Below are 72089 nucleotides of genomic sequence, written 5' to 3'. Positions count from 1 at the left end.
AAAAGACATGGGTGCCCCATACTTCTTCAATTTATCAGCAATGGACAAAGCCTGGAACGGTGTTGCAACTTCCTCCTCAGCATCTACATAAGTAAAGAATGACAAATGGCTTACCAACAATGCTTTCTCTCCACCAACAATTATAAGCTTGCCACTCTTCACAAATTTCATCTTTTGGTGTAGAGTAGACGTCACAACACCAGCTTCATGGATCCAAGGCCTTCCCAATAAATAGCTATAGGTCGGGTGAATATCCATTACCTGAAAAGTAATTTGAAAATCACTCGGACCTATCTTAATCGGAAGGTCCACTTCTCCAATGACGATTTTCTAAGAACCATCAAATGCTTTAACGACTACGCCGATATACCTTATTGGGGCGCCTTGATAAGAAAGTCTTGCTAGAGTTGATTTCGAAAACACATTCAATGATGACCCAGTATCAACCAACATGTTAGACAGAGCGTCCTCCTTGCAATTCATTAAAATATGAAGCGCCAAATTATGATTCCCACCTTCCTCAAGAAGTTCTTCATCACGAAAACTCAGATTATTACAGGAGGTAATATTGGCAACAATATGGTCAAACTGGTCCATAATCACATCGTGTTCCACATAAGCTTGTTCCAATACCCTTTGTAAGGCTTCCATGTGTGCCTCCAAATTCATCAACAATGACAGCACAGAACGTTTTGATGGCGTTTGAAGCAACTGCTCCAGAACATTAAATTCACTTATTTTGATCAGATGTAATACCTCATCATCATCATTAGTCTTCAACTTGTTGGATTCACCAAACTGACACGTTGGAGCACTAACTGGATTAACTACGGGAATCTCTGACTTCTTCCCCACGGAAACATCTTCCACAACTTTAGGAAAAACTGGACTGAACACACGGCCACTACGGGTCACCTTCACTACATCCATAATACTCACCACTAAATCTGCAACTGGGAGAGGAACCTCTTGACCCTTTTCAATCATGGTGGCATTATACTTGTATGGAACAGCTTTATTGGATGAGTAGGGGACGAGGCCCGCTAACCGTATAACCAACGACGATACTGATTTGTTTTCTTTCTTGCTGCTGCTACCAAATTGAATTACTACTCGCTCAAGGGTTTTGGATACCTACACAATAACGTTCACATCATCTCCCATATACCTCGACTGTTGAACCTGAGTAACATTCTCATCCATCAATCTTTGAATATCTCTTTTGATAATTACATAGCCACGAGCGTTCACATTACAAATGATACAACCATCATGGTCATGTTCACAATGGCTCACTAGGAACAAGTCTTTGTGGATATCCACCAAGGACCTACGGATACGACGTACATCAAATACTCTGAAATTCCCTGGACAACCATCCACCATATTCACAGAAGTGTTTCCATGAACGGGCAACGGGTTGGCTTTAACATTTGGCGCTCTGTCCTCAAAGGATATCATACCACTCTTGACTAGCTTTTGAACTTCATACTTCAGGGGATAACAGTTCTCAATATCATGACCAGGGGCTCCCTGGTGAAAAGCACAATGTAAGTCCGGTTTGAACCACCATGGCAGTGGCTCAGAATTTGAGGAGGGTTCCTTGGTTGGATAAGATTCCTAACGACCAAGGATGGGTACAACTCTGCACACGACATAGGAATAGGGTCAAAAGAGACCTTCTTCCTCTCAAAGGTTTGATGATGATTGTTGTTGTTGTAGTTGGTACGTTGTTGTTGATGTTGTTGTTGCTGAATAGGAACTGATTGATTAGTTGAATAATTGGTAAAGACTGGAATTAATGATGATACTTGATGTTTATGTTGACGTGACTGAGAATTCTTCCTCACATGAGGCCTCCTCTTCCTCCCTGCTGATACTACATTAGTTTCTCCTTCCTTATTTTTGGAGAAGCTCCCACCGTATTTCTTACTTATTGACGCTTCATCTTTGGATAAATGTCCCTCACGGACTCCTTCCTCCAATCTCATCCTCATGTTTACAATCTCGGTAAAATCATTAGGGGCACTTGTGATCATTCGTTCATAGTAAAATGAACTCAGCGTCTTCAAGAAAATTTAAGTCATCTCCTTTTCTTCCCAAGGTGGACTAATCTGAGTAGCTAACTCCCTTCATCTTTAAGCATATTCTTTGAATGTCTCTTTGTCCTTATGAGACATTGACCTCAACTTATCTCTATATGGCGCCATATCAACATTGTACTTGAATTGTTCGACAAAGGCCTCGCTCAAGTCATTAAAAGTACGGACACTAGCATTTTCCATGCCCATATACCATCTGGGGGCAGCTCCAAACAGATTATCCTGGAAATAGTGAATAAGCAACTAGTCATTGTCGGTTTGAGTGGACATCTTTCTAGCATAGATGACGAGATGACTCAACAGACAAGTATTCCCTTGTATTTTTCAAAGTCTGGGACCTTAAATTTCACTGGAATTTTGACATTAGGCACTAGACGCAGCTCGACAACACTCTTTACAAACAAATCCTTTCCTCTTAGAGTCTTCAATTCCTTGCGCAGCTCAAGAAACTAATCCTTCATTTCATCCATCTACTCATAAACATCTAGACCTTCAGACGACTCAGAGTGGTAAATGGTGTCCTCGAGACGAGGCCGAGCGTGAACAATAGAAGGAGGCACTGACAGGACCGGGCTAGATGCCGGCACAGAAACAAAAGTTGGCGCATACCCTTCAGGCACAAAATTTGGTGGCATTCCCCATGGGAATCCAGCTGGCATGGCAGGAACAGACTGGCTAGCAACCATAGGCACATATGGTGCCTAAATTTCTGAAATGACAGTCCTTTGAGGAGGAGGAGTTGCAAGAGGTGGAAACGGTTGGTTCTGAGCAGCTATCACATACTCCATCAAGGCTGTGAGTCTGGCAATTTCATCCTTAAGCTCTTTTTTCTCTTGTTCAAGGTGATCCATTCTCTTCAGTCGATTAGCTCGGGTGTTATAAGGATGAGTCAGCTTGGCTGATACATAGAAGAAGAACTGATAAGATACCTAGCGGAAGAAACCTGCTATGCAAATGATGCATGAAATGCAATTTTTTTTTTAATTTCAAAGAACATATGAAGTCTTGTTTGCAAATACTTTTAATTAATAATGACGATAATCAATAATAATTCAATTGACCATAAAATCTCTTTTTATTCATAAAATTGGAAGGATTACACTGAGTATAATTTCAGAAACCAAAATACAAATACAAGAGAAAAGGAAACTATCATCCTAAGGATCCCTAGCAGCTGCATCAGATGATCTGGATATGGGAACATACTTCCTTCGGATGCATCAAATCTCGGACTCAAAGGATGTCTTCATCTGAGCCTTCTCAAGGACAAGCTGATCCACAATCTTCTTCAAAGAACCGGAAGGCTGAGGCATACTAGAGGAAAATAAATTCTCCGGTTCTCTCTGTCTCTTCACTGCATGATCCTCAAGAATCTCAATAAGCACATCCTTGTCTTTCGACTCAAGTTGCAACTCCTCATGCTTTCGGTTCAAAGCATGGAACCGACCTTCCCACAAATCTCTCTCTTGCTTCATCTTGGAAAGTGAGTCTTCCAACTCCTCTACATCTTGGTTAGGGAGAGTTGACGGATCAGCCACAACCACAGACATAGGTCTCTCACAAGCATACGGCATATTGAGCTCCAAAGCTCTCTTCTTCACCTAAATAGTGTAAGCTTCCAAAGTTATAAAGTTGCATGGACCAAGCTTGGATCTTCCTTTCCTATGCACATTGTGACAAGCACGTACCATTCTACTCTTCAAAAGTTGGGGATCTTTACCCTCTTGATAAAATAGACCCTCTAATTGAACGTTATTAGGCTTATCTCTCAAGGGGAACCGAAGTTGATGACGGGCCAATGCTGGTTTGTAGTTGATTCCTCCTTGCATACCAATGAGAGGCACGTTAGAGAACTCACCACAACTATCAACAATATCCAAGCTACCCAATGCAAAATCATACCAAACAATATCATCATTAGTGAGAGACATAAGTCTCTGAGACCACCGTAGACATTGTCGGTTTTCCACAAAAGCAGGCGTCTGAGACAAGTGCGAAATAAACCACTTGTACAGAAGAGGAACATAACACACAATAGTCCCACCACCTTTAGAATTCCTCAAATGCAAATAGAAATACATATCACCCAACAAAGTCGGAATAGGATTCCCAATCAAGAAAACTCTAATGGTGTTAACATCAACAAAACTGTCAATGTTAGGGAACAAAGCCAAACCATAGATGAGCAATACCAAGATAGCTTCGAAAGCATCCGTGCTACCGGCTTGAGCAAAAACAGTAGCTCTACCAATGAGAAAATCAGAAGTCAACCCAAGAATCGCTCCTTTCTTCACCAAATGAGCATCAATCTAAGATTTCTTCAGATGAAAAGCTTCATCTATGACATGAGATCTTGGGATCTCCTCCAATCCACTAAAAGGTACCTTGTCAGATACAGGTATACCCAAGAGATGGGCATCCTTCTCCAACATGGGCACAAGAGTATAGTCGGGAAAAGTGAAGCACCAATAGAGAGGGTCATAGAACTGAACCAAAACACTCAGAAGTCCTTCTACCACATCAGCAGATAACATAGACAAGAGCTTCCCATGACGTTGCTTGAAGTCCAAGGGATCTAATACGAAGGATGACAACTTCCTTAGCTCTTTCAAATCAGAACATTTAAAATTATACTTCTTAGTGTTCCTTTGTCCACAATCCATGGTCTGAAAATATTTGCAAATAATACCTTAGTTTCCTTGAAATTTATTTTCTATGATGAATGTCATGATGCGCATGTATGCATGAATTCAACAATCACACATAAGGGATCACACACAAGGCAAACACAAACAAAGGCCAAGGGATGGATCAAGTCATCATAAAGATCAATCATCCATTTAGGTGGATTATGGTTTTCACTTATCAACACCCAAGTTCCATTAATATTGATGACACTAATCGGATCAACCAAGAATCAAAGGGTTTGTTGTGAGTCACGAGCATGGAGTCGGGTTAAGAACCATCCCAAAGAAGTGTACTAAGGGTAAAAACTTGCAGATCATGTTCTAAAAAGTTCCCAGAGTCGTGATCCCATCTATCGGATACTATAGGTTAAGATGACTGACTCATCAACCCATATTATTCTCAAGAGAAACTCGTCTAAGTGTAGTATCGCATAACATCTGTTGCCAAGTCTACACTTAAACAGTTTTCGCACTACGTCCTAAATAGGCCAAGTTGGGTTAAATGTTCTACGGTCCTCAATTTCTTGGACCCCTAATTTAGAGAAAGTAATGTCTATCCACGACTTACTCGTGTGACATCAGTAACTCCAAAGAGGTCTCCACTGAGCGAGGGATATCATGTCATCTCTTTCAGGACTACTCCTTCAAATCCAACATGACTATACCACCCTCATATCTTAGATTGCACTCAAGTTCGGGCTAGAACTTATCTCACTACACAAAGATCACCAAGCACAACAGACAGAGTATCACACAATAATATATACAAATAAATAATCAAATATACAAATATACACACAAAAAAGTAGGCTAACCCCACTGAGGACTACTCCCCAGCAGAGTCGCCACTTAATTTCTGTAGCGGTAAATTCATGACTATCAAGCTATGGATAAACTTAACGTCAATAAAACCATAGTCACCACCGCGCTTTTATTGTTTCCAAAGTAAAATGGTAAAAGTACGAACAAAACCCAAAGATAAGAAGTTTTCAAATCAAAACTAATAAAATGTCAGAGATTACAGATAAGGGGGTTGGTTACACAAAGGGAATATGTTAGCACTCAAAATGTCCTAGGTACTCCTAGGGAGCCCTTTTTGTATGCAGGTGATTTGGTCAAAATGATGTTTGAAAAAATATAGAGTGAGGAGATGAGAAAAGAAATCATTTATTATACTTTTGTGTTTTACAAGACCTTCGGTCTTATGCCTATGTACCAACATAAAAATGAGGGATAAAACCCCATAGTTCATGGTAAAAAAATCAAAGAAGTTGGTGAATTGATTTTAACAAAAGTTTAACAAGGAAAAGGCACAAAAGGCCAATGTTTTGAATGAGGTTGTTATTTCTTTTTGTCTTTTTGAAATTGAAGTTAATATGGTTAAATTCATTCACAAGTTTGATTAAGAAAAAGTTTGAAAATTCATTGGCATAAGGCCAAAGTTTCTAATCATTAAAACATGTCTAAGTTAGAAATCACAAACAAAGAAAGTTTTTTGAGAAGAGAGAGAGAGAGAGAGATTTTGAAATTTAAGAAGTGGGAGGAGATGAAGGAACTATCCTAGGCAAAACTTAAAAGTTAAGGATTGAAAAGATCAAACCAATGGGATGCAATCCAACAAACAAGAATTTCATATAGAAACCCATTCTCCTTTGGACTTTTAGCAAGCAACAAGTATAAGCAATATCCAAGCAAACCATATGAAGACCAAGGCATCAAATAAAGATAGCCATAATATCCAAGCAAACAATCCAATTAGCTAGCAGTCTTCAATTTCTTCTAATGCATTAGATGAAAATATATCCCTTGGTCAACTCAAAACAATCACCCGACATCAATAATAATAACAGTATAACAAGTAAGCACAAAAGTCAAAGTGACAGATGAGTCAAAGTCATTCAAGGCTCTTGCATCAGATGAAAGGTACAACAAGGATAACTCAGTCCCAGATAGTGGCATTGGCCAAGTCCTCAAAGCATAGGAAAGTTGCATATCCTAAGTTTAAAAATTCAGACCAAGTCCAACAGTCCACTAAGATGTTTTTTAGGGTTTTTGTTGTTATTATGTGTTTTAAGGCCCTAAGACCACACAAAAAATCAAAACAAGCAAATAATATATACAATCACAAGATATGGCTCAAGTGAGCAAAGTGAAAAATACTGAAACATAAACAAGTTGCATGAAATGTAAATGACAGATGAATGATAAAGGTACTGAAATTTAAAGTGCATTAAGTAAATGACTTGAGAGTAAAGCAAAATCAATTAAGGGTTAGTCAAATGTTAGTGAAGAATTTTAATTGTTTAAGTCCTTCTTTCGAGAACACTCAACCATTCATTCACAAGTATGAATCCCCGTACCAAGACATCATCCATGAGAAGGGCTCCAACTTGGATAATTCAACAAGTATGCCACTAGCTCTCATGAAAGGAAAAAAGGTCAAGTCTTCACACAATGCCATGAAGAATGGGAGACTTACAATCTCACTTACAAGAATTTTATGCCTTTTGGGACAGATTTAACTCTATGTTAAGCAATCGTAATTGGGCTTATGTAGAAGTCACAACTATCTGAGGTCGGGCAATAAAAATATAGGTTTTAATGCATGTTAGAGATTTGGTACAAGGAACCAAACTCCTAAAACATACCACACACTAAAATAAATGGGGAGGGCCTATCTCAGTCTGACTCATGTTGATTCATCTGACACAAGGTCATTGATGAATCAACTAGCATTAGACATGAAGAGATTTCATTGGTCAATGATAGATTAAGGAATAATAGGGATGAAGATGAAGAGGGAAGGGGAAATAGAAACCCAAATTGATAATAAGAGGAATTTCATCTGATCAATACTATCCATTCATTTTGGGAGATGAAATATACATTTCATCAATCCCCTAAATCCAATAGTATTGGTCAAACAAAAGTCAAATCAACCATGATCAAGGCCAAACAGAAAGTCAAACATCACAAGACCATAAAAATGGCTCAACATAACTTTCAAACAATTATTCAATTAAAAATCAAATTAAAATGAATTAAAATGTATTTTAAAATGGACAATATTGTAAGAGATAGGGTCTAGAGAACCCTAGTTTTGACCAGTTGACTTTCTCTGGTCAACTTCTTTGAACCAACTTGCAAACTTGAAGTTATATTGATCTTTGGGACTCATGGAGGATCGTATATGCTTGAGATGATATAGAATGAAGTATACCTTAATATCTTTGACCAATTGGTGAAGAAACTTGTTGAGGAAGTCACACAATATACCCAGATGAATTATGGCTTCCAAGGCAAACACGCTTCAATCTCTTGATGAATTCTTGATCAAATTGTTAAATAAAGAACATGGGGATCCATATATGATGCTTAGAACCAAAGTGGACCATTGTTGGATTGATCTCTTTGCATTGAGGGTCTCAAACCCTAGGTATGATCTTGATGAGGCACTGGTGGAATCACACACTACCTACTAAAGAAACAAAGAAATATATAGATATATTTTTGGTATTTTGGTTAGTAAGCAAAAGAAGATAGAATATAATACAATCAAATGTGCTTGGTGATCCCTCCCAATACAAACCCAAATGAATGAGGGGTAAGGAGGATATCAATGTGTGATCCCAAAGTCAATGCAAATGATGAGATAGCATGAGGGATCTTAGGGTCAAAATTAGGGTCTTACAGTTATAGTGGTATTTGTTCCTTTGTATGGGAATAGTGTATGGGGCCACTAAGAATGTAGTAGATACTAATGGCAAGTCGCAGTGTACTTTAGTTTTCTCTGTGGCATCACTCCTTTGTGCAGTCTTCTTGCAATCTTTCATAACTTTGCTCCTATGCATTATATCTTGACCTCGCATCTCTGAAATGCCTGAAAAACAAAGAAAAGTCAAAAAAATGGAAGTAAATCGTACAAAAAATGGAATAAAAATACTAGTAAAATAAAATTATATCACATGTGATAAGAAATAAAACACTACTTATCAAATTACCCCTTGCTTGAATCATTACTTATCCTCAAGCAATTTAACTCACAGAAAAAAATTAGGGGATCAACTCACCGTTAGGTTGAATAATGATGCGGCCACATGTGCATGGCTTTATTGTGTTAAGTATAAAAGATTATCGGTCCCTCAGTGACCAATAGACAATTATCGTTCTCTACTATCATTGTGTTTATCTAAGGCGATAGTACAAGTTTTGATTGACAAAAGGAGGAAAATAATTTGGTTTTGATTTAATTACGAAAACGAGAGACTCTAATGTAGTTTTTGTTGATTGTTTGCGCTCACAAATTCATTACTTTATATTTATAATGAAACAATATTTTGTTGTAGAAAAAGAATTAATTTAAAATACTATCGCTTTCTCGCCGTCTGTGGGAATCGAACCCACGACCACGTGGTTAAAAGCCACGCGCTCTACCAGCTGAGCTAAGACGGCTATTTGTTAAACTTTGGAAAGTAATAATATTTTACAAGAGACAATATATTTTATTCAGACAAATATAGTTTCTCCATGCTATGCAAGGCTAGGTAAATGTCAACATCTATATCCTTTAAGTCGCCTAAAATCATTACTATGGATATTATATTATAGGAATAATAAGGATTGCTTTATTCAGTGGCAAATAAATATATTAATAAAAAGTTCAATATAGTGCATCAAAATGAGTAAGAAGTTCAATATAGTGCATCGAAATACATAATGCTCACTAAGCAAAAAGACTAACAAAAAAAACACCACAGAAAAGGCTAGATTTCACATATCTAAAGATAAATAAAAGACTATAATAGTTTAGGGGGCACGCATACGAATTTGATAGTATTCATATTCACGAGTATATTAATTCATTAATAATTATTAAAATTATTTACATATTCTTATTTATTTATTTTATTATTTTGTTGAATATAAAATTATTTTTTTATTTATTATTATTGTTGAATCTAGTATAATTATGAGGTAAAAAAATGTGATTTATTTTGTTGTTATTATTATTATTATTATGTTATGTTATTTCTTTGAGTATTGTTTTAGATAGAGATTGCAGGTTCACGTTAAGGTTTTGGGAAAGTTTGCAAGAAATCTTGGGAACTAAGTTGAGGTTGAGTTCTATCTACCATCTGCACACGGACTGTTAGACGAAAAGGACTATCCAACCTTTGATGATTTGTTGAGAACTCATGTTTTGGAAATAATAAGGGAATTGGGATAATTACTTGCCTTTGATCGAGTTCACATATAACAACAATTACCATTCTAGTATTAGAATGACACATTTTGAAGTTTTGTACGGAAGGAAGTGTATAACTCCTTTGTGTTGGTATGAATCAAGTGAAAGTGTTGTGCTTGGATCAGAGATTGTTCAACAGATTACTGAGAAGATCAAGGTGATTCGGGAAAAGATGAAGGCTTTGCATAGTAGATAGAAGAATTATCATGATAACCGAAGGAAGACACTTGAGTTCCAAGAGGGAGATCATGTGTTCTTGAGAATCACTATGGTGACTAGTGTTGATCGTGCATTAAAGTCTCGAAATCTCACGCTTGGTTTTATTGGTCCATATCATATCATGTAGAGAGTAAGATAGACGGCCTACAAGGTTGCCTTGCCATCATCTCTTTCGAATCTTCATGATGTCTTTCATGTGTCTTAACTTCGGAAGTATACTCCTGATCTGTCGCATGTGATCCAATAGGATGATGTGTAAGTGAGAGAGAACTTGACTGTTAGGGCATCACTCTTGCGGATTGAGAATTAAGAAGTTAAACACTTGAGAGGTAAAGAGTTTAATTTGGTAAAGGTAGTGTGGGAAGGACCTGCTAGGGGAGCGTGACGTGAGAGCTGGAGAGTCTAATATGAGAGTCGTATCCTGGATTGTTTCCTTCAGGTAATTTTTGAGAGCGAAAATTCTTTAAGTGGGAGAGAATTGTAACACCCCTATTTTTTAAATTAATTCATTTTATTGAGTTGTATAGGCTTAAAAGATTTATTGAAATGCTCTATGTTTTTTTGTGAGTTTATTTGAAGTTAGGTAGATTTTATATAACTATCACTATTTTGATTAATTAAAATAATAATAATATGGATGAAATAAGAGATATTGAGATGTGGGGTGGAAAATAGAATAATGATATAATTGGTGTGGTAATGAGTGAGAGACCAAAAGTTGAGGGGGATAGGAATAATTAAAACAAAAGAATTAGTTTTTTTTATTTAAAAAAAGGATAGAAAAATAGGTTATGCATTATGTAGAATTTTCGAGCAAAAGAGGTTTATAGAGACAAGTGCAAGACTTAGGATTCCAAAGGAAAAGCTCCAATTTTTCTCCAGATAAGAAGATAAGAGATTATTCATCTATGGGTGTGTTTTTCATAAAGGATATAGAGGGATCTTAACCCTCTTCTTTGTTATTTTTCTCCATCCTCCATTGTTGAGGTTTTGAATTATTGAGGTGGTTGTGCAAACCTCTCTGAATTATGATGTTATGAAGTTGTTTTTGTATTGTGATAAGTGTTGAATTTCGTATGCAATTATATGTGAAATTCGGATTGATGTTGTTCTTGTTTATGTGGTTTTGGTGATGACGAATATAATGCTAATTTTATGATAAATTAATGTTAATGTGTTTTTAGTATGTTCAATATATGTTGTATGATAAATTTTTGACCCTATTGGGGTTTTTGGAATCAAAATCGGAGCTTTGAGAGTGCTTCAATGGTGAAAAATGCAGTTTTTGCATTCTTCACATCGTTGACAGGCGTCAACAGCGTTGAAGGTCAGACCGTCATCGTGTAGGGAAGGAAGACCCTTTGGCTAGAGCAGACGGGCGTCATCCAGGTTGACGGTCCGACCATCAGATTGTCGTGACAAACATTCTCGTCCAACCGTCAGCGATGACGAACGTTGTGATGGGGTGGGTGACGTGTGGGGGGACGAACCTCATCCTGGTGATGAGTTGACCGCCAATCCCTGGAGTTTCCCGGTTCTGAGCGGTTGACTTGATTTTTTAAGTAGTTTTCGATGGAGGTGAATGTTTGATGGTGTTTGGATGAGTTTGGTGAGTTTAGCCGATATGTTGGTATGTGTGAATAAAATGAGTGATGTATCGAGCTATTATAATGGGTTCAGAGCTGAGTCGAAAGGCAATCGAGTTGGGATTTAGAGTGCGACTAATGACTCTAAAATTCATGAATAAAGGTGAAAAAGTCATGTATGAATCTTGGTAAGTCACGAGTTGACTTTGTTGAGTGTTGATGTGAAATATTATCTGTCGGTGATTATTATGGGAGTAATGATATTATTATGTGTGATATGTTAAGTTATCGTTATCTGGTATGCTAAATTATGGTGAGTTATTTGATTTTAAGAAGAATCATTGGTGATGATTATTGTATTACATTATTGTAGCATTTTATGCATCATGTATATCTAAGATTCGTAATTGGTGATGATTATTGTATTACATTGTTGTAGCATTTTATGCATCATGCATATCGAAGATTGGTAATCGGTGATGATCTCTTGAGCTCGACACATACTGAAGGCTTTTTAAAATCAAAGTTGTTGCCTTCTATGTGTCGACTCACAAGGCTCTAAGGTCGACATATAACATGTGTAGGTCGACACATGATCTCTTGAGGTCGACGCTAGCTAAAACTTTGGCAAGCCAAATGACTCTGCCTTCTTGAGGACAACTTCTAGGCTATCATAGGTCGACACATATAAGCTAAAATAATTCTATGAGTCAACGCGCACATTCCTTAGGTCGACACACTATTTTAAAAAATTTCAATCTTGTTATTTTACTAAAAATTTGTTTTTCTGTTTTTCTTCCTTCTTACGCATACACACACACGCACACTTTATTTTTCTATTTTTCTTCCTTCACACACACACACACACACACACACACATACACACACAAATGCACGCGCACACACACACAAGCACACACACGAACGCACGCGCACACACACACAAGCACACACACACACACATACATACACACACACACACACACAGTCATAATCATACATACAACGACTACACATAATCATTTTTGTTAGATGCCATCTAGAAACAAGATTGATAAGGTTCAATTTAGGATTGGTGTAATCAAATTGGGTTGAGATTTCTTTGGGGGTTTCATTGATAAAACCAGTTGGGGTTTTCCCTCCAAGATCAATGGTGATTTGGGGGTTTGGGGACAATATTTCGCAACGAGGATTCAGCCGAGTGAAATCTTTGAAGAAAGGGATTTATGGCAAAGGAGTAGCGAAACTGAATGATCGAATTGGAAATCTTGGGTCACTTGATCTTGCTTTAGATTAAGGGAAGAGGCGGAGATAAATTCAACATCAAACTTAGGGTTTGGGGGTTTGGATTGTTATTTATATCTTGTATACAACATTTTCAAAGGTTAATTGAATATCTCAATTCCATTTGGAATTGGGGGCAGACGTACCTATAGTGAGGACAAGGGAATTGCCTAAACAAATCCTTGTATTCTCTCTCTCTCTCTCTCTCTCTCTCTCGCTCTCTCTCTCTCTCTCTCTCTCTCTCTCTCTCTCTCTCTCTCTCTCTCTCTCTCTCTCTCTCTCTCTCTCTCTCTCTCTCTCTCTCTCTCCCCCCACATATATATATATATATATATATATATATATATATATATATATATAATATATATATATATATATAATATATATATATTAATCTCTTTATAATTTGTGTGCAAATTTACTACATTGATAATTATGTTTACGTTGAAACATTTCAAATTGTTTTATAGTAAGATAATTGCAATTGGTTTTTCATAATCTTCAACACAAAGAAAGATCAACTTGGTTTTTCTTGCACACCAAGTGTTTGACAAATTGCTGTAGTAAATTTTGTTTCTAAATTTCTTAGAAATTGATTATCAAAGTGTGACATTGTTCAAACATAATTTTAAAAAACATATTGATTTATTTCCTAATCATTGTAATACGTTTTATTACGGTTTAATACGCACATCTGATTCTTCCGATAGCCGTTCGGGATAGAAGAGTGTCGATCCGGAATTGCTTTCGCTTGCCATAGTAAATAATTTTTAAAACAGTTTTTTAAATCGAAGACAATTTTATTTGCGATCTATTCACCCCCCCCCCCCCTAAATTGTTTCCCTCGTCTAACACAGGTGAAGGAAAAAATTATTAGTACATGGATCAATCAGGTTAGACATCTTGAGAATACAATAACAAACCGAGTTGAGTCTGCCCATGCTACATTGAAGAATTGGTTTGGAAATAGTAAGGGCGGTTGTGTAAAGATTGAGACTATGTGAACCAAACACTACTACAAAATATACCTTTGGTAACACTAACTTACAATGGTCGGACAGTTAATTGTGGTGTAAGACCCCAATTTTGACCCTAAGATCCCTCATGCCATCTCATCATATGCATTAGCATTGGGATCACACCTTGGCATCCTCATTATCCCTAATTCATTGGGTTTGCATTGGGAGAGATCACCAAGTACATTTTATTGTATTATACTTTGTTTCTCATTATTTACTAACCAAAATACCAAAAATATGTCCATGTATAGTTTGTTGCTTTTGTAGGTAGTATGTAAGTTCACCCATGCTCCATCAAGCTCATATCTAGAGTTTAAGACCCTAAATGGAAGAAGAACAATCAAGAGATGGTTTGAATATACTTTAGACATCATATATGGACCCTCATGGTCTTCACATGTCATCTGGATCAAGAAATCATCAAGAGTTTGAAGCTTGTTTACCTTGGAAACCCTAATTCATCTTAGTATCTTGTGTGACTTTTTCAACAAGTTTCTTCAACATTTGATCAAATATTTCAAGGGATACTTAATATTAAATCATCTTACACATATATGATCCTCCATGAGTCCCAAAAATAAAGAGAATGTCAAGCTAGCAAGATGGTTCATGGTGGTTGACCAGAGAAAGTCAACTGGTCAAAACGGGGGTTCCCTAGACCCTATCTCCTAAACTTTTTGTCATATAAAAATGATTCCAAGAGAAACGTTACTTATAATGACATTACAAACAACTTTCAAGGTGAAGTCTAGATCTAGTTTTTCTTGGGAAGTTATTTTTTATGATGAAAGATTATAGGTTATTTTGTCTAAACCCTAGTTAGGAGGTCAACTTCCCAAGACCATAACTTGCTCATTTTTTATGATATGAAATCCATTCAAGTTCCATGATAAAATCCAAGATGTCAAATTAAACTTGGATGTTTTGAGTAAGTTCAAATTCAACTTGAAAATGCATGTTCCAAGAGGAAACATTATAGGTCATTTTGGGCCATTACCATTAAACAAGTGATTTTCCTCCACTTCTAAAATTCATAACTCCTTCATGCCAAATCTAAATGAGGTCAAATTGGTGACCAAATTGAATAGGTTTGAAAGAGCTACAACTTTTATGAATGAAGTTTTTCCATTTGAATCCCATAGCAAAAGTTATTTAAGGTGGGAGAAGTGAACATATGACTTGGTACTTAGAAAATTTTCAAATATGTTTGATTTTCCAAACTTCCACCTCAAAATTCATCATGATCCAAGCTTCAAATAGAAAAGTCTTCAACATGAAAGTTGTTCCCCTTGATCTCACCTTTCCCAAAAGTCCAATATCATCTTATTTGGATCAATATTCAAGGACTTACATATGGGTGCAATGCATGGTACCATTTGGAAGATTCTCATGACCAATTTTGATTCCACATTGCATTGCTTTCAGCATGACTTGTGTGCGATTTTGGACCTTTTCCAATGATTCTTTGGGCTTTGTACACGCCCATGCAAGCTCATGATGCAAAGTTGTTATTTCCATTTTTCAAAAGGAAGTGTGTGGAAAGCATATGAATTGGCTATAAATACAAGTGCAATGAGCTCAAAACTTCATCAACCCCTTGCCCAAGCTTCGCCAGAACAATCCAAACCCTCTATTCCATAGAATTCTTGAATATTTCAATTGAAATCGAGTTTGAATTTCACCTTCTGTTTTGAAATTCAAACTCCAAGAATTCATTGTCATTTTCATCTCAATTGATCACTCAAGCAAGAGGAAGAGGAATCAAGCAAATCCAAATCAAGATCAAGTGAGTTTGAAGCAACTCGAAGGTGGAATTTCAGAAACTTCATGTCTTCGATTCTCTCTTAATTCTTCACCATTCTTTGTGATTTTTGGTTGGCTGAAATCCTACCAATGTATGCAACAAGATTGAGTTGCTTTGAGGTCAAATCGAAGCAACTCAAATCATGAACCTCAAATTTTAAATCCATGTATCTTTTAATATACTTGGAATTGGAAGAAATGGAGGTCAGATCCGTGCTCCTGGACATTTTTTCTTCAAGTTAGTGTATTCATTTTCCATTTTTCATGAAGTTGAGGTTGAACCAGACCGGTGGTGATCACCGGAGAAGATGATCGGAGCTAGGGCTCCAGTGGTGCGTTGGCGAAGCCCAGGCCATCTGATCTGATTCAAATGATTTAATCTTAAGCGTTCATTGTGATTATCATGCGTATAATGCATTGACCAAGAAACATGGTGGAACGCTCACGTGTGGCCACCAGACCTGCCACCTTAATTAATGAGGGAGATATGATGGTCATTATTTTTTTGAATTTCCATTTAATTTATGATTTTATGTTTAATCCATTTATTTTGTTTAATTCATATTAATTTCATTTTTAATCCAAAAAATATGGGACTTTCACCAAAAATCTTTAAATATTTTTCTCTTTCATTTTCTGAATTAAAATTATTTTTTGGATTAATTTTGATATTTTTCATGAATTAAATGTTTTTGTACATATTTTTAATTGTTTAAAAATAATTCTGAATTTTCAAAAATCATGAATTTTTTTATCTAAGGTCCTTTGACCTTGTTTGACTTAGGATAAATTTCTTTGCCATTTAATTTGGTGCTTTGAAGAGATTTTAGGTTTTGACCAAATTAATTTGAATTTTAATGCATTTTTAATTTGATTTTGTCATACGGTGAACTGGACTTTATTGGATTTGTAATCGCGATGTCGCGGTTAGCAAGAGTCGCCACCGACTTTTCTTTTATCCCATAAGGAAAGGTGGAAAAGAACAGGAAAGACCTTAATTTTAAATTCTTAGGTTCGGGAGGTACTTTATACAAAGGGAAGGTATTAGCACCCTTTGTATCCATGGTTATCCATGGGCTCTTAATTGCTCAATCATTTATGTTTTCTAGTTTGAAAAAGGTGGTTGAGAAAGGTGTGAAAAATGTTTTGAAAATGAGAATTTAACTTTGTAATGATTCTTGCATGAATGTATACAAAGTGGTTATCTCGTTTTAATTTAGGAAATAGTTTAGAAAAATATAACTCGGCAATGATCCTAGTGCGGATGTATGCTAAGTGGTGATTTTCCAAAAAAGATGTTTGAAAGGTGTGAGGTGTGAAAAGCATTTTTTTGTTATGAATGAGCAATTAAGGTTATACCTGTCCGAGGTCTTTCCGGGCATTTCCTATCCTTATGAGGGTAAAACTGTCCTTACTATTGAGAAGTAAGTAGTTTTATCCTTAGGGATGTAGGAGGGTCATCGTAGGGTCATCGATTGGTCATTGAAGGCAACAGTTGTGAGGATACCTTAGCATTCGAAGGGGCTATCATCATTTAACCGTAGGCTACACCGAAGGGTCATCGAGGGACAAAATCGTATTTTCGAAGGCAACATCCGAGGGACTATGATGATTTTACCGAAGGGTCTTTGCTAAGGATATCCCCATATTCGCGGGACATGACCGTAATATTGTAATCGTGGGGTAATAGAGAGAGGTCCGATATCATTAATTTAAAGTCCATGTTTTAAGTTCATTAGGTAATTATGGTGAATTTCCACATTAAAACCAATTAAAACCAACACATTAAAATCAATCAATACATTAAAAATCGACACATTAAAATTAATTGGTAATCAATATGAATCTTCACATTAAAGTGAAGTAATTTGGAGTCCATCTCCACAAAAGTCTCTCACACGTAAGGGTACCTAGCCGGCCACTCCATTGGGGATGTGGAAGCTTTTACATCATTCAACGCACGGGTTAGAGCATAAGGATAAAATATGATTGGATTAATACCATAAAATGCCATAAAATAACAGTTAGAGTTCAGGCCAAATGATGCAACAATAATGAAACACACATAAAATGGAACAGCAAAGGGACAAAGCAGCCACTGTCCCGTTCGCTGCTGCCTCGCCTAGCGAAGGCTCAGCGAAGGCTCGCTGCAGGCTCGCCTAGCGATGAGCTAGCGAGCGACCACGGGTTTGGAATTTCAGAACAGCATGACTCCCGCATATTACATATCTTATCACATTCAATTACAGCAATAACATGGTCCAATATTCATGATGTTCAGACACATTTAAGCTTGCATGCAAAGTATGAACTCGTATCCGAAAATTCAATATATCATGCGGTGTTATGCATTTAGAGCTTATGGAATGAAGACATAAAACGGTAATGATACACAAACCTGTTGGCAACCTAGTGATGATGCGGAATTGACGGATCCTTGCTGGTGTCGGGTTGCGTTGGGCAGCGGTAACTCCGGTGCGGATACGTGGCCGTCAAAGTTCCCGTGCTAGGGTTTCCGTCCGTCTTTCTCTGCTTTTCCGTGTTGGTTCTCCGTTTTTCGTCTCTCTCTGGGTTGTCTTTTTCGTGGCAGAAGAGCATGTATTTATAGTAGTGGCAATGGTGACCTAATGGGCTTGAAATGAGGTCCAAAATTTCCAATTTTCGCAAGCTTCGCTAGGCGAAGGAATTACTCGCCTAGCGAGCAAATTAGGTCTGGGCTTTTTTGCTGGATCTGATGCTTCGCTGGGCGAGTGGTATGATGCACTGTTCGCTAGGCGAAGGAGCTGCTCGCCTAGCGAGCCAGCTGTTTTGGGCCGCCTGTGGATTGGGCCTGTTGTGAGTGGGCTTTTGTCCATTTGATATCAGTGCCTTGCAGAACAAGTCAGAGGGTCTTGGAAAATGCTTTGTAACACCAATGGGCAAATTTTGGGGTATGACAGCTGCCCCTGTTCAATATTCTTGAACCGAGAGAGTAGAATGGTAGGTGCCGTTCGTGGTCTGGAGGTGAAAGATTATTGAACACTTAGAATGCCCCAAAAATTTGCACTTGTTCATTTGTCTTGACGGAGATGGGCTTAAAGATGCCATCCAAGAAACTTGCTGAGGAGATTTCCAGATTGTGTCGTACGTTAGACGATATCTAGAGACATGGGTGTCACACCGGGTCATACATCAGACCGTATAGTGAACCCTCCATTATGCTGTTGACTTCGTTGGGGAGTCAGAGTATGCTATACTGCTGGGGATAAGGGATCAGAATGGATCATACGTTAGACCGTGTCTGAATACCAGAGTGAGTTGTTCATTAGGCGGATGACTTTGCTGGGGATGAAAGGTCAGAATGGATCGTACGCTAGATCGTATCTGAGTTGCAGAATGAGCCGTACGTTAGGCTGAAGCTGCTGAAAAGGGAATAGTCGTATACTAGACTACCATTCAGGAATGTACCTGTCCGAAGGTAGCACCTGAGGAAGGGAATAGTCGTATACTAGACTATCATTCAGGAATGTACCTGTCCGAAGGTAGCACCTGAGAAAGGGAGTAGCCGTACATTAGACTACCATTCAGGAATGTACCTGTCCGAAGGTAGCACCTGAGAAAGGGAATAGTCGTATACTAGACTATCATTCAGGAATGTACCTGTCCGAAGGTAGCACCTGAGAAAGGGAATAGTCGTATACTAGACTATCATTCAGGAATGTACCTGTCCGAAGGTAGCACCTGAGAAAGGGAATAGTCGTATACTAGACTATCATTCAGGAATGTACCTGTCCGAAGGTAGCACCTGAGAAAGGGAATAGTCGTATACTAGACTATCATTCAGGAATGTACCTGTCCGAAGGTAGCACCTGAGAAAGGGAGTAGCCGTACACTAGACTACCATTCAGGAATGTACCTGTCCGAAGGTAGCACCTGAGAAAGGGAAGTAGCCGTATACCAGACTACCATTCAGGAATGTACCTGTCCGAAGGTAGCACCTGAGGAGATGAAGGTTTAACTTGGTCGTACATTAAACCATACTTGAGTTGTTGAAGATCAGACTGGATCGTACGTTAGATCGTATCTGAGCCGGAGGTCCAAATGGGTCATATGTTAGACCGTATTGGAGTTGTTGAGAGTCAGAATGGATCGTACGTTAGACCGTATCTGATTTGAAAGAGTCATGTGTTGGACTGAATCAGAACGAACCGTACGTTAGGCTGTATCTGATAACATTTGCAGAGACTATCTGGGGTGGGCTTAGAGATGCCACCATGAATGTTGACACGGAGTATATCTGAGAGTTGTAATTGAATCCTGAATGTAATTGATACGGATGTCCGTCTGAATGGACCTTTGTGTTGATTGTATCAAGAGGATAATTAACCTGAAAAATAACGTTAGCCTCATGCAATGTCATGATGCATGAGATGTTTTATGCCTGCGAACCTGGTATGCATGTATATGCATGTATATGAAATGATGTAAAGTGTATGATGCGGAATGAAGCAAATGTGAGCGTAGTATGCAGGTATGTAATATGAAATGGTGTAATGAATGCATTAGGCGTCTGAAACATTCCTCCAGGGGACACTACTGGGGAGATAGATCTCAGTCTGCTGGTCGGAGACATTGGTATTGATGGCCCTTCCTTAGCTGGGGGATCCTTGATTTCGGTCTGACGATGAAAACACTCAACAGAGCCTGGCTGGGGATGGAAGAGATGATCCGTCTGTCTGGTGGTGCCGACCTCTTCTGGGGATAATCGGCGTTGCCGGGGAATCGGATTAACAACGGACTCCTTGGGGAAGCGTGATTAGACCTTCTCCTCGACCCTGAAGTCGTGTAGTAATTGCTATTGCTATTTTAGGCATGCATTTTTGTAAACATTGGTCATATTCAAGTGTATAAGTCAATTCAAATTAAATCCATGGACGTTTACGCAAATCAAAACAGAAAAGGTAAAACTAAAAGCATCTTTTTGGAAATTGTATTGATTTTGAAAGAGGGCCTATAAACAGGCAATTCGTGTACAAGGAGACAGAAATCCTAGTAAGAGGAAATTGTCAAGAAAAAGAGAAAGCTATGCAAAAAAAGTCCTATCGATTCTAATTCCACCACTGTCATTATGTCTTCAAGCATCTCATCTCCTGCTGTCGGATAGAAGTGATTGCTTGTTCAGTCCCTGGAACTTGGTTGAAGGGGCAGAGAACGGGACATAGTCATACGCTTTAATCCCTAATTTTTTGCCTGGACCGCCTTTTCAGGTTTTCGACTTGCCGGGTGTACATTTGTTATATGTTTATCCCTAATTTTTGCCCGAACCCTTTTGGTTCGCCGGGATGCCCTTACTTTTGCCTAGGTACGTCGACCTAGCGGGTCTCTTTTATGCGTAGTATTTTTTAACTATGTCCGCGTTCACAGGATGCGGGAAATCTTCGCCATCCATTGTAGCAAGGATCATGGCTCCACCAGAGAATACCTTCTTAACCACAAATGGCCCTTCGTATGTGGGAGTCCACTTGCCTCTGGGGTCACCTTGTGGTAGAATGATACGCTTGATCACCAAGTCGCCTACCTGATATACCTGTCTCTTGACTCTTTTGTTAAATGCTTGGGTCATGCGCTTCTGGTATATCTGCCCGTGACAAACAGCCGCAAGTCTCTTCTCGTCAATCAAGTTTATTTGATCGAGTCGAGTCTGAATCCATTCATCTTCGTCTAAGCCCGCCTCTTTCATGATTCTTAGAGAAGGAATCTGGACTTCCACTGGTAAAACAGCTTCCGTTCCGTAGACTAAAGAGAAAGGAGTTGCCCCTGTCGAAGTGCGTACTGAAGTGCGATAACCATGGAGAGCAAATGGTAACATCTCATGCCAGTCTTTGTACGTTACTGTCATCTTTTGTATGATCTTCTTGATGTTCTTATTAGCAGCTTCTACAGCACCATTCATCTTTGGTCGGTACGGAGAAGAGTTGTGATGTTTAATTTTGAACTGCGTGCAGAGTTCAGTAATCATCTTGTTGTTCAAATTAGTACCATTGTCAGTGATAATTCTTTCAGGGATGCCATATCGACAAATAAGACTATTCTTGATGAACCGTGCCACCACATTCTTGGTGACAGAAGCGAATGAGGCCGCCTCTACCCACTTTGTGAAGTAATCAATAGCGACGAGAATGAAGCGATGTCCATTGGAAGCCGTAGGTTTAATCTCTCCGATCATATCGATGCCCCACATTGCAAAGGGCCAAGGAGCTGTCAACACGTTCAATGGAGCAGGAGGCACATGTACTTTGTCCGCATAGATCTGACACTTGTGACAGGTTCTGGAGTGATAGTGGCAATCCGCTTCCATGGTAGACCAATAATACCCTGATCTCAGAATCTTCTTGGCCATTGTATGTCCATTAGAATGAGTCCCAAAAATACCGTCATGCATGTCTTCCATAATCCTTTCTGCTTCCTTTTTATCCACACAGCGAAGCAGAGTCGAATCATGATTACGTTTGTATAATACTCCGTTACTCAGAAAGAATTTAGCGGAGAACTTCCTCAGGAATTTCCTGTCATTGACGGATGCCCCTTCAGGGTATTCCTGAGCTTCCAAATATCTTCTTATGTCGTGGAACCAAGGTTTCTCCGGTACCTTCTCAGTGTTAAGTTCATAACAGTATGCTGGTTCATCTAACCGTCCAATGGTAATCATGGGGGCTTCGCTGCCCCATCTGACTCTGAACATAGATGACATGGTAGCTAATGCGTCTGCCAACTGGTTCTCCTCTCGTGGAATATGTCCAAATGTTATCTCTTCAAAGTATGGGATTAATGTCATCACCTGCTCTCGATAAGGGATGAGATTTGGATGTTTAGTATCCCATTCCCCTTTGATCTGACTGATTACTAAGGCCGAATCTCCGTATACACTCAAAAACTTGATTCGCCAATCTATAGTAGCTTTGAGTCCAAAAATACATGCTTCATACTCAGCCATATTATTGGTACAATGAAAACATAGTCTAGCAGTGAGAGGTGTATGGTAACCTCCGGGAGAAATGAGTACAACCCCAACACCATGGCCCAATGCATTAGAAGATCCATCAAAGACCATAGTCCATCGGGATCCCCACTCGGGTCCTTCATCTGGTTTAGGTTTTTCATTATCAGTAACAAACATGACATCCTCATCGGGGAACTCAAAATTCATAGATTGGTAATCATTCACCGCTTGATGAGCCAAATGATCAGCCAGCACGCTTCCTTTGATTGCTTTCTGGGTAGTGTACTGGATATCGTACTCTGTTAAGATCATCTGCCATCTCGCTATTCTTCCGGAGAGGGCAGGCTTCTCGAACATGTATTTGATGGGATCCATCCTAGAAATCAACAAAGTGGTGTGATTCAACATATACTGTCTTAGTCGGCGAGCAGCCCAGGCCAAAGCACAGCAAGTTCTCTCGAGCAGTGAGTATCTTGTTTCACAGTCGGTAAACTTTTTGCTCAGGTAGTATATGGCATGCTCTTTTCGACCAGACTCGTCATGTTGCCCCAATACGCACCCCATTGAATTTTCTAACACGGTCAAATACATGATTAGAGGTCTTCCTTCAACTGGTGGTATCAGAATCGGAGGTTCCTGGAGATATTTCTTGATTTTGTCAAAAGCTTCTTGACATTCCTCATTCCATATCATCTCTTGATTTTTCCTCAGTAGCCTGAAGATGGGTTTTCAAGTAGCGGTCAAGTGGGAGATAAATCGAGCAATGTAGTTCAAGCGTCCCAAGAAACCTCTGACTTCTTTCTCCGTACGGGGAACTGGCATTTCTTGAATAGCTCTCACTTTAGCCGGGTCAACCTCGATTCCTTTACCGCTGACAATAAAGCCCAAGAGTTTACCGGATCTTACTCCAAAAGTGCATTTGTTCGGATTCAATCTCAACTTGTACTTCTTCAGCCTCTCGAACAGTTTGTATAAATGATCGAGATGCTCTTCTTCAGTATGAGATCTAGCTATCATGTCATCCACATATACTTCTATCTCATGATGAATCATATCATGGAACAAAACCACCATAGCACGCTGGTATGTTGCCCCGGCGTTCTTTAGACCGAATGGCATTACTTTGTAACAGAAGGTGCCCCATTGCGTCACAAACGTAGTTTTCTCCATGTCCTCAGGTGCCATCTTAATCTGATTGTAACCTGAGAAACCATCCATGAATGAGAATAATTTGTGTTGAGCGGTGTTATCTACCAGAACATCAATGTGCGGGAGTGGAAAGTCGTCTTTGGGACTTGCTTTATTCCGGTCTCGGTAATCTACGCACATTCGCACTTTACCATCCTTCTTCGGCACTGGCACCACATTAGCAACCCATTGAGGATAAGAAGTAACAGCTAAGAAACCGGCATTGAATTGTTTCATAACCTCGGCTTTGATTTTCTCGGACATTTCAGGACGCATGCGGCGAACCTTTTGCTTGACAGGACGGCAGTCTTCCTTCGTAGGCAGTCGATGCACCACTATATCAGTATCCAACCCGGGCATGTCTTCATAAGACCAAGCGAAAATTTCTACATAGTCATGTAACATCTGGATCAATCTTACTTTCACACTGTTTTCCAAATCTGCTCCTATTTTGACTTCTTTTCTGTCTACCTCAGTACCCAGGTTTACGATTTCGAGTGACTCCTCATGCGGCTGTATAGTCCTTTCCTCTTGCAGTAACAATCTGGCAAGTTCTCCAGGGACTTCACAATCTTCCTCACTTCCATCTTCGGCTTGGTAGATTGGATTTTCAAAGTCATAATGAACAGTAGCGGAATTATTATCAATAGGATCCAGAGTGAGTACGGATCTGCAATTTGTAACGTGAGTGTGTGTAAGAATGCATAGCTTGTTTGAAAGACGACAGGAAAAATAAAGAGCACAATATTTGAATGCGAAATGTCCATTGATTTATTGAATATGAAAATATGCTTATGAAATGCCAACACCCTTAACAAATTAGCTATTGTGCCCCGGGTATAGACACAATGCTTTAATAAGTTCAATTAAAATTTGCAATGCTAAATAGACAATAACAATTACTCCTGACTAAAGGAGATCGGGATAGTGTCTTCAGCCTTCCAATTATTGAGTCCGTCGCCAATTGTCGGGTAGATCCAACTATCCAGGTTGCAATCACTGTCAGCATCTTCAACAGCATTGATTTGATCTTTGACCATCTTTTCAGAGTTGAATCCCAGACCAGCTTTGTCAGACTTGTACGGTACGTTGATCAGTTGTCCCCAGCCAGTACGACCACCATCTTCAACCACGGCTTGAGCGTCCTTCAGAGAAATCATAGCAGGAGGAGCACGAATAACCTTGGGTACACAGGAAGTCGGCTTAAGGACAGGATTAGTCGGAGGAACTACTTCAAATGACTGAGTTGGAGTCTCGAAGAATTCACCATCCATCTCAACGTATCTGAAGGTATGCACACTACTGACAATGTATTCTTCCTCCCCACACACAGTGACGATCTTGCCCTCTATTGGATACCTCAGCTTTTGATGGAGAGACGAAGCCACGGCACCTGCCTCATGAATCCAAGGGCGCCCCAGTAGGCAGGAGTAGGCAGGTCGAATATTCATTACATAAAAGGTAGTGTTGAAAACTTGAGGTCCTATCTTGATAGGGAGAACAACTTCACCGTGGACAACACTCTTTGCACCATCGTAGGCCCGCACCACAATGTCACTAGGCTTCAGTTCCATGCTCTTGCAGTCAAGTTTCTCAAGCACGGCTTTCGGTAACACATTCAAAGAAGAGCCATTATCAATCAGCACCTGAGACAGGGTGATCCCTTTACACTCAATGGAGATATGCAGGGCCTTATTATGGTTCTTTCCTGCTGGTGTCAGATCAGCGTCGGAAAATCCTAGGCCATTGTCAACAGCCAAGTGAGCCACATAATGCTCGAACTGATCGACAGATGTTTCCTGAGGCACATGAGCAGTCTTCAAGAATTTTATCAACGCCTTGGCATGAGATTCAGAAGATAACAGCAATGATAACATTGAGATCTTAGATGGGGTATGCCCCAACTGCTCTACAACATCAAAGTCACTCTTGCGAATGATTTTCAACACTTCTTCCATTTCTCGTTTGGCAACGTCTTCAGTAGTATCTTCGACCGGTGTCTCTGACTGAGAAGGATTGACTGGTTCCTTTCCTCGAGTCTCAGGAGCTGGGGGTGAGATCTCTGGAGAGAAGATCCTTCCGCTTCGAGTAATTTTACTAGTCCCAACGATGTCATTAGGATTAGCAGAATCACCAACTTGCTTTACGCCATGGATGTACACCTCACCTCCATAATTCCATGGAATGGCCTTGCTTGAGGAGTACGGTATTGGGCCAGGTGCAGTAATGATCAGGGGAGCTGCCTTGGGCTCAGCAATGATCCTCACAGGTACCCTGGGAGCGGTAATCTTAACCGGAACTTTGGACCTTGCAATCACAGATACTTCTTCAATAGGGCTTTCCGCCTTAGAAACCCTTTCAAAGAGGATTGTACAATCGTCCATCAGCCGTTGAATGCCATTTTTCAATTTCAAACAGTCCTCGGGCCAAAGCGTGCAGAGATTGCAATCTTCAGTACAACCTGGAAATAAACCAGCTTGCAATAAATTCCGCTTTATGATCGGGAGAGGAGATGTTAAGTCCGCTACAGTAGTGATGAGAGGATCGTCATTGAGAGCATTAACAGCCTTGTCATGATTAGGCATAGGTGCATTGATGACATTAGGAGTCTCCGGAGGCTCGAACTCAATTTCCCCAGCATCGATCATGTCCTGAATCTTATTCTTCAACAGCCAACAATCATTTGTATCATGCCCGGGGCTATCGGAGTGATACGCACACCTGGCATTGGGATTATAACGAGGCGAAGCAGTGTTGACATTTGCAGGGGGACCTCTGAGAGTGATTAGGTTTACCTTTAGCATACTTTGCAGTGCTTGTGCTAAAGTCATATTGAGCTTGGTAAACTGCCTTCTTGGTCTGTCTTGTCTTGGCTGGAAGTTTTGAGCTGGCGGGGCTGCAATCGTCACTGCTCCAATGGCATGGTCACCGATTTTCTTGTTATGATTCTTCTGACCATACACAGCATCCGATTCATTCTTCCCATGGTAGGACTTTTTACTGCTTGTAGAAGTAGCTGCCTGTAATTTTCCACTTCGAATGCCGCTTTCCACCCGTTCACCTGTCAGTATAAGTTCAGTGAAACCTGATGAAGAACTCCCCAGTAGGTGGCTGTAGAATGGGCCAGTCAGGGTACCCATGAACAGGTCTACTAATTCTCGGTCAGTCATAGGGGGTTTGACTCTGCCAGCCAAATCTCTCCATTTCTGAGCATACTCTTTGAAGCTTTCTTTAGATCCCATAGCCATATTCTGCAACTGTAGCCGAGTAGGCGCTAATTCAGAATTGTACTGGTACTGCTTATAGAAAGCTGTTGCTAAATCAGTCCAGGTGCGGATGTCAGAGCTCTCGAGCTGATAATACCATTCCAACTGAGTGCCAGACAGACTTTCTTGGAAGAAATGGATCCACAGTTTCTTATCAGTGGTATGCGGCTGAATCTTTCTCACATAAGCCCTTAGATGCATCTGAGGACAAGACGCACCATCGTACTTAGTGAAAGTGGGGATTTTGAATTTACGGGGAATGGTCACATCGGAGACCAAACCCAGACTTTCGAAATCCAGACCAGGTGTCTTCTGACCCTCCATGGCTAGCATGCGTTCCTCCAGCAATTTATACTTATCATCTCTCGGAGAGTACTGTTCATTTTCATACTCTTCATCGTCATCCTCAGGGTTAGAGAAATCAGCATTCTCTTCCTCTGAGTCATTCTCCGCCCCCTCTTCTGGACCATTCGGGATTCCAAATTTGATTCCCGTAGCCTGTCCTTTACGCCTTCTTCCCGGGTTAATGAAACTCACAACTTTCTTGTCTTTCTTCTTTTCAACCAAAAGAGCCTTCAGTTCCTCCTGCCCCTTGGATAAGCTTAGCATCATCTCCTTGAACTGAGCATTCTGAGTCTGGAGATCTTGGACAGTTTGTTCGAGATCCATTTTTCTGTTTGCAGGCAGACCGTGAGAATATGGTCTTTTAGAACACCTGTTATGCAATGTTATGTTATGCGATGCAATGTATGAAATGTTTTCAAGGAATTTTGGAATTTAACTCTACATAAATCCCCAACAAGAGGGAAATGTTTTATTGCTACTTTTTTTTTTGATCAATGTTCATTACAAAAGGAATAATAGTAAAAATACAAAGCTCAAGTCTCCCAGGGGCGACTTCTTTTCGGGCGAAGATATGCATTGAGTCTTCGTTCCTCATTAAGCTGACTGGTGAGCTCTAGTACTTTCTTCCTTTCTGCATTGAACTGAGCTTCGAAAGTATCTCTCTCCTCTCTCAACTGGGTCCAAGATCTTTTCAATTCTTCAACATCAGTAGGCATATCTGGATAAGGAATAATCTGGGAAGTACCTCCTTCGACCACTGATTCAACAATCATTGGTCCGACTGCAAGATATGGCATGACAAGTTCGCAAGCTCTGGCGCGCACCCATCTGAGATAAGGCTCCATAGGAATAGAATTTTTCTTTCCTAAATTGCTTCTTTTCACCATGCCCCAAGCTCGTACAAACTTTTGGCGGAGACCTTGAGAGTCATTGTCATAGTCAAACACTGTACCTTGAATAATCATTTCATGTGGACCATCTCTTCGAGCATGCCCAAACTGACGTAGGGCTAAGGCAGGATTATAAGTAATACCTCCCCTTGTCCCCAGGAGTGGTACATTAGGGAATTCTCCACAACGGTCGATGAGGGTGACGTTTTCTCTGAGATTGGAACACCAACGGATGTCTGAATGGGAGAGTGCCATTATCCTTTGAGACCATTTCAGATTTTGATCATTCTTCAAGACTGATTGAGGGAGGTGCGAAATAAACCACCTAGACAACAAAGGTACGCAGCACATGAGAGTCCCTCGCTTCTTCATAGTACGAGTGTGAAGGGAATGCAAGACATCTCCAAGCAAGGTAGGCACAGGATTATGTGTGAGGAATACCTTAATAGCATTCATGTCTATGAATTGGTCTGGATTAGGGAATAACACCAAACCATAGATTATCAATGCTAGAACATCTTCAAAAGCATGGACATTCATAACTTTTAGGAATTCTCGGGCCTTACTTATCAGAAATTTGGCAAGTAAACCTTTCGTTCCACTCCTTGTTACCCAATTGGTCTCAATGTCAGATTTTGTCATGCATAAAGCTGCGGCAACTTCTTCAGACTTCGGCATCTTTTCTAAACCACTGAAAGGTATTTGATCAAGGATAGGTATCCCAAGCAGCTGGGAGAATTCTTCTAATGTGGGTACCAACTGATAATCTGGGAAAGTGAAGCAATGATGCTTAGGATCGAAGAACTGGAATAGGACTCTCATCATATCTTCTTTGAAACCAGTGGTAACTAAGTTGGGAAGATGACCATGTTTCTTGTTGAACTGAGCATGATCGGGGAGTTCTGACACCAAATCCTTGAGTTGAGGAGAGATTGCTACAAGATTGATCCGGATAGTCTTCCTGGAAGCCATAACCTGTTCAACAGAGCAAAGCTAAAATCCTAAGTCCTTGAAATGGTTAGTATGATGATGTTATGATGTTATGATGTTATGATGTTATGATGTTATGATGTTATGCAAGCACAGACATGTCACACAACAATCATTCCTAGGTTTTAAGGCTTGCATGAGTTTCATAGGTAAATACCCTCCCTACTGAAGTTTGGTTGGTTCAACCTGTCCTAGAATAGTAACCGGGTTCTAGAAGGATCTCAAATCATCGACCTTTCCTTAAGTCCACTTCAGTACAACACCAAGTGGTTGTCCGAAGCTTCCCTAAAGTCCAATCTCAAAGAGTGTAGTATCGAGTATCGACCAACCTCAGTCGGAACCGAAGCCAGTTATCTCACTACTTTCTAATGGCTAGGATGAGTCAATTAGGGTTCTAAAGGTCTGGTTAATGCTTTGATGACACCACGCGGAAGCCAAATTTCTCCTCAAGTGAACATGAGGAACATCAGGACAACCAAAGTGTCACATTAACCGTAGCTATCATTTTAACCATTCCAGTATACGCCGGATAGTCGCGATGATCTATTGCTACTTACCTAAGGTACACTAGATCCGGGTGTAGGATCTTTCACTCAAACAATCCCTTAAAACAGAAGAACAAATTCAAACATAAATGATTTTTAAGGTGGACCTCTCTTTATCATTCCCCAGCAGAGTCGCCAGTTCTGTCATACGGTGAACTGGACTTTATTGGATTTGTAATCGCGATGTCGCGGTTAGCAAGAGTCGCCACCGACTTTTCTTTTATCCCATAAGGAAAGGTGGAAAAGAACAGGAAAGACCTTAATTTTAAATTCTTAGGTTCGGGAGGTACTTTATACAAAGGGAAGGTATTAGCACCCTTTGTATCCATGGTTATCCATGGGCTCTTAATTGCTCAATCATTTATGTTTTCTAGTTTGAAAAAGGTGGTTGAGAAAGGTGTGAAAAATGTTTTGAAAATGAGAATTTAACTTTGTAATGATTCTTGCATGAATGTATACAAAGTGGTTATCTCGTTTTAATTTAGGAAATAGTTTAGAAAAATATAACTCGGCAATGATCCTAGTGCGGATGTATGCTAAGTGGTGATTTTCCAAAAAAGATGTTTGAAAGGTGTGAGGTGTGAAAAGCATTTTTTTGTTATGAATGAGCAATTAAGGTTATACCTGTCCGAGGTCTTTCCGGGCATTTCCTATCCTTATGAGGGTAAAACTGTCCTTACTATTGAGAAGTAAGTAGTTTTATCCTTAGGGATGTAGGAGGGTCATCGTAGGGTCATCGATTGGTCATTGAAGGCAACAGTTGTGAGGATACCTTAGCATTCGAAGGGGCTATCATCATTTAACCGTAGGCTACACCGAAGGGTCATCGAGGGACAAAATCGTATTTTCGAAGGCAACATCCGAGGGACTATGATGATTTTACCGAAGGGTCTTTGCTAAGGATATCCCCATATTCGCGGGACATGACCGTAATATTGTAATCGTGGGGTAATAGAGAGAGGTCCGATATCATTAATTTAAAGTCCATGTTTTAAGTTCATTAGGTAATTATGGTGAATTTCCACATTAAAACCAATTAAAACCAACACATTAAAATCAATCAATACATTAAAAATCGACACATTAAAATTAATTGGTAATCAATATGAATCTTCACATTAAAGTGAAGTAATTTGGAGTCCATCTCCACAAAAGTCTCTCACACGTAAGGGTACCTAGCCGGCCACTCCATTGGGGATGTGGAAGCTTTTACATCATTCAACGCACGGGTTAGAGCATAAGGATAAAATATGATTGGATTAATACCATAAAATGCCATAAAATAACAGTTAGAGTTCAGGCCAAATGATGCAACAATAATGAAACACACATAAAATGGAACAGCAAAGGGACAAAGCAGCCACTGTCCCGTTCGCTGCTGCCTCGCCTAGCGAAGGCTCAGCGAAGGCTCGCTGCAGGCTCGCCTAGCGATGAGCTAGCGAGCGACCACGGGTTTGGAATTTCAGAACAGCATGACTCCCGCATATTACATATCTTATCACATTCAATTACAGCAATAACATGGTCCAATATTCATGATGTTCAGACACATTTAAGCTTGCATGCAAAGTATGAACTCGTATCCGAAAATTCAATATATCATGCGGTGTTATGCATTTAGAGCTTATGGAATGAAGACATAAAACGGTAATGATACACAAACCTGTTGGCAACCTAGTGATGATGCGGAATTGACGGATCCTTGCTGGTGTCGGGTTGCGTTGGGCAGCGGTAACTCCGGTGCGGATACGTGGCCGTCAAAGTTCCCGTGCTAGGGTTTCCGTCCGTCTTTCTCTGCTTTTCCGTGTTGGTTCTCCGTTTTTCGTCTCTCTCTGGGTTGTCTTTTTCGTGGCAGAAGAGCATGTATTTATAGTAGTGGCAATGGTGACCTAATGGGCTTGAAATGAGGTCCAAAATTTCCAATTTTCGCAAGCTTCGCTAGGCGAAGGAATTACTCGCCTAGCGAGCAAATTAGGTCTGGGCTTTTTTGCTGGATCTGATGCTTCGCTGGGCGAGTGGTATGATGCACTGTTCGCTAGGCGAAGGAGCTGCTCGCCTAGCGAGCCAGCTGTTTTGGGCCGCCTGTGGATTGGGCCTGTTGTGAGTGGGCTTTTGTCCATTTGATATCAGTGCCTTGCAGAACAAGTCAGAGGGTCTTGGAAAATGCTTTGTAACACCAATGGGCAAATTTTGGGGTATGACAGATTTTAATTGATTAATTGTGTAAAAATTATGTTGAGCCATTTTTATGGTCTTGTGATGTTTGACTATTTGCTTGGGCCTTGGTCAACATTGATTTGACTTTTGTTGAATTAAAATCATTGGATTTAGGGGATTGATGAAATGTACATTTCATCTCCCAAAATGAATGAATGATTTTAGTTTGATAAAATTCCTCCCATGACCAATTTGTGTTTCCCTCATGTCCCCTCCCTCTTCATCTTCATTCCCATTCTTTCCAATCCCTTTCATTGACCAATGAAATCTCAATATCCTAAGGCTAATTGGTTCATCAATAACCTTTTGTTTAGATGAACCAATACAAGTATGGATGAGATAGGTACATCCATTTTGATCTTTTCTTTTAGTATGTGGTATGTTTTAGGAGTTTAGTTCATTATACCAAATCTCTAACATGCATTAGCACCTAAATTTTTATTGCCCGGCCTCAGATAGTTGTGACTTCTACATAAGTCCAATTACAGTTGCTTAACATAGAGCTAAATTTGACCCTAAAGGCATAGCATTCTAGTATGTGAGATTGTAAGTCTCCCATCTTTCATGGTATTGTATGGAAACTTAGCATTTTTCCTTCCTTTGGAAGATGTCTTGGTTCAAGGATCCATGCTTGTGAATAGATGATTAAGTATTCTCCAAAGAATAACTTAATCAATTGACAAGCAAAATACCACTAACATATAATTAACCTTGACTAACATTTGACTATTCTTATTAATTTTGCTTTACTTTCAAGTCATTTACTTTATGCAATTTAATTTCCAGTCATTTACCATTCATTGTCATTTGCATATCATTTAACTTGTTTATGTTTATGCCATCTTCACTTTGCTCGTTTGAGTCATATATTGTGATTGTATGTATTTGTTTGTGTATTTCGTTTGTGTTTGTGGTCTTAGGACCTTAAAATACCTAATAAACAACAAAAACCCTAAAAAATGTTTGTGTGGACTGTTGGGTTTGATCTGAACTTTTGGACTTAGGATTAGGCAACATTCATATGCAAAAGGACTTGGCCAATGCCAACATTTCTGAGATCAAGTATTGTGATTTGAGTTTTTATATGACACAAGTATTGGGATCCACTTAAATTCATCTGCTACATGGTCTTGATACAACTGTTATTTTGATCTTGTGTCTAATGATTTATACTGAGTTAATCGAGGAGTATTTCATCTGATACATGAGAAGACAGAGAAGACTGCTAGCTATGGAATTGCTTACTTGGATGTGGCTATCTTTATTTGATGTCTTGATCTTCATGATGTCTGATATTGCTAATTGCTTACTGATTATTACTTGATTCAAGGTCCAAAGGGAAAGTGGGTGTTTTATATGACATTCTTGTCTGTTGGATTGCATCCCATTGGTCAGATCTTTTCAACTCCTAAATTTTAATTGTATGCTTAGGATTAGTCTCTTCATCTCCTCCTACTTCTTAAATTTCAAAATCTATCCCCCTTTTCAAAAACCTTATTTGCTTGTGATTTCAAACTTGGACCTTACTTTAATGGTTAGAAACTTTCGTCTTATGCCAATGAATTTTCAAGCTCTTTCTTAAATCAAATTTGTAAATAAACTTAATCATATTGACTTAAATTTCAAAAGACAAAAATAACTAACACTCATTCAAACTCTTGGGCCCTTTGTGCCTCTTTTAACTCAAATTTTGATTAAAAGCAATCCATTCATTTTGAAATTGATACCACGAACTACGAGGTTTTGATCCCTCATTTTTATGTTGGTACGTAAGCACAAGTCTGAAGGTCTTGTCAAACACAAAAAATATAATCAATGAATTCTTTTCTCATCCCCACAATCTATTTTTATCAAACATCTTTTATAGCAAACACACATAAACACATAAAAAAAAGGGCTCCCTAGAAGTACCTAGGACACTTTGGGTGCTAACACCTTCCCTCTATGTAACCAACCCCCTTACCTGTAATCTCTGGCATTTTATTAGTTTTTATTTGAAAACTTCTTATCCTTGGGTTTTGTTCGTACTTTTTCCCTTTTCCTTTGGAAACAATAAAAGTGTGGTGGCGACTCTGGTTTTATAGACGTTATAACTTGATGATGGTCATGAGTTTACCGCTACATGTGGTAATACCTCATTTTTTGGACGTGTTTTGTTTTTTTATATTTACAAAAAGACATTGCATTACGGTCAAAACAATCAACCATGATTATACATTCATGGAGTGACTGGGTTCGAATCCCAACTGCAATAATTTTCTACTTTTTCATAAGTGTTGTCCTTATAATATGATATACATATTAAATTTTAAATACATATCACCGTGGTTGATAATTTCAACCATTGTAAAAGGCATTAGTTTAATCATGGTTTTTGAATACGACCATGGTGAAATTGTTTACCCATATATAAGCGAATTAGCTCTCGCTTCTTGACAGTATCTCTGTATCTCTCACAGCAAAACCCTAGCATATGTTTTATCTCTTCTTCTTCGACATTAGCTTTCCTATTCTACAGTATAATATCAATCTTGTTCTTCATACATAAATGTATTTTTCTTCTTCCTTATTCTCTCGTTTTCGTGTATGTTGTTATATTTCACATGATTTTCACATTATTTTTTCTTGTTCGAGAGTTTATGATTCTTTTATTATTATTGTATGTTTCACATGATTTTCATATTATTTACTTTGGTTTCACATGTTTTGTTGTTGGTTTGGATATGCTTTAGTTTTGGGTGTGCTTTATGTTTAGGTTTTGAAAAAGGGTTTATCTTCCCTATAACTACTTTGACACCATCTAGACCTATCTTACTCTCAGATTTCAGATACTTCTCTCAACATTAATCAAGATCAAGTTAGTGGGAGCATAGATTAAAGAAGAAGATAGTCACACACTTGTCCGGCATCAACTTATACATGAATTAAGGACCCATAAATGATCATACACACGGCTTTACAGAAAAAAAAAGAAATTTTTGATGCAATTTACGAGTCTCTTGTTCTTTGCATTAGTGGACCGGCACTGGAGGAAAAATGGATGTGCTTCCCTAAAATGGGTCATCTCATAGCAAGTGTATATTGATCTTACAAGATACAATTTTTCAGAGAAAAAAATTCCCATTGTGCACCACCTATTATGTGTATTGGGTGGCTTTCAAAATCACGACACTTTGTTCAATGATCAGTGTATTTTATTACACCATATTTTACTTTGGGTTAAGACAATTATATAACTTCTCGCGTTATTTTCATTGCTTTTAATATGGTTTTAAGTTATGTTTGAATTCTCTTTGATTTTATTTATGTTACTTATTTTCGGAATAAATTATAGTTTGATACCTTCTCACTGTACAAATTATAATTTGAGCTATGAGATGTCGTTTGACGCGTTCTAATATGAGTTGGAAACCTAAGAGAAAGAGATATAAGTTTTATGTTGATATTAGAAGCCAATTCGGGGTGCAGAGGATTCAAATCATCAGTTTTTTTTAGACCTAATAAAAATAAATTAGTTAGTTTTTGATCAGCTTATATTTTTCGGGTCGGTGCTCTTAAAGCCCAATTTTACTTATAACTTAAGATAAACTCAACATTAGGGAAAGTTAGACACTTTTATGAATTAGAGAGAGCATTATGATTACATGGTCGGCTAAACTTCAAGGTTAATCTATTGTTTCAGAATTTTATCAAGACTTTGAGGTTATTATATTATCAGTTTTTATTCAATTCCTTCCAATCCTATTTTGTGTATCCTTGTTTGCTTAATTCGAGTTTCATATAGTAGGATTGATCAAATTTGATTAATGCATGTTCCTTAACTTCACGCGTTAATTTAGCTTATTCATTAACTTCGTCTGATCTTCAACCGTTATGTTTAATGCGATAAATATGAATATAATTCACATGATGTTGATTGGGCTTGTCTAATCGAGACTATAATCAAATAGGAAATGAATCGGCTTAGGGAATTAGAGATATATTAACGGATGATAAGTCTGAAATTATCGAACTAGTGGATTAGTTTGTTAACCATAGTTGTAATCGTTTTCTTTATTTTCAATTTTTCGAACGCCTAAACCCTCTCATTTTTCGTTTCTATCCTTTTGTTAAATTAACTTAGATTTCTTGCGATACGACATGAGTGTCGTTTCTTTATATTACACTTTATTTACTCGTTCTTGACCTGTGTGCGACAATGGATCAAATTGGCGCTGTTGTCGAAGACTCTCTGTTGATATTAGCCAATTTTAGAATCCTAGTCTAGAGTATTGTTAGCATATTTTTTATTTTATTTTTATTTGTTGATTTTTAGGGTTGCAATATAGTGGTAAGTATCTCAGCCTATCAAGTGATTTTGTAACCTACTGTTTCGAATTGCTCCAATTTTTTTCCAGAAAATAAAAAAACATCAACAAACATTACTCTCTTTAAAGAGGCGTCTAATAGATTTGATTGTAAGTTTGATAATCATATCATGATTGATCAAAATAGAACCTTAAGAGAACTTGCTGCACCCGATTCACTTTTTTAATGATTTCCCTTCTTTGTCTGATTTCAATGACACTTGTACTTATGATGTTTGTACCGATACTCATTTATGTTCAGTTTGTGCTGAAATTGAAACTGTTTTACAAGTTAATATTTCTTTTGATATTTCTTATGAAAAAGAGGGAGAAAATTCAACAATTTCAAATATTTTAATACATTTTGATGTTTGCCAAAAAAAAATTATTCATTTGTCAAACAAAACACACAGGTCATGTTTTTTGTCTGGTTCAAGAGAGGTTCTGGAGATACATCTATGGAATAAGACAATAGAGTGGTACCGAAAATGTATCTCTGAAACCACCATTGATACATGATAGAATTTTTTAGGTCCAAATTTGTCTATAACTTCTATAAATGTAGGCTCTTGTTTTATATTTCATACATACAAAAAATATCGCAAATCTCACAAATAAGCATCATTTGGTATGTTGTAGATGTCTTCTTTTTCAGAGCTACACCCGAACAAAAGTTTAAGATCAATGAGTACACCTCTTTTGCATATTTGATGAAATACATAATCTCCTACCTTACGGAGATAATCAAAAAGTTGTGAAGCCCGAGTACCGTTCACCGTCAATTAACAACAAAGACAAGATTGAGTTCAACAACTATGAGCTCAAGGCAGATGCAGATGTAAAGGCTGTGTGGAATACATTTTTCCGTTTCGAAATAAAATTTTTTATCAAGGTGGAAGCGACGATTTCAAGATCGATCGAAGATATTATGAAGATGTTGAAGCGTCCACCTGAATATTGAAATTTATGTCTGATTTTATGTTTAAATCACCTATATAATATTGATTTAATGTTACGAATGATAATTTTATTTTGTCCAAATACAATTTTCTAGTTTTTTTTTTGCTTCTGTTTCAATATGCTTCGAAAATGCATCTACGGACACATCCCTGAAATATATCTCCGAATAAAAAAAACATATTCCTAAGACGTGACTCAGAATCGGTCTATGATGTGTATGTTTGGTAGGCGTCCAGAGATACATCTCCAAAATCTAAAATTTTATTATTTTTCACATGATGCATCTCCAAAATCCCCTATTTTTTTTCAAATAATCCTCTAATTTTCTTAAACAGCCCAATTAAAATCCATTTTTAAAACCAATTAAATAAAAAAAATAATGCTAATTAAAAAAAACCAATGTTAAAATCAATTCAATACACACAAGAAAACAGATTTTGTAGCCAATCCACATGTAAACTGTTTTTATCTAAACCAGATTGAAACCACTTGGCATTCTCAAAACTAGTTTTTATAAAAACTGGTTTGGTTTATCAAGCCAGGTCCGTAAAGTAGATTGGTTCGTATAATTTGGTTTGACATGCACACCCGAAATGGCATCGACAGAAACTACTACAGTATTATGAAGTGGGAAGAGGGGAAGATGCCGAGCATGAGCAAACAAATTTCTTAAGATATTATCGCTGGACCTCCTTAGAGTTTAGCAAATATATTTGCATCATCTAGCATTCGACTCATTCCAGTGGCCCAATAGATCAAACTTTGGTAGTAACAATTAAACGTATGTCTGTGAGACTCTACAAATAATGCAAGTTTAACTCCATGATTAATTCAATGTGACAAAAAATGCAAGTTTAACACCGTGATTAAATTAAATTTTGAATAACAACGAACAAATGAAGATCCGAGCTGAATACATAACAAGCTGTTTTCAATCTTATTAGTAGAAATCAAACATTGCTTCTAATTAAGCATCTTCCGACTTCTGGACATCCCTTAGCTAGTCAATCACTTTTATTCTGTTGCGAACCAATGTCTTGCAGGAAATGTTCTGCATCCAAAGCTGCCATGCAACCTGCACCAAAAATAAGACCTCCATATCATTAAAGGATAAAAACTCTTCTGAAACATAATCTAACTCAACAATGTGGTAATTCCTAATGCATACAATTTGTCCTCTAACTATATATATTCTCATTTTTTCATTTCAAAAACTAAAGTATACAATAAATCAGCTTGAAATTTCCAAGTACACAGTTAAATGTTATGTATGCAACTAATAAATGAAACAAAGATGGATTTGCAGATCAGACACTACAATTAATTCAAAATTCATAGACAAATTCATGTATGACAAGATAGATTTACAACTCATACAAAGAGCAACACAAATTCAAAACAAATGGAAAATTTGACAAATCAAAAGGTTTAATACATTGAAGGGTGATGGATGGGAATGGGATTCCTTCATTAGTCTAATATTCATCATGACAGAGCTAGGTTTCACCACATCAAAGTAGGTTTCATTAACCTCCTCACATTGTTGAGGTGATAGCAAATTTGCAAGATGGGTTTGCACATGTACTCTGGTTTGTGACTTCATTTATGCAGGAAGATATGGATTCAGACTCAATATAGTATTGTTCACCTTCATGGATAGATTAGATTTATGCAGGGCTGTTAGATTCCTTTAGGGAGTCACATCATACAATTGAATTAACTCAAAAGTTTAGTAACCATAAATTAATAATTTCATAGATAACTCAAAAGTATTAAAATTGGTTCCCAACAATAATGAATCTACTAACACAATAATGAGAGAACCACACACAACTCACAAGAAACAGAGGAACCACCCCACAAAAAACTGAGGAGCGGAGGGAAGAGGTTTTGAGAGGCAGAGGAATGTGTGAGAGGCTGTGAGAGAAAAAAAAATGTTTTGCCTCTGAACTCAACAGAGAACTTGGTGAGGAAGAAAACATTTCAATTTTGATTCTTCATACCATTTAAACCTGGGTTTTACCAAAACCCGGACTGGATCAATTTAAACTGAAGACATTAGGGTTTTTGGTCACAAAAAACCCAACCCAAATTGAGGGAAATTTAGCTGCGATCTCACTGCTTCTCACATTGCCGTGCAAAAGAGTGGTTTTGAAACGTAAGATTGCACTATCCTACACGATCGCGATCTTACATACACCGCTCGTGTCTGACAATGGGTTGAAGTCTTGATTTCATAATTGGAAGTAATCAATCAGGTTTGCAGCTAAATATACAATAAATGCTATTTTAGAGCTGCAAATGTTAGAACTCAAAACCTTATCTAATTCAAGGACTAACAAACTCCTCGATCAGGAACAGTAAAGAGTTGGGCAATCAACGAATAGGTTAACTTTGAAAGAACCTAAGTATGCTAGATTATAAGAAAAATTATGACATGGTGACAATGAATGGGGTAAAGATTAGTGAACTACAACTATCTCTAACACCTAAAGTATTTCAACTGCGAAATCTCCAGGCGAAAAATTATGTAAATACAAACTTTTTAACATTAATCATTTTCCACCAGACCATCCCCAAATGAAAATAAATAACGACTATGGAGAAAACAAAGCATTGAGACCATTTCATTTCAATGCCAGTCATATACACTACTCCCTCCATTTCCAAATGACTGTCATTTTAGCTAATAAAACTTGTTTTAAAATGAATGTCATTCTCACTTTTTAATGTAGAAAAGATTGTTATTTTTTCAATTTTGTCCTTTAATTATTACTTTGTACACTACTTCCAACACATTTATAGGGTTAATTTAGTAAAAGTGCAATACCTTATGACAATATTATTGCATTTTTTAATCTGTGTGCAAAAACCTTAAATGACTATCATTTTGAAACAGATGGAGTAATAAATATTCCACCATAGATGAACCCATAATTATTTAAAAACGTGTTCATCACATCAGATTGTGAAATGAAGGTGGGCACATCAATCTCTCTTGAATACTCCCAATCTCATTTAATATGACTTATGCAAGCTAGGTTTAACAATCAGTGGAGTAACAGGCAATGAGATAATCACCAGTTCTCTTATATGATAATCAAGTAATCAACAATAAGTATTGCACAGATATAACACTTAAGTCAAACACAAACAAAATCACAACAACTGAGAAAGCCTTGCTATTTATAAACCAGGAATCACACAAATAAGCACCTCAAAAAAGAATAATGAATCTATAATAATGCAAGAATAATGGTAGAATGCAATAGAATTACCAGTTCCAGCAGCAGTAATAGCTTGTCTATACTTCTTGTCCTGAACATCCCCAGCAGCAAAAACTCCCTCAACGCTAGTCTCTGTGGTCCCTGGCTTTGTCACAACGTATCCATCATAATCAAGTTCTAGTTGACCATCCAAGAACTTGGTCGCAGGTTCATGACCAATTGCAAAGAACAATCCAGAAACCTTCAAATCAGAAACCTCTTCTGTCACCACATTCTTCACCTTCAAACCCCCAAGCAATCTCTTGGTCTCTCCTTCCCCATACGCCTCAACCACCGACGAGTTCCATATCACCTTAATTTTGCTATTGTTCGCTACCTTGCTCTGCATAATCTTCGAAGCCCTAAACGTATCCCTACGATGGATTATATAAACTTCAGAACCGTATTTTGTTAGGAACGTTGCTTCCTCCATGGCCGAGTCTCCGCCACCAATCACCGCCAACGGCTTGTTTCTAAAGATCGGAGCCGCGCCGTCACATACGGCACAAGCTGAGATCCCTCGGTTCCAGAAACCGTCCGGACCCTCTCCCGAACCAGTAAACGGTAACCGTTTGGCAACAGCTCCGGTAGCGACGATAACCGAATCAGCCTCAACAGTTCTTGTGTCAGTAAAAACCCTAAAAGGACGAGTTGAGAAATCGACCTTGGAAACTGTCTCGGTGAAGATCTCAGTCCCGAAGCGAACAGATTGCTGGCGGCACCGGTCCATAAGTTCGCCACCAAGGATACCTTCAGGGAATCCAGGGAAATTCTCTACGTCGGTGGTGGTGGTGAGTTGACCACCAGGAGCGATGTCGTTGGCCATCCATCCCTCGAAGAGGACTGGTTTGAGCTCCGCACGGGCCGCGTATACTGCGGCAGTGTGGGCGGAGGGGCCACTTCCGATGATGCAGAGCTTGGTTTTGAGGATGTTGAGGTCAGTCATGGCGGCGAAAGTGGCGGAAGAAGAGCGTTGAGTGGAAATTAGGTTTCGCGCTTTGTTATAGAGATTGCTCCAATGGTTGTAATCGCAAAATCTAAATTTCATTTCCCTCCTCTATTCTTCTTCCTATTAATTATACCTTATTTTCAAGGTAATTTATTTATTTTTATTTTATTTTATTTTGTAAAATGCAATGAATATTTTCTAAAGTAGTAGTAGTTCATTTAATGATCAAATGCAAATAAATATTTTCTAATTATATAAATAATTTCTAATTTAAATTTGTATTGAATGAAAGAGCGTCCGCGTTTCAAAATTCACACCACGATTCAAAAATGTGAGATTCGGGTTGGATATGGAAGAGGTGCGGTCCTTGGTTTTTTTGAGGGAACACCGTCCAGCATGACAATATGTAGTTTGCTTGTTACTATTGGTTATTCCTAAATTGTTCCTTGTTTTTTGTCTTTTTATCTAAGTTGTTGCAATTTTAATTGTTCTTGTGTGCAAAGTTAAGAATAAGATAGAATAAGACAATATTAACATACATATGAATACGTTTTGTGTTCAGCCTATGCCAAAGTAAAACAAAATGTGATCAAAGATGATATTGAAAATGACATAATTGATTCCAGCCTGAATATTATGGATAAAATGTGATCAAAAATAAAGAAAATGGTATAATCTGATACATCCAATATAGGAGTTCTGCTCTCATTCTTTTAGGGTAAAATAAAAATTTAAAATAATATTTAATTGTTCAGATTCAAATCGATCCAAATAAAAATTATAAACTAATTTAAAAAATCAAAAATCATAAAAAAGAAAAAATATCGTTGAATGTATTTGAATGTCATGATAACCATTCTATTCGAATTAGATTTTAGATTAATTTTTCAAAACAGATCCAAAACAATCGTATGTATATATTTTTATATTTATTTATTATAATTTATTAATATGATATGTTGTGTTAATTATTATTTGATGATACTTGTTTTTTTTTAGGATTTAATTGAAGTATATTGACGGTGTAAAATGATTTTACACCGTCAATTAATCATGATTGTTGGATATTGAAACAAATTTGATTTTAATTTAAAAATTTATAAAATAATGCAGACGAATGACGGTGATGAATCGACATTGTAAAATTTTTTACACCGACAATGCATAGTAATTAATCCTTTTCTTTTTAATACTAATTTAGTTTTATCTATTTATTTTTATTATTTTATTTAATTCAATCAACCATCTTTTTATTGTAATATTAATTTTAAAACTTTAAAAATAACTTATTGTGAACGTAAATCAATATTACACATACATTCATTCGATCCAAAAGTTTAAACTTGCAAAATCATTTGTTATTTTAAAAATATATATATATATATATATTGAATACATGTTTTTCATTAGTTGATAATGTAAATGTAAAGTATATATTCATTTTTCTCTAATTTTTAATATATTATATATTATATCAAATTTATTATTTAATAGTATTTTTATAATTTTAATAAAAAAATATAATTTTTACTATGAAACATCTAAATCGCACCGCCTAAGAAACATGGATAATCTATTTTAAACCAATCACTACGTCCAGACATTATATCTATTGTTTTTATTTTTTTTAAGTCGGTATTCAGCAAACTCAACTTTTTTTTTTTTTTAATGTTGTAGTTTTAGGTTTTTTTAATGGATTTTTTAAATACTGATATAGAATTTTGTCAATTTAATTCGTTGCACAATCTGTGGATATTGACAAATTTTTTGGTATCCGTTCTGGGTAGCAACACCAACACCATGCATGTGCATATAAAGAACTTGATGTGGCTGTGTATGTATGAACTGAATTCATGTAGGCTTGGTTTGTACCTGAGATTGATGGTTTTTGACAAATTTTTTGGTAATCACTTAAAATGTAAAAGTTGTAAAATAATTTAACTTTTTTATTTCTAAAGCGTATAAACGGTACGGTATATGTTATATTTGATCTTCATTTTTGGTTGAAAATTAAAAATATTTAACAAAATTCAATATATTACCGTGACAATATAAAATGGTAATATTACATTATTGTTTAATGAAAATATATAAACTATTAAATTATTAAAGTATTTTTTAAATTTAAGTGTGATTTGATGGAACATGTCGTCTGATTGATCAACATTGTAAAATAATTTTACATTAACTTTATTAGAGTATAATCCAATTTTCATTTAACATTTTATTTAAGTGTCATTTAAGTTTAATTTGAGATGCATTTAATTTGATAGGTAAGTTTTAGTGTGTGTATAAATACTGAGTCTATGTTCAGTTAGGCAGGAGTAATAGAATTTTCATTGCAATCAATTTCTCTTTGAAAGTTAGTTACGATTCAGTTTCACTCTTTTCTCTCTTCCATCTTCAACATCCTCATCTTCTTCTTTCTTGTACACCAACAATTGATATTTAGAGTTCTGGTTCGGATCCACGGAAAACACTGGGTGAACATGAGGCATGTGTTATTGATTTTGTTTATTGAATTCACGATCGGAATCGGAATAGAATCACATTTTTTTTATTATGTGGGATTGAGAAACACGAGTGTTTGGTGATATCTTAGTGAATTCCTTTACAAGATCGAAGATGAACAATGGAAATGGTAGTTTGAACACAAAGCTTTCGATATTTGGTGGAAATAATTGGAATCGGTGGACGATTCAGATGCGTGTGTTGTTAGGCGCTCAAGATGTTCTTGAACTCTTCAATGACGATTATGCAGTGGTTGCAGCAGATGCAACTGAGGCACACAGAAACGCGTATATAGAGTTAAGGAAGAAAGATCATAAAGCTTTGTTTTACATCCATCAGTTTGTGGATGTGAATGTGTTTGACAAGATCGCTAATTTGACGACGACGAAGGTTGTGTGAGACACACTGGTACGGTGCTACAACAGTGATGCATCAGTGAAGAATGTGAAGCTTCAGTCTTTACGTAAGCAGTGTGAGAATCTCAACATGAAGAACAATGAGAAGGTACCAGATTACATCTTCAGAGTGATTCTGATCACAAATAACATGAAATCTTGTGGAGGTACTCTTTCTAGACAAGTAATCATTGAGAAGGTATTGAGATCTATTACTCCTCAGTTTGATTACATTGTTGTAGCGATTGAATATTCTAAGGATCTGAGCACAATGAGAATTGAAGAGCTGCAAATCACTCCAGAGGCACAAGAGTTGCGTCTAATTGAGAGAACTTCTGAAACAGGGGTAGAGCAAGCTCTGAAAGCGTCTTCTAGTAAGAAGAATCAGAAGCAGTCTTGGTCAGAAGCCAAGAAGAGACATGATGGTTATTAGAAGTCAGAAACCTCCAACTCTGATGAGAAGAAACATCAGAAGGGTAAGAAGAAGTTTAACAAGAAAAAGGTTCAATGTTATTGTTTTAAGAAGTTTGGTCACTTTAATGCTAACTGTTGGTCAAAGAAGGAGAGGAAATGAGAAGAAGAAAACATATCCAAAGGAGAATCTGATGATGAACCTGTGTGAAGCTAGCAGAAATATACCCAAACGCATCGCACGCTCGAACATACAACAGAGTCGCCATCGAACTTTATTTGTTCCCGAAGGAAAGGGAAAACATCGATAAAACCCGAGGGAAAGAGATATGTTGGGTAAGGAAGTCGGTTATACAAGGGGAAGGTATTAACACCTCTAATATCCATGGTACTCCATGGGAACCGTTTTGATTGTTCTTGCTCGAATAGGTGTTATATCTAAAGATTACTCGCAAAAGAATGAAGGAAAAAGGAAAGAAATAGATAAAGTGCTCAGTGAGGATTGGCGCCCTCATGCCTATGTATCCTCATAGTGCAATGAGGAATTCAGAGCTCCGTAGTTCATAGAACTAGTGGTGGGAGATGAAAAGAATTTGTGATAACAAGTATGGTCTGAACCAAAGGATTGTGTGATTTAAACTCCAAAAAGAGGTGAAATATGAATCCAAGAGTAAAACTGGTATGAAACAACAAGTGGGGGGCCTACGGCATGGTGTCACTGTATTGGAATAATCGAAAAAGAAGGAATTAAGTGTTTGGGTACAAGTCAAACAACTCTTGGTTCACAAGCTGACAAAAATGGAGCATAAATAAATATTGTATTTGGCTCAAAGATAAGGTATATCACATGGAGTGAATGAAGGTAGTATCGAATGTAGGCTGTGATTAATGTTCCATGGAGATGAATGAAGGGAATGACCTAAGGCAAAAGGAATAAATAAGTATGCTCGCGGAGGATTCGAACCCTCGTGCTTACGTATTCTCATCATGCAATGAGAAAATCAGAGTAATCGTAGTTCAGTCTACTACGACTGAAACAAAAGGGTACGAGATTGATTTTCCAGGGTACACTACCCTTCTAGGTTGAAAAAGGAGTGTCAAGGTTTATAAGCTTCTAGGCAAAGTATCACTACCAGAGTTTAAAACCAATGATGTCAAGGAACCGAACTGCCAAGGTTTATCACCTTACAAGGTTGTGAACTGAATTGGACTGCCAAGGTTTATCACCTTACAGGGCCAAGAGAAACAAATGCTAGAGTCCATGACTCTCATGGCAAAGGACTAAATTGAAATGCTAAGGTTTATCACCTTATTGGGCGAAGAGAAACAGATGCCAGAGTCCATAACTCTCATGGATGAAGTTGAATTACCAAGTTTTACTACCTTTCAAGGTAAATAGAAACAGACTCTAGAGTCCATGACTCTCAGGGCAAAGAACTGAATTGGATTGCCAAGGTTTAACACCTCTCAAGGCGAAGAATTGAATTACCAAGGTTTACCACCTTTCAAGGTAAATATAAATAGATGCCAGAGTCCATGACTCTCAAGGAAAAGAATTGATTGAAAGAGGGTGTACAACCACAAGTTGCTAATGGAAACAGTGTTCCATTATTGAAGTGTGTAAGTTTAAGGAGTGCCTTAGAGGGGGGTGAATGAGGCACTTAGACGATTTTCCGGATTTTTTACGGTTTATTGATTTTTACTTTCTTGAGATGTGTCATACCCCAAATTTTGCCCAATTAATTCATTTGCATTCATCCATTGACATTCATTCAAGTGAATCATTCATCTGCTTCTCATTATCTGAACTGATTCCTTATGGACATTTTATCTAGTCATAACGATTTCATTTCCCATACATAAGTCAGGATTAATAACCACTTTGTTTTAATTTATCTGTTCTGGTCAGTTCATGCATTCGTTACATGTCCATAATAGAAATTGGTGACGAATTTCACCTAACCTTAGTCAGATTGATTATTTAAGGGTTTTTTTTTTCATGAACTTTCATAAGGTTTTAGTTGATGAATTATATTGAGTGCTTCTAACATGAATGATTAGAGATTTTGTTTTTTGATTATTATGTAAGGTTTTAGCTTTGATTAATTAGGGCTATGTCCTTGTGTTCCATTTCAAAATAAGCTAAAGTTCTAATTGATCTTGTCTTCGTTTTATTTTTGTTTATTAAGTTCTAGCAGGAAAGCTTTTATGTTGATCGGAAATAATAATAATAATAATAATAATAATAATAATAATAATAGTAATTTATTTTTAAATTTGAATTGAGTCAAGAATTAAAAATATAATAATCATGATAATATTGTTTTTTTTCTACCAATTTGAGTTAAGTAAGTCGAAATACATGGTCACATTTTAAAAGAAATAAACACTATGTTTTATACTAAAGTTTAGGTTAATTATTTTTGTATATATTTTACAACAAAAAACAAATACAAAAGTAAGAATTTCCATGTGTGGATGGTCCCTTAGGCTTGCTTTTTGTTTGTTTCTGTTTGGCTTCATGTGTTAGACATCTCTCCTTTTCCACTTCTGATTTCTGATATTTCTATCACATACACATTGCTGCAGCTAGTTAGCACAGTTTTGAGGAAGATAACACAAAGCCAAAAAGTCTAAATAAGAAAGCAGGATGCAGGTTTCCTAAAACATCAGTATAACAGAATTTACATAAGTATGATGAAACAACTCTGAATCTCAAAAAAAAGTTAGGCTAACTCCATTACCCTTTTATCATAAAACAAACCCTAATGGCATAACTTGGATGAATATAAAAAGGGGAAGTTCTAACAGCAAGAGGGGGAATTCGAATTAAAAAAAACAGCCATAAAAATTTCAAACAAACACTCACATCAGAAAAACACATTAGTAGAGAAACTCTTTGAATCGAGTCGTCATATATTTTCTTCTTCACTGCAAAAATCCCGGACCATAACTCACAACATATAGAAGGCAGAGTTAGACTAAAGTTAAGAGCAAACCTGAAGCTGTTTCAAGACCGACTTCTCATTTGTTAGTATCCCTTTATGAGCTTTTGTTTTCTTTCATTTTTTTTTCTTCGTATTCTGCATTTTTGCTTCATTGATGCTTGGATGGTCTGAGATGATTTCAATAACTGTTAGAAATTTAGCTCTGTTTGTGTTCATTCCCCTATTTCCTCGCGTGCGATGTTTGTTGTAGAGATTGAGCATTTGAATCGTGTTTTAAACAAGGATGTCGGTTTGTTTAGGGAGTTGTTGATTTGGTTCTCTTATGTAATCGGTTTGTTCTTGGATATTAGGAGGAATACATGAGTTTAAAAAATGATGATTTGTTTCCATTTTACTTTAATATGTTTTAATTAAAAGCTACTGTATATTTGACCTTTCCACTTTACCCAACGTTTCTTTTCTCTTTTCCTGTACCTATTTATTAGTTTGGACAGATTTTAATGTGAGTTGTTCAGGATGTGACCTAGAAAGGATAGGGGCGACGGTTCCAAGAGGAAAATTAGGATTTATTCATTCTTTTATTTTTGGTCTTTTAGAATTCTTAAATTCTGGGTTGGGCTGGGTCGAAATCAGCCAGTTTGATTTCCTTCACCACCCTTACTGTCAATAAACACCCAAGCTCATTTTTTATATTTTTTTTAGACATTAATAATTTTCTTATATATTATCTAATAAAGGTTATAAAATGATAATAATATGAATTAAAAATGATTTTTTTTCTTTTTTCCTTTTGTACCCTTTTATTTTATACTAATAATTTCTTAATTATTTTTTTATTGTTATTTCGGTCTTTATTAATTAAATGATTGATCACTATTATTAAATCGATTAATATGAATATTTTCTACGTAGTCTTTCATCATTACTTTTAATTATTTTAAATTATTTGTTTTGCTATTTATTTATTTACTTGTTGCAAAATTAAATAATTAATTATATTAAAATAAGTAAAATAAGAAATCTTGGTCCAGCACCAAGTTTCTTTTTTTAAGTATCCGACTAAATTATTCTGTGCCCCAATTTAAATTGTCTTATTATTTAAGTTAATATATTAAAACGTTTTTTAATAACTCAAAAGAAGAGAGCCATTGGAATCTAGCATTCCGGTGGAACCCTCGAATGAGCAATGCATTTTGGGTTAACCGTTAATTCTTTTCTTTTATTTCTTAAAACATTTAAGTCACCTTATTATTTCTATTTATTTTATTTTTAGTTTAATCCTAGTATTTTTTTTTAAAAAAATAATAAAAAAGGGATAACAAATATAGAAAATAAATAAAAATAGAATCAACTTTTCATTAAAACTATAATGTTGAGTTTCTTTTTCTTTAAACACTAAAATGAGATGAATATTAGTAGAAACTTGAACTTTTTTTATATATCTCTTTTGTTATTTCTTTTAAAATAAAAATAAATAAATGCATAAGGGTTTTCCATTTATTTTCTGGTGTTTTAGATTATGTTATAAAAAATTTAAAAAGTAAATTTTGTTATTTTTCTTGTATTCTAGATTATGGTATAAGAAATTTAAAAAAGGGTTAATTTATTTATTTTCTTATATTCTAGATTATGTTATAAATTATTTTTTTTAAGTTAATTTATTTATTTTCTTGTATTTTAGATTATGTTATAAAAAATAATTAAAAAAAAACTATTTTAGTTATTTTCATTATTATTATTATTAGATTATGTCATAAAAATAAAAACTAAATCATGTATTTTCTTTTATTATTAGACTATGTCATAAATAAAAAAATTAAGTTTAACATTTATTTTCTTTTAATTTTAGATGTCATAAAAAATCATAAAAAATAAGTTTATCATTTTTTTTAAATTTTAGATTATATCATAAAAAATCATTAAAAATGTGCTTACCATTTATTTTCTTTTAAGTCATGTCAAAAAATTCCAAAAGATAAGTTTAGCATTTATTTTCTTTAATTTTAGATCATGTCATGAAATATTCCAAAAAATTAAGTTTGCCATTTATTTACTTTCAATTTTAAATCATGCCATAAAAATTCATCAAAATTAAGTTTGCCATTTATTTACTTTTAATTTTAGATCATGTCATAAAATATTTCAAAAAAAAAAAGAGCTTACCATTTATTTTCTTTTAATTCTAGATCATGTCATGGCAATATTAAAAAAAAATGAGGTTATCATTTATTTAATTTAATTCTAGATCATGTCATAAAAATTCAAAAAAAATAAGTTTACCTTTTATTTTATTTTAATTTTAATTTAGATTATATTATAAAAATCATTAAAAAATTTAATTTAGTTATTTTTATCATTAGTTTTAGATCATGTTATAAAAATTATTAAAAAGATTCATTTAGTCATTTTCATCATTATTTTTAGATTGTTATAAGAAATATTAAAAAAATAGTTAATTTAGTTATTTTCATCATTATTTTAAATTATGTTATAAAAATATAAAAAGAGTTAATTTAAATATATTTATTATTATCATTAGATTATGTTAGAAAAATAAAGAGTTATGTTTAATTTATTCTCTTTTGTTATTATTTTAGTTGGATTTTTTTAAGAGAATAAAAAAAATATTTAATTATCAGACCTTTTTAATAATATGCATATGTCTACTATTAAGTTGGTCTTATTTTCTCACTTTATTTTACCAGACATAAAAAAAATATAATTGTATTTTTCTCCAACTTAATTTCTTGCTGTTTTCTCTAAATATTTGAATAACTATAGAATTATTATTTTCAAATAATATCATTTTCTTTGAAGTTTTATTTATTATTGTTAGAATATTACGAATAAATAATTAAATAAATATTTAGTAATGATGTCGAGTAATTAATAGAATAAAATATTTATCACTAATTTCTTAAACTTTGGTCATCCCCAAGTTATATCTTTTAATCTGATTAATTTATTTTTTTATCCCGATTCAAACTCTTTATTATTTAAGTTAAAATATTAAAATCCCTTTTTCAAATAACTCAAAAGAAGTGGACTATTGGAATCTAGCATTCCGGTAGGAACCCTTGAATGATCGGTCTTGAACCACACATTTTGGATTAACTGTTCATTCTTTTTAAAACACATTAGTTAACTTGGACAAATAAGGGCCGTTGGGATCTCGCATTCTGATGTAACCCTTTGAGCAATTGATTCTTATCAAGCGTTCGTTGTCCATCAAACAAATTTCTCAACTAATTCGAATGAAAAAGGACCATTGGAATCTAGCATTCCGGTGGAACCCCGAGTGATAGATCCCAAGGCTCATGTCTCGTTCTCATCAAATATTCGTCATTCACCTATAAAATACATCCAACACATCAAACTCTTTTCTCACCGCCGTGCAATTAATCTGAAAAACCTTTTCATAAACAAAAGACATATTGTCTTAAGATGATGTGAAACAATGTTTCACCCATAATTGTTGAGTTGAGATAAGTGACGTTTTTCCGAATGTTGATTCGTAAATCCATTCGATGTATGGTATATGTCCTCTCCTCATCTGTTTTGGATAAAACAATATTTTTTCATCGATTAATACAATATAGCTTTCGCTAAAATCGACCAACAAATAAACATTTTCTACCCAGAACTACGTAAGCCTTGAGTTCTCTATTGAGATACGTAGGAGCGGGATCGCGAAATCTTGTCAGGCCCATTAATAAAAAACTTAGGTTTAGTCCTCTTTATTGCAAAAATCCAAAAACATCTTCTCTTTTCTTTTGATCCTATTATTCTTTCCCTCATAATAACTTGAGAAGACTAACATAAGCTAACATTCAAAACGAAACTAACTAAGCGGTTTCCATTGAATACAACAGACGTGAGGGGTGCTAATACTTTCCCTTTGCGTAACCGACTCCCGAACCCTGATATTGGTTGCGACGATCGTAATCATTGTCGTTCTTTCTTGGGTTTTATCGATATTTTCCCTTTCCTTTTAAGGAATAAATAAAGTTCAGTGGCGACTCTGTTTAGTCCATCATGCGAGCGTGCGATTGCGCTTCGCTTAAGTCGTGTTCTCATTTTTCGAGGTGCAACAAGATGCCTATGTGATGAAAAACGGTAAAGTGCGGAAAGTAAAGAACACCATGATGTATAGTGGTTCCCCTCACAGATCGAGAGTACTCCACTCCCCTTTCAACACGAAAGAGAATTCACTATAATGTTAGATTTCTAGACAAGACACCTTAAGGCATTTCTATCTAATTCTAACACACCAAGAACAATCCTCTTGGATTTACAATGTTTAAAGTCCAATCGAGACTCAAATTCTCACAAAAGGACCTCTTGCATCCACACACCGGATAGCAAGGATAAAACCTTACAAACTTATTCTTAACAATCCTAAAAATAAGTTGTAATCAAGAGATACATTTCTGAATTTTTGTAGAAGATGAAATAGTTAAAAATTTGAAATATATCAATTTATCAATTGATCTTCTCCTTTGTAACACTTAATTCTCACAATAATTATACAAGTGTTCTTTGTATGGAATGAAACTATGATGCTTAAAAAGAAGGTTTATGCAAGGTTTCACTCTTAAGAAAATTTGGAAGAACACTTAAAAAATTGTTTGAAAGAATATGAGTAATTGATTTGAAATTTTTGCAAGGAGGTGGATTTGAAATCTGAAAAAAAAATTATGTATATATGTTGTCTAAACACCTCCTCAAATGGATGCAATTACCCAAAGGATGCCATGGTTCATGGTAAAGAAAATAGAAAAGTTTCCATGAAGAGATGCACTGATTTTTGCCTCTGGTTCAGTGGTAATCGATTACCTTAACATGGGTAATCGGTTACTTGCCTCCAACGTGCAAAAATATTTGAATTTTTCACAGAGTAATCGATTACCTTAAAATGGATAATCGATTACTTCATCCCAGATTTGAAAAATAGCTTAAAAAATGAAGTGTTATGATTTCTTTGATGCATAAAATTACTTCCAATGATTATGGCATGAATGAGACATGTTTTGAACACTTGTATAATCATTTAGAGGTCAAGTGTTATAGTTATTCATTTGAAATACGAATCTTCATGAGTTTCATCGAGACTTGATCATTTAGTTGAAAACTTCCTTCATGAGCTTGAATCTTGATCAATCCTTTTTGTTAATCAATCTTAGACTTGTAGAGAAGTTTGTCGTCATCAAAACATTTGAGAAGTCATGTCTTCACAAAGTGTTTGAATGATACTTTCCTGAAGAAGAAGACTTGTCAATTGTGTGATTCAAATTGCACTAAAGTCTATGAATAAAGGGGAATACCTTGAGCAACTGGGTCAAGCGTCCCATACCCAAGGATATCCAAAATGAGTTAATGGAATTCTCCATTCTCATCCATTCTTTATTTCTTAAGGCTCATACTGTGCAACTCGAATCAAAATTAACAAGTTGCTGACCGGAGATCCTGCGTGCTGATCTTATTGGTGTAGTGTTACTTGTTATAGAAGAAGACTTGATAATCATGTCATTCAAATTGTGCTAAAGTCTATGAATAGAGGTGAATACGATGAGCAACTGGGTCAAGCATCCCGTACCCAAAGATATTCAGAATGAGTTAATGTAATTTTCCACTCTCATCCATTCTCTATTGCTTAAGGCTCGTGTCACACACTCTGAATTATGATCGTCCAACATTGATACCTTTGTAGTGCTTGAGAACAATATTCATATAAGCTCAATTGTATTAAATAACCACATTTGAAAAAAAATATCTCAAATAAAGACAATTGTTGATTAAAATAAAATAGATATTATCATGATAGTGGCTCATAAAATGGAAAGTTAGTTGTGTGCATTGTTATTGAGTGATATCTAATTTGATACAATATAAAATGTATTTATATACACATGTCAATTTCAAATGAGTTATTAATTATAAAACAGACAATAATCATATAAATTATGAATATTTTTTATATATAATAATTATAAAATGATTATGTTTTTATTTTAGATGAAATTTATGTTTTAAAAATTCAACATTTTTCTGTATTCTTTTTCATTAAATTAAAAAGATTTTCAAATTTTGTTATTTATACTTAAAAAATAAAATAGGAAAAAGAAAATGAAGAGAGAAAAAATTAAAATGAAAGTGAGAAATTGTGAGAAAAAGAAATGTGGGGGAAATTTTAAATTTGAATTAAGAGAAGAAAATGAATAATGAGAAAGTTAGAAGTAAAAAGTGAGAAACGAATGAGGTGGCAAAATGAGGTAGTTTCATTTTTTTTAGCATTTGTTATTTATAAATATGCTCTTTTGATAGTACATTTAAAAAAAAAAGATATATTAGAAAGTTTGGTGGTAATTTATTTTAATGAATAGATAGTTGATATAACGGTTTTTGCTATTAGTAAATAAAAAATTGACAAATCCCATATATTAGGAAATTCTATTACAATTTAAAAATATGATGAATTGCCCATTTATTAGATTTTTCTGTTACATTTCAATTTTGTTTGGGGATGATGCAATATGCATATGTTAAAAAAATTGTTTTTTTTATCTTGTTTGAATTTTAAAGGGGTTGCTTAAGAGCACTCTATATATTGCTACCACACCCTCGTAAAAAATCTAAAATACTTATTGATTTCAAAGATGTATCTTTAGACGCACTCTAAATACATCAAATCATTCTAATTTTGAGACACCCCAATTATGTGACTAAATTTACTCTAAAAATGCATCTTCGTAAACTTTATAGAGATGTATTTCCGGCTAATACTGAACTAGAAACAATCACAGAACCAAAATGGTGCAGAATAAAAAATAAAATTAACACTGCTAACACAAAAAATGAAACATTACATAGGTAATCGTTAACATAAATCAAACATTATATTTCAACATCTAGGTGGACGTTCCAACATCTTCATAATATCTTCGATCGATCTCGCAATCGTCGCATACAACTCAATCAGAACTTTTATTTCGTAACGGAGAAAAGTATTCCACATAACCCTTAAACCTGACCACGTCTTCAGCTCAAAGTTGTTGAACTCAATCTTCCTGTTGTTGTCAATCGAGGGTGAACTCAATTTTTCGATATACGGAGTATGGAAAGAGATTCTAAAGTATGTAGTTCAAATATGCAATAGAGTATACTCATTGAACTCAAATTCAATTGAGTGATTCGCCCGATTGAAGTAGACATATGCGATATGCCACTTGATGTTCATTCTTGTGTAATGTGATTTGGTAAAAAAATCATGAGATGAGATCCCCATACTCATACAAGTTCTAGGCCAATATGGACCTTATAAGTAGGCATGGCAACATAACCCGTATCCGCGGGTACCCACCCGAACCCGCCCCGAAGTTGACGGGAAAACCCGCTTTGACTGGGTTTGGGTTTTCGCCGATTATAAAGAATGGCGATGGGTCGGGTAATGGGGACACTAGTACCCACCCCAAACCCGACCCCGAACCCTCCCCGTTTATTTTATTATGTACACTATTATTTATTTTTGATGATTTAGAATATTAAATAAGTGGCCAATGTTTTAATATTTTGATTTGTATTAATTATTTAATATATTTAAATGTATGTACGGAATTTTTTTAGATTGTTTTATTTTACTATTTATAATATAGTTTAATTTTTTTAAAAGTAAATATTTATATTAAAAAATTGATTTTACTAAATGGATGGTGGCGGGGCGGGGATACCCGAACCCATTTGGGACGGGTTTGGGTTTTAATTCTCCATCCCCGTTTGGGTTTGGGGCGGGAAACGATGATTGTTTTGGGATTCGGGTTTGGGTTTAGGGGAGGTAAAAACCGTCCCCGACCCGCCTCGTTGCCATGCCTACTTAGAAGTTCCATCTTGTACCTAGGGATGTCCCGGAGATGCATTTTCGGTACAATCATATTTTGTTATTTTAGAGATGTATTTTTGGAACCACTCAGCATAAAATACAATTTAAAAACAAACAGAAACATAATCAGTATTAAAATGGAGAAATTTTCTAGAAACTTAATCATGTATTGAAATCACATCAATATTAGTATAAGATTACATACAAAATATGTCTAACCACATAAATACATTGTTGAATAAAAACAAAAATGAATCGAAACATGTTCCACTAGCTAAATTTATATCTATGGGTGGTATCACCTTTGGCTTTTGTATGTTTGATTCTCTTCCAATCTCGCTCAACTTGGTGAACTCTTGCATCCTTTCCAAAAAATGATTCGGCTAAGTCTCGACTTTTCTTGTTGAATGAGTTATCTTCTCTGGTGATATTAGTGGTATAGGGCATTCCGATTTCAAATAAACTTGAACAAAGTGCCGCATTTTTGAAATCCACCCAATACACATAATATGATCATTTGGATTTGGAGGTGGGCTAGTGTGCAGTGGAAAAACATTTTTGAGAAACTGTATCTTGTGTTTAGCATGTGTATTTATCTCACACCTTATTCCTACTGAATATGCCAAATTACTGCAAACCTTTCCGAGATTGAACATGTTTTAAAGAGAGAGTAGTTCTAATCTTGTGGATCTATTCTTGAGATTCTTCAAAACTAAACTTAGTGGATCTCAATGCAGCTTGAGTAAAAAATCACAAGCTAACACATAATCAATAAGATCTTAGGAAATACATGGACTTTTTCCATCAATGAAACTTATAAGATCGTATCCTATCAAAGTGGATTTCATTTGAACATGCAAAGTATGGTAGTTTGTGCTCTTGAGTTTGATGCATTGTCAATGATTGATAACAATTACAATGTATGTTCCTATTAGTAAGTCTTTATGCTATTAGAAGTTGTTTAAGACACAATGAAGGGTTTGATCTCATTGATGTTAAAAATAAATGGTGTTCTATACCTCATAAGATATGAGGAATGATATCAAGTTTTTATGAATTCTATTGGTAGATAATATCATACTACTTACGCCTGAAAATTAATAACTTTTAGCCAAAATAAAAAAACATATGACTTAGTATCAGACGGTGTTATCTCGAAAAACATATAATTTTTATGAAGTCTATTTAGTCCTATAAAGGCCGCGAAAACTTTAGAATCATTCAAAACTTAGTAGAACTTGATAATTTAGTAATTTACATGTGCTAAGTATTCATAACATCGCTAACTCAAGAAAGATAAGAGTGAAAATCCAAGTTGTGAGGGTGCTAGGCACACTAAAATCGTGGCTCCTAGGGTATCCCTGAGATTTAAGGGTTTTGATGCTTGTCAGTTTATTTTTTGTTTTAGTAATTGAATATCCTCATTTCTTGGTCATTTCACATCTCTTAGAATTGAGTGATTTTCATTAAAATGTATTTTGCCTGCATAAAACTAGCACTTGACCAAAATAGAATGCAAAATGATTCAATTTAGAATGTTTTCAACTTGAATTAAGACACTCGTGAAATTCATGATTCAAGCTATACAAATCTTAACTTAAGTCATGAACATTTTTTTCTTAAAATTTTGATTCTGGAACATTGACTCGAGTCAGATAAATGGATGACTCAAATCATGAGAATGGTGTGAAAAATGGACTTTGCTTCTAGAACCTTGACTCGAGTCACAAATCCTCTTGGGTCAAATCATGCCTGATTTTGATTCAAGTCAGAAGAAGGGTTAACTCAAATCATGGGCTAGTCACCAGTAAGTCATGACACGAATCAATGTCACAAAATATGAGTTTTCTTATTTTGATTCAAGTCACATATTTGCTTGACTCAATTTTTTTCCTTGCTCTTGAAACAAATCAAATAACCATTTTTATTTATTTATAGTGCATTTATATAACACATATATAAATTAAATTCTCTCTCTCTAACTCACAACTTGCAATACTTTGTGCATAGCTTGAAAAGAGTTTTTCACAATTTTCCATAACACAATTTTCTCTCTCAAATTAAACTTGAAGAAAAAAAAATTCTTGTGTTAAATTCATGAGTGTTTGAACAAGTGTGTGTGAGATTCTTTTTGAAAATCATAACCTTTTACCTTTAGCCCAAAACCCATTATGTGTGTTTTGATTTCAACTCTAAGACATAATGCAAAGATATAGTGAGATGAGGTTCATTAGTGTTTTAATGTCTTGTGATGATTTTCATTTATACTGAAGATTCAATTTTGTGTTTGGTTAGTGATGAAAAAGAAGAGGTTCTTTTCTAAAGGTTTTTTTTAAAGGATTGAGTGAAGTTTGATGCAAAATAAATTTTGGAGTGTCTAGTTCCTTCGTCAGTTCTAAGACTCGGAAAAGGGAATTGAAGTAGGATAAAGTGAAGATCAATGTAGACAGAATCTTGGAGTGCTTTGATTCTGTCAGGGTGAACTAATTCAAGGTGGAGTGAAGATCTTGAGTAATTACAACCTATGGAGTTGTCTACAACAGAAGGAGAATTAAAATTTAGATCTAAGTTGCTTAACACTTGATATATGTTTTCATTTTGTCTGTTATTATATGTTGTATCCAAAGACACGTGTGAATTTCAAATTAGTGGAAGACTAATGAATTTTCAATTGTTCGCCATTGGAGACTGGACTAGACGCAAGTGAAGATGATGCATCGAACTGGTATAAATATTAGTGTGCAATTCTCTCTATCCCTCTCTTTTAATTTTTTTTGTATAGTTTGCATGTTCTTAGGGCTTTATTGCTTTCTAGAATTGTATTTTATTAGTTTTATTGTCCATAGTGTTTTAATGTTTAAACATAGGTCTGTGTTATATCTTGTTTGCTAAACAATTATTTCTGCTGATTCTATATGTACAAACTTGTAATATTAGATTATTAATTCGATTAATAAAATTTTATTCAAATCATTGGGAAAAACCGCCATAAAGGAAATAAAAGAACACAATCACAACACAAGGACATAATATGGAAACTCCAAAGTTGGAGAAAAAAACTACGATCGTTGTCAAATGACAACTAGAGAATAACACTATGTGAAAATTGTTCTAGTATATAATTTACCCACAACCACTTCGTACCCCCAGTACACCCAGACTCCCAAAGCAAATATTTAACTACATCTCACAACACTCTAACACAAGAGTATAAGAGAACAAGAAACGTCATATACAAGCTTAAATTGTTAAAATGATTTTGACTTGTGCGTTTTATAATGAAAAACTTGAATCATTTATATAACATTGAACCCCTTCTTCCTTTACAAAACAAACTGATGTGAGACTTCCTCAACATGTATATTTTCAACCAACCCCAACACAAACTTCTCGTTATAAATACAATTTTTTTAATGTGAATTGAATTTGATTAATTGACACGTTGTTCTTTAGTAAGTTCATTCATCTATTTTTTATTGTATTTTTTGTCCATTGAGTAAATTGTGCAATTAGTCTATCACATCTTTTCAAGAACTTCCACTTCCGCGCAATTTTAAAACTGATGTTGAAAAACCTTATGAAATACTTTTTTAAGAAAATGTCTACTCAACCCCTTCTAGACCATTGTACTCCCATATTTAACCCAACATAGACATGGATAACAAAAAACGGGAAATGTAAAAAAATTGGAGAATCAAGTTGAATGATAAAACTGGTGCATTACTCGCTTAAATAGTCGAGCAAGACTATATTCTATAAGTCATGTTACTTTGGTCAATATGAGTAGTGATTGGTTATAAATACTTGACATGTAAAATTTTTTAACACACAAAACCAATCAATTAATTTTTGTTATTGTATCCTTTTATTATTTGTATTTATCTTACAATTTTATTAATTTCACTTAAATAGATCTAGCATGCATAACATTGTACTTAAGACTTTTTAGAGTGGATAAGGAACCTGTCGCCAACAGACAAAACTCATTCCTTAATGTAATCGATTGAAAACATAAATGATTTTTGAGAGCTCTCAATTGATACAATGATAAAATTTCTAATTTAACGATAAATGCATTTCTAGCACTACAACGTAAAGGCTCTTTCACCACGGTTAGAAAAGGGACACCATCACGGTTGACCAACAGTTATAAGGTAAGGGGTGGAAGTAAGTGCGCTACTTCCCACCATAAACTAAGGTCCGTTGTGAAAAATTAGACAGAGTGCTATATTTCACCACAATTAGAAATTTCAACCGTGGTGATATGTACCACTTTTAACCACGGTTGGGAGTTCCAACCGTGGTGAAAAGTCAGTTAGCCTATTTTTTTATTTTGGCCACATGCTTTGACTGACTACATTGAAAACTTTTATCATAATCAAATATTTCTAACACAACAAGAACAAGAACAAGAACAAGAACAAGAACAAGAACAAGAACAATAATAATAATAACAACAACAAGTACAAGAACAAGAAAAATAACAAGAACAAAAACAAGAACAAGAATAAGAACAACAACAACAAAACAAAATTAATAGAATCATTAAACATTAAATTTCAACAATAACAACAAAACAAAATCAACACAATCATTAACTATTAAATCTCAACAACAACAATAATACAACAACAAGAGAAAAACAATAACAAGAAAAACAAAATCAATAAAATTATTAAACGTTAGATCTAAAAAAAAAACATTAAACACTTTATTTGACACAACAGCAACGACTAACATTACTAACTTGAATTGATGTTTTCCTCGCCTCTTTCAAGTTGGAGAAGAGATGATGGAGTTCTGAAACTTGTTAATGAAAGAAATGATATTTTTCTAGTTTCATTTATGAAATAAAAATGATGTTTTTGAGTTTGGTTTCGTAAATGAAAGATGGAGTTTGGAGGTAGAAGAGAAAGTTTGTCTAAGTTCGTCTAGGGTAAAAGTTAATGAACATGGAGTATTATATATCTTCGAAATGTAATTTATTTTTAATTTAAAAATAATAAAAAATAGGAAAACACCACTTTTTACCATGGTTGGAATTTCAACCGTGGTGAATAGTGGCTTAAAAGTAAATTGAAAAGAAAATTGCTGGTGTTGAGATTCAAACCCATGATCATACGCCCCTTTTTATCATGGTTGGAATTCCAACTGTGATGAAAAGTAAGTTAAAAATAAATAAAAAGTCAAAACTACTAGTGCTAGAATTCCAACTCTGATAAAAAATGACTTAAAATGGATATAAAAGAAACACATTTAATTGAATATATTCTACCACTGTGGATAATTTGGGCGAGGTAATAGTTCGTTAAAATATATATATTTTGTAGTAGTGTAAATTGTGCAAGCCAATGGTGACCGAAGATTAAGCTGTGATGTATAACATTTTTATGAATTTTAGTTAAATAACTCTAACATACAAAATACAAAATATCGTATTCAACATTTTTTTAAAGTAGATAAGTAATATGTTATCAAGAGACAAAATTAATTTCTTAGTATAATCGATTGAAAAAATAATTTTTTTAAAAGACTATTAATTGATACCAAAGTAAAATGTATAGTTTATCGACACATACATATATACAACTCTCATATGATGATATTAAGGGTGATTTAACCACAACAGCGTAGATTATGCAAGCTAATGGTGGCCGAATATTAAGCTATGATTTATAATACTAATGAAATAATTTTGAATGATATAATTTGAATAGTAGCTTTATATTGACAGTTGTATATCAGCTAATACTAGTTATATATTCGTGAATATTTTTATGTTAGATGAGTCTTCTCAACAAGAGTTTTACCACTCATTAGGCGCATAAATTCTTAGACATTGAGAATATTGCATGTTGATAAATGGTCTTTACATCGTTCTTTCTACTTATTTTCCTTTAGCATTTTATTGCATTTTGTTTGATTTCCTTTCAATTATCATGTTTTACGCTTTGGTTTGTGTTTTCTTGGGAATTTCAAGGTCTAATGAGCATCGAAGACAAAGAGAGATCAAGGGCAAACAAAACGGAGCAAAATGACACCTTGGAATTTTCTCCCATACAAAAACCAGGGGGCTGCTAGAGCCACCCATAGTAGTTGTTACGGGTTGTAGCAACATGATGTCCTAGCCCCTCATTTGAATCCCTTTTGGTATAAGAAACAAGGACCTGCTACGACCACCTACAACAACTGCTACGAGCCGTATCAGGGAGGCCGGAGAAAGATCAAAGATTTTGTTTGCTTCCATAATTAGATTGATCCTCTTTTGATTGTGGCTCTTAGGCATGATTGGATATGAATCAAATCTGAATATTTTGCATTGAACTAAGGATATTTTTCACTTTTATTATTTTCTTATAAAACTCATAGTCTGTTATGAGTGTAGGGTTCCCAACTTTTGTATCTTTTTCCAAGTTTATATTTTTCTAATTCTCTTTGTAACTCAAGTCTCCAAAGGAGAAATTTGTGGAACAAGGTTATCTCATAATTCAGGTTTTCTATTCATTCTCTTTATATTGTTCATCTGTTTTGTTTGATTGATATGAGTTTGATGATGAATACCTCTGTGATTGTGTTTCCCTCATCATGAGTGAGTAGTTTCCTAGGGTCTATAGGTTATGAGGATTGTTTCATGATCTATCGTATGATCTATAACTAATGATTACGATAATTTTAATTAAACTATTTTATAATCTGAGTGTATGCATTCCAACTTTGTTACGAAACTAAGTGGTTCTCAAGTATTGCAAACTAATTTGGACAATGTGAAAGCCGACAGACGAATTTGAGAAAACATATAGCTAGGCAAAAGTAATGACTCATTGAATAATAATTCGGACGATGTGAAAGTCGACAAATTATTCATTGATAATTGAGGCAATGCGCTAGTGAAAGTAGGTAGGGCCCAAGTTTATCTATTTTCTATCATTTATGCAAAGTACTTGTAATATGTATAACAAGGATCATATAATTGTGTTAGAAACATGAACTGGAACCCGAGTCCTATTTGTCCCATTTGATACTTAAGTGATTTTTCCGTTAAGCCGTTTTTACTTAATTGCTTTTTATGACAAGTTGTTTACCAAAATCTCTCTTTTTGATTTCTCTAGATATACACTGATAGGAAAATAATTTGGTACTTAAACCATTGGTCTTTGTAGTTCGATATCTAATTTATTACTTCACGACAACCGTGCACTTGCGGTTGCATCAAGTTTTTGGCATTGTTGTCGAAGACCAATTGCATTTAATATTGAATTTCTATTTGATAATCATATAAACTAGAGCTTACTTTTCTGTTTATTTTATTGTGTTTGTTTGTCGTGGTTCTCACTGCTATTGTATGCGTAGAACTTATTCTATTGATAGATTAGTTGAGCCTGTTGACGAAGTTGAGCGTTTCTTACTCGAGCGACGCCAAAATCTTAGGTTACAAGCTACACGTATCCGATTGATACTAAGCCCCTTAAGGATTATGATATTCCCACCGAAGAGGAACCGCATTGTAGTATTGTGAACCCGCAGATTGCGGCCAATAATTTTGAACTGTATGATGCAACAAAACCAATTTGATGGTTTACCTTTGGAAAATCCTAATGTTTAAATTTCTATTTTTGTTGACAATTGTGGTACCATTAAGGCAAAAGGTGTTGACCAAAATGTCATCCGCATTCGTCTATTTCCGTTTTTTTTAGGATACTGTGCACGGGTTTGGCTCCAATCTTTTCCCTCTAATTCTATTACTTTATGGATCTAGTTGAAAGAGGCCTTTCTAGCGCATTACTTTTCGCCAAGTAAAACATCCCAAGTTAGGAATGAGATCAAAAACTTTAGGCAAGAAGAAAGAGAGTCCTTATTTGACGCGTGAGAGTGTTATAAAGATTTGTTAAGATTATGCCCTTTCAATAGGCTTGAGAAGCGGATGATTATCAATACCTTTTATAATGGTCTTCTTTAATCCACAAGGATGACCTTATATGCAGCTTCTGAAGGAGCCCTAATGGATAATCCTCAATATGTAGCCTATAATTTAATAGAAGAGATGGCAAAAAACCATCACTCATGGGGAAGTATGCGACAAGTCGCCGCTAAGTCTACTCCTAAAATAGGTGATATTCATAAGGTTAATGCATTTGATCACCTGAAAGATAAGGTGGATTCTCTTTACCAAAAGATAGAAAGTCTAAGTGTCACACCTTCCACACCTACTACTCCAACCCCTATTACTTTTGTTGCCCCCGCCAAACTCCACTGTGAGATATGTGGAGTTAATGGGAATACCGTTAGAGATTGTCAAATGATCCTCATGGGATGATCCATCCAAGAGAATGCTAACTTTGTGAACAATAACCAAAGGAATAACCCATACTCCAACACCCATAATCTAGGGTGGCATGATCACCCTAAACTTATCTTATAGGAACAACAACCCTCAATAAGCCATAGTTATCCCTAAGCTCAAAGATCAGGGAAGTTTCTGTAAGACCCCAATAAGATCCCTCATGCAATCTCATCATATGCATTAGCTTTGGGATCATACCTTGGCATCCTTCTTACCCCTCTTTCATTGGGTTTGTTTTGGGAGAGATCACCAAGAACCATGTGATTGTATCATACTTGTATTTTATCATTTTACTAACCAAAATACCAAATATATGTCTTTGTATTTGCCTAACTCTTTTGTAGGTAGGGCATGATCACCCTTGATCTATCAAGTTCACATCTAGGGTTTAAGACCCCCATTGCCAAGAGCACAACCAAGGAATGATCCATAATGGCTCTAGGCATTATATATGAGTCCCCATCATCTCTATATGTTATTTTTATCAAGACTTCTTCAAGAGTTTGGAGTTGGTTTACCTTGGAAACCCTAGTTCATCTGGGTATCTTGAGTAACTTCTTCAACAAGCTTCTTCACCAATTGATCAAATTTCTAAAGGGACACTTAAAATTTCATTATATTATGCATATATGATCTACCATGAGCCTAAAAAGTCAATAGAATTGCAAGTTAGCAAGTTGGTTGATGGTGGTTGGCCATATGAATTCATCTGATCAAAACTGGGTCCCCCTAGACCCTATCTCCTACAATTTTTATCATATGAAAATGATTCCAAAATCAAAGTTACTCTAAATGACATTTCAAACAACTTTCATGTTGAAGTCTAGAGCTAATTTTGCTTGGGAAGTCATTTTCTATGTTAAAACATTATAGGTCATTTTGTCTAAACCCTAATTTAAAAGTCAACTTCCCAAGGCCATAACTTGCTCAATTTTTTATGAGATTAAAGATTTCCAAGTTGAACAATCAAATTCAAGGTGTATAATTCAACTTTGGTGTTTGGAGTGAGAGCTAAATCAACTTTTATGAGCATGTGATATGAGGATACATTATAGGTCATTTTGGACCAATACCATTGAACAAGTGATTTTCCTCAACTACAAAAATGCATAACTCACTCATCCCAAGTCCAAATGATGTCAAATTTGTGACAATTTTGAAGGTTTTTGAAAGAGATACAACTTTGATGAAGAAACTTTTCTCATTTGGAGCTCACATAAAAAGTTAAGCAAGGTGGAATAATTAAACATGTGGCTTGACACTTAGAAAATATTTTGACATGTTGAAATTTCCAAACTTCCACCTCAAAATTCACCATGATACAAGTTCCAAATGGAAAAGTGTTCAACATAAGAGTTGTTCCTCTTGATCTAAGATTTCCAAATAGTCCTAATTCATTCATTTTGGACAAAGTTTGAACGGTCTGCGCATGGCTTAAACAGGGTTGTATCAGTTGGCAAGATTCATGCTTCAAATATTCAAATAATTTTGCCTTGTAATCCAAGCTTCATGTAGACCTCATTTCAGTTGATTATGGACCTTTTTGCACTGCTTCATGGGCCTGCACACGCCCATGCAAGCATGTACATTGCATTGCCAATTTTGGAAGTAATTTCAAGTGTGCAAATAACATTTCCCATTTGCTATAAATAGAGGTATAATGCTTCAGTTTGAAGGACTTGGCGCGCCAACTTTGAATCCCTAGCTCCAAACCCTCACCATTAAAAGGAAAACCTGATAAATTTCAATTGAAATTTGAGTTTGAATCCCACTGTTTGGAGATTTAAAAACTCCAGGGTCCAAAGCTTTGCATTACTCTTAAGCCACTTCCACAAGTTCCATAAGCAAGATCAAGCACGAATTGAAGCAAGAGAGATCCATTTCTACACAACATTGAAGGTATTTTTCCAGATTTTTCTTCTCTTCGATTCTCTATCAATTCTCATCAATTCTCTTGGATCTTTGGTTGTCTGAAGTCCTACCAATGTAGGCAAGAAGATTGAGTTGCTTTGAGGCCAAATCGAAGCAACTCAGTTGTCACACCTCAAAATTCAACTCCACATTTCTCTCTATATATTTGGAGTTAGGTTAAATTGAGGTGATATTCGTGATCTACGCCATTTTTTCTTTAAGATCATATCCTCCTTTTTCATTTATGATATGGTGATGATTGAACCAGTCCAGCTAGGGTCATCGAAGAAGATGACCGACCTTTGGCTTCGGCGATGAGCTGGAAGTGTTCTGAGCCATTGATTTGTTTTAAAACGTTTTAATCTGGAGCGCTCATTGTGATTACCAAGTGTGTGGACAATTGACTAGTACGTATCATGGAACGCACGTTCTCCACCACTTGATCTGTCACCTCAATTAATGAGGGAGATAAAGTGGTCCACGTTTTTTTGATTATCTGATTTTTATTTTTATTCCTTTGATTTTCATTAATTCATATTAATTTTAATATTGATCCAAAAAATATGAGAGTTTCACCAATTTTTTAAAAATAAAATCCTCTTTCATTTTCTGGATTAAAATCATTTTTTGGATCATTATTAATATTTTTCATGATTTAATTGATTTTGTAAATATTTTTAATTGTTTAAAAATACTTTTAAGTTTCCAAAAACTCTGAAATTTTTTCTCCAAGGTCCTTTGACCTTGTTTGACCTATGATAAATCTCATGGTCATTTCTTTGGTGTTTTGACGAGGTTTTAGGAAATTGACCAACCATATTTAATTTAATGCATTATTTTCAATATTTTTAATTGATTAAATGTCAAATTAATTGTGTAGAGCCATTCTAATTGCCTTTGTGAGTTTGACTTGTGTTGTTGGGCCTTGGTCAAGGTTGATTGGACTTTGTTAGGTTAAGATCATTGGATTTAGGGGATTGATGGAATGTATATTCCATCTCCCAAAATGAATGAATGATCTTAACTTGGTAAAAGTCCTCCTTTGTCCAATTTGAGTTTGATCCATTTCCTCTCCCTCTTCATCTCAATCCCATTCTCTTCTCATTCATTTCATGGGCCTATGATATCTCCATATACTAAGGATAGTTTTTTTTTGCAAAATCAACATAAGTATGGATGAGATTAGGTTCACCCCACTTTGCATATTATTTTTGTGTGTGGTATGTTTCATGAGCATAGTTCATCATACTATGTCTCTAACATGCATTAACACCAAAATTCTATTGCCTGACCTCAAATAGTTGTGACTTCTACATAAGTCCAATTACGATTGCTTAACATAGCGCTAAATTTTGACACAAAAGGCGTAACATTCCAGTTAGTGAGATTGTAAGTCTCCCCTCTTTCATGGTATTGTGTGGAAACTTGACCTTTTTTCCTTCCTTTAGAAGATGTCTTGGTTCAAGAATCCATGCTTGTGATAAGTGGGTTGAGTGTTCTCCAAATAATGACTTAAACAAAAGAGCAAAAGCAAAAGAAATACTAACTTCTAACTTATTAACAACTAACATTTAATTTCAAGTCCTTTATTTTAATGCACTTTATTTTTTAATTTTTTTTTAAACTTTATTCATTTGCCATTATTCATACCATTCTAATTGTTTATGTTAAATGTCGTTCTCACTTTGTCCACTTGGACTATATTTTGTGATATATTTTGTTTGTGTATATTGTGTTTGTTTGTGTGGTTTTTGACCATTAATGTACATAATAAGAACAGAAACCCTAAAAAGTATCTTGTGTAGACTGTTGGTTTGATCTGAGACAATTGGATTTAGAATTTAGGCAACACTCCCTATGCAAAGGACTTGGCCAATTCCAACTTTCATGACACTAAGTGCTTGAGAATTGAAATTTAATCTGAGGCAATATTGAAGATCCATTTGAGTTCATCTGCAACATGATCATTTTGAAGCTGTTATTTTGAACCTGTGACTTATGCCATCTTGGAATTCATCTGCTACATGGAAAATTTTGAAGAAGATCATGGAGTTGCTAAGCTTGGATGGGGCTATCTTTATTTGATGCCTTGCTCTTCAAGTTGATATTTTATGCATTGTTTGTTGCCTGATTCTAAAGTCCAATGGAATTGTGGATATCTATATGACATTCTTGTCTATTGGATTGCAGCCAATTGGTCAGATCTTTTCAACTCTCAACTTTTAAATTTGTGCTTAGGATTAGGCTCTTCATCTCCTCCCCACTTATTTAATTTCGAACCTCTCCCTCCTTTTAAAAATTTCTTTACTTGTGTCTGTTTCTAAACTTAGACCATTTTTTACAAACTAGAAACCTTGGCCTTATGCCATTGCATTTTTCAAACTCTTTTCTTAAGCACACTTGTAAATAAACTTAACTATACTTGACTTAAAATTTTCAAAAGCCAAAAATAACTAACACTCATTAAAATCATTTTAGGCCTTTGTGCCTTTCAAACTTAAATTGTTTGTTAAAAGCAATACATCCACTTTGAAATTGATACCACGGACTACGAGGTTTTGATCCCTCATTTTATGTTGGTACGTAGGCACGAGTCTGAAGGTCTTGTCAAACACAAAAATATAATTAATGAATTATTTTCTCATCCCTCCATTCTATTTGTTTGCAAACATCATTTGTACGAAAACACACACGCACACAAGAAAGGGCTCCCTAGGAGTACCTAGGACACTTTGGGTGCTACTACCTTCCCTCTGTGTAACCAACCCCCTTACCTATAATCTCTGGCATTTTATTAGTTTTGATTTGAAAACTTTTTATTCTTGGGTTTTGTTCATACTTTTCCCTTTTCCCTTGGAAACAATAAAAGCGCGATGGCAACTCTTGTTTAATTGATGTCCATCTTATCCATAGCTTGATGATCATGAATTTACCGCTACAGAAATTAAGTGGCAACTCTGCTGGGGAGTAGTCCCTAGTGGGTTTAGCCTACTTTTGTGTGTGTATATATAACTGTATATTTGATGTATGTATATTTGTTTGTGTGATATAATCTGTTTGTTGTGCTTGGTGATCTCTGAGTGGTGAGATAAGTTCTAACCCGAATTTGAGTGTAATTAAGATAGGAGGATGGTATAGTCATGTTCGACTTGTGTGGAGTAGTCCTTAACAAGTTGGCTTGAGACCCATCTACTTAGTGGAGACCCTTTTGGATTTGGGAATGTCACACAAGTATTTGTGGTTAGGCATTACTATCTCTAATTTAGGGTCCGAGAAGCTGAGGACCGTAGAACATTTAACCCCTATTGGCCTATTTAGGATGTAGTGCTGAGACTGTTCAAGTGTAGACTTGATAACAGTTGTTACGCAATACTACACTCAGACGAGTTTCTCTTGAGAATATTATGGGTTGATGAGTCAGTCATCCTAACCTGTAATATCTGATAGATGGAACTAAGAGTCTGGTAACTTTTTAGAACATGATCTACAGGTTTTATCCTTAGTTCACTCCTTTGGGATGGTTCTTACCTAGACTCCATGCTCGTGACTCACAACAAACCCTTGATTCTTGGTTGATCCAATCAAGTTTTGTCAATACCAATGGAACTTGGGTGTCGATAAGGTGTAAACCATAATCCACCAAAATGGATGATTGATCTTGACAATGACTCGATTCATCCCTTGACCTTTGTTTGTTTACCTTGTGTGTGATCCCTTATTTGTGATTGTTGCATTCATGCATTCATGCGCATCATAACATTCATCACACAAAAATTTCAAGGGACTAAGGTGTTATTTGCAAATATTTTTAGACCATGGATTATGGACGAAGGAACACTAAGAAGTACAATTTCGGATGTCCTGATTTGAAAGAGTTAAGGAATCTAGCATCTTTTGTATTAGATCCCTTAGACTTCAAGCAACGTCATAGAAAGCTTCTGTCTATCTTGTCTACTGATGTGGTTGAAGGACTTTTGAGTGTATTAGTGCAGTTATATGACGCTCTCTACCGTTGCTTCACTTTTCCAGATTATCAACTTGTGCCTACGTTAGAGGAGTATGCCTATATCTTGGGGATACCTGTGTCTAACAAAGTGCCATTTAGTGGATTGGAAGCGATTCCCAGATCTCATCTTATTGCTGAAGCTCTTCACTTGAAGAAGTCTGAGATAAAGACTTATTAGGTGAAGAAAGGATGATTGTTTGGGTTGCCTTCTGATTTCCTCATCAAGGAAGCTACTGCCTTTGCTCAAGTCGGTAGTGTGGATGCTTTTGAAGAGATCTTTGTGTTACACATCTATGCATTAGCTTTGTTCCCTAACATTGACGGTTTTGTGGAGTTAACTGAAGGAGAATTGCGATCCCAAATGCAGTAGAAATTAAAATTTTCTCCTTTAGAGATCCTTACGAATGGTCATGATCAGTGATAGAATATTTACCTCTTGTGACGATTGAAACCTTTGGTGCAGATCTACGGAGCGATCACGAACGTTGAACGACGACAACGCCTCTACTCAGTCTACACGAACGGATTCCTTCAATCTCAGTGCTAGCTGGTACGAATAAAGGCTTTGAGTGAGTGAGAGAGAGAGAGAGAACGAAAATAATGCAACCACAATTAATGCTTTTGCACAAGGGTTCTACTTATAGAACCACTTGTGTGGGCTTCAAGCTAAAAAGCCCACTTAAGTGTATTTTGGCCCATATCTTATAATATGCCCAAAATCACTTAAGCCCATTGTACCTTACCATATTTCATATTCTACTTAAGTACACCGTACCTTACGATGTTCTACAACTCACTTAAGTGCACCGTACCTTACGGCGTTCCTTAGTTACTCTATCTCTCATCAATCCGTCCTTTGTGTGTGACCCTGTAGGTTTTCCTGGCATTGGCAATTATATTAAATCACGTATTTAACATAATAAATAGTGAGCGGTATCTAGCAACACATCACTGCTACCCAAGACACGAAAATGTCATGTGATCTGACAAATCCTTCTGTGATAATACTTATGTGCATAATTACCCTTTTGCCCTTATGTCTCTATTGAACACAAGGCATAGACCGTGTCATCCTTGTCCAGTTCAATATTAGGCCCATAGACATTTATCCTGTTACGCAGGATGGGCAAATTCCATCTAGGTCACTCATGTCCCTCAGCATGCTTCGTGGAGTACCCATCAACTGTCTTTATGGTTATCCAGTTACGGACAATGTTTGATCAGCAATAAAGCACTCGACTCTACATCTAGGGTCCATAGTGGTTTCAGGTCGAAGAGTGGTATACACCATTATCACCATGAGAATAACTTATGACACTTTGCATAACATTCTATATAGTATTCTCATAGTGGGTAAACCCAATATAAATATCACTCTTAATATTCATACCTATGTTTAAGACTTGATAACTCCTTATCCATGATCCATGAGATGTGATCATCAGTCTATATACATAATAGTCTTAATGCTTTAATGTTATCCCACTTCACAATAAATCTCGGCTATGTATACTTTAAGAATAGTGTCCTTATGTTTAATGTGATCTCATGATCAAGTCACACTTGATACATTAAACGGACTAGCTATTCTAGGGACTTTATTAAACAAACGTAATAAAGAAAAAGCCTTTTATTATTAATAAATAATTCAATACAAGTACCAAAAGTATTGGCCTCTAAGGCTTACACCAACATTAACACGATTAGAATTTTCTTGATTGGGAATCCTGTGCCTACTCTGTTAGGTGATATGTACTTCTCTTTGCATCTAAGGAATTCTAAAGGCGGTGGAACGATTGTATGT

At 35.8% G+C, this 72089-nt stretch overlaps 1 protein-coding gene and 2 non-coding genes across 3 annotated transcripts; all 3 read right to left on the bottom strand.

The window, feature by feature from the left end:
* Positions 1-9168: 9168 nt before the first annotated feature.
* On the bottom strand, positions 9169-9241 carry TRNAK-UUU (transfer RNA lysine (anticodon UUU)). Its single transcript has one exon. It is a non-coding gene; the product is annotated as a tRNA-Lys (tRNA).
* A 29234-nt stretch (positions 9242-38475) lies between these two features.
* On the bottom strand, positions 38476-42246 carry LOC127119954 (thioredoxin reductase NTRB). Its single transcript, XM_051050332.1, has 2 exons — positions 40950-42246; positions 38476-38746 (listed from the first exon to the last, which is right to left on the bottom strand). The coding sequence occupies exons 1-2, from the start codon at positions 41983-41985 to the stop codon at positions 38676-38678; spliced, it is 1107 nt and encodes a 368-aa protein (XP_050906289.1). The 5' UTR covers positions 41986-42246; the 3' UTR covers positions 38476-38675.
* Positions 42247-63832: 21586 nt separating this feature from the next.
* Positions 63833-63939, bottom strand: LOC127124658 (small nucleolar RNA R71). The gene has a single exon (XR_007804122.1). It is a non-coding gene; the product is annotated as a small nucleolar RNA R71 (small nucleolar RNA).
* Between the last annotated feature and the right edge of the window lie 8150 nt (positions 63940-72089).

Source organism: Lathyrus oleraceus, chromosome 2 (assembly GCF_024323335.1).
Source record: "Lathyrus oleraceus cultivar Zhongwan6 chromosome 2, CAAS_Psat_ZW6_1.0, whole genome shotgun sequence".
Taxonomy (NCBI): Eukaryota; Viridiplantae; Streptophyta; class Magnoliopsida; order Fabales; family Fabaceae; genus Lathyrus; species Lathyrus oleraceus.
This window is presented reverse-complemented; position numbering and strand designations above follow the sequence as displayed.

Coding starts and splice junctions, on each gene's coding strand:
- LOC127119954 (XM_051050332.1), bottom strand. CDS start 41,985: ATGAAATTTAGATTTTGCGATTACAACCATTGGAGCAATCTCTATAAC. Junction 38,747..40,949: donor TATTACTGCTGCTGGAACTG/GTAATTCTATTG, acceptor TTTTTGGTGCAG/GTTGCATGGCAGCTTTGGAT.